At 36.9% G+C, this 72,089-nt stretch overlaps 2 protein-coding genes across 5 annotated transcripts; both read right to left on the bottom strand.

Moving 5' to 3' along the window:
- Window positions 1-499: 499 nt before the first annotated feature.
- On the bottom strand, window positions 500-6,888 carry TRM9 (RNA-binding (RRM/RBD/RNP motifs) family protein). 3 transcript variants are annotated; one of them, XR_003648187.2, is made up of 9 exons: window positions 6,791-6,888; window positions 5,732-6,067; window positions 4,350-4,451; window positions 4,115-4,201; window positions 2,991-3,116; window positions 2,476-2,766; window positions 2,011-2,057; window positions 1,621-1,686; window positions 500-962 (listed from the first exon to the last, which is right to left on the bottom strand). XR_003648187.2 is itself a non-coding variant. In XM_028263043.2 (9 exons), exons 2-8 carry the CDS (start codon window positions 6,032-6,034, stop codon window positions 1,372-1,374), a joined length of 1,038 nt encoding a protein of 345 aa, XP_028118844.2. In that variant the 5' UTR covers window positions 6,035-6,067; window positions 6,791-6,888; the 3' UTR covers window positions 500-962; window positions 1,344-1,371. The 3 variants fall into 3 exon arrangements, 2 of the variants coding, with proteins under 2 accessions (XP_028118844.2, XP_028118847.2); XM_028263043.2 differs by lacking the exon at window positions 2,011-2,057 and adding an exon at window positions 1,344-1,434; XM_028263046.2 differs by lacking the exon at window positions 2,011-2,057.
- Window positions 6,889-8,132: 1,244 nt separating this feature from the next.
- ROPGEF14 (RHO guanyl-nucleotide exchange factor 14) lies at window positions 8,133-23,480 on the bottom strand. 2 transcript variants are annotated; one of them, XM_028263042.2, is made up of 8 exons: window positions 23,113-23,480; window positions 14,941-15,112; window positions 11,572-11,961; window positions 10,820-10,974; window positions 10,642-10,716; window positions 10,293-10,550; window positions 9,430-9,777; window positions 8,133-8,828 (listed from the first exon to the last, which is right to left on the bottom strand). In XM_028263042.2, exons 2-8 carry the CDS (start codon window positions 15,014-15,016, stop codon window positions 8,442-8,444), a joined length of 1,689 nt encoding a protein of 562 aa, XP_028118843.2. In that variant the 5' UTR covers window positions 15,017-15,112; window positions 23,113-23,480; the 3' UTR covers window positions 8,133-8,441. The 2 variants fall into 2 exon arrangements, with proteins under 2 accessions (XP_028118843.2, XP_082757914.1); XM_082901788.1 differs by lacking the exon at window positions 14,941-15,112 and having other exon boundaries at window positions 23,113-23,238.
- Window positions 23,481-72,089: the final 48,609 nt, after the last annotated feature.

Consider the following 72,089-nt stretch of genomic DNA (forward strand, 5'->3'; position numbering starts at 1 on the left):
GTAGAACTTGTCGAGTATTATGTTTATAAAAAATCACATTAATCAAATATCGATACTATTTCATTGGATCAATTTTTTGTCAACAATTAATTTGTTCATCGTTCATTTTTTTTTTTAATACAAAACTGATTTGATCACATAACTATTGATATCCGATCAATATGATTTTTTATAGGCATATAGTATTCAACGAATTTTACACATTGAACAGTTTAGATTATCAAAATAGGACCCGTGGTGAGTCTTCACGGACCGAACAACACCGTCCAGTCTGCTCTTGGACTGGAGGCAAGCTGCATCCCAAAAAAATAAAAAAAATGTAGAAAGAGTTGAGTAGGACCTTTCAGGGCCAGTATCAATGAAAGGTTTAGATTTTTAATATTTGGAAAGGGCAATTAAATAAACAGCAAAACAACGAAGACTTGACCTGCTGTACTCTGGCATTTGTTTTTCAATATTTTTTTTCCACTCACCACCCCAAAAACAGAAGAAAAAAGGAAACCACAAAATGAAATGAGTTCATTCTAATTCAATAGTTATCCAAACAGGTTCACTACATCCAAGGATATTTTGTAACTATATTGATAAGATAATGACAACATGTCAGGAATTTCCTATCATCTTCTAATGCAAATACAACAAAAGCACTAATCCTTATCAGTCCTATGTTCTACCTTCTGCAATTTTTTTCTACCTTAAATGTTTGTTTTTGCAGCATGAGAATTGAAAGCTACTTCCTTGGCAAAATGGATTGCCAATTTGAAAACAAAACAAAAATAAATATTGAACTCATGATTGTTGTTGCTCCACTGACCAACCATCTCCTCACAAGAATCCCAATGCTGGTCGACGGAGTAAGCATTTCTAGAATCCGTCTCAAATCAGTATGCAAATGACACCCCCTTTTAACTCTGAGAATCGCAGTGTTGAGGAAATTCACATTTGCAAGGTCCTGTCCTAACCTACAAGAGTGAAATTATAAAGAAAGAAAATGAGAGCACGAGACAAACAGAAATGAGAGAGAATGAGACAGCAAGCAATTCTTTGAACTTCTTTACACTGCACACAGTCACAAGGGCATGTTCAACAATAAACATAATGATTTTATAAAGAATGCATGTTAATAGCATTTCCAGTTAGCCCAATACCAAGTCAAATAGTTTCCAAAAGGACTATTCGAATAGTTTCTAGTGAGCTAATAACAAAAAGAATGATGAAATATGAAAGACAGTAATTAAGCCATTTTGATCTAACTATGATTTTGGTAGCAGACTACACAAATCAACAACGCATCATATACATTTAAAGAAATTTCGAAGTCGCAGACAGGGAAAAGCCACCACCTATCGCGGAAGATTATGTAAGGTGCAGTCAAGTCTCTTCTACTCTAAACCTAATTTTAGGCAGCTTTATCATCAGTGCCCTAAAGCAATCCTACACCATCAAAAAGATTAGATGAATAGTGGATGCTGAGCTCCTTGAATGTATATCACACATGATCAAATGGAAGTATTCAACCAAGAGAAAAATATACATCTATCCAAATCTCCAAGGTTAACACATAAAATGCATACAAACAGGTTTAGCAGAAGAAAAAAAGAAGAAAAGAATTCTGCATACCTTACGAAATGTGAAAGATACTCTCCTTGAACCTCTTCTGATCGCACTATCCTTCACGAGGTCAATCTGCAAAAGAAAGCATTATTGAAATTTAGGATGATAATCAAATGGCCAAAGTGCAAAAAGGAAGGAGAAAAAAAATTGTGTTCCATTTCATGACACCAAATTGCTAATTATAAAGAAAGGAAAAATCCCAAGACTTAAAATGGTGATGCAACAAAGGTTTGCCTGCCTGGAAGACCCAACCCAACCAACTAGCCATAAACATCGTGTTCCAGTGGTCTCAAAAAGTTACTTTGAATATCCCCTTAACACTTGAATTAAGGCCTAATCTCACAGTGTTGGAATAAAATGCTCTAGTCTCTTGGCCACCGCTAGCAGAACTCTCACCTCTGAAGATTCTCCACTTTTTGCCTTTCCAAATAAACTAGAGATGTCTGGATGTCAGAGCAGCTTGTCAAAAGCAAATTCATAAATGCCCCAAAGCATATCTCCCAAGGGATCATTGAAGATCAAATATGCAATGAACAAATAAAACACAGTAGAACACAAAAAGGAGACCAGCTAATAATGTAAAGCTGATCACAGTTTTCTCGAATAAAAAACACTTCAAATGTACTATCTGATTTAGTTTATGCTGATCAAGAATGAGAATATATATAGGATGAGAGTCCTCACAATCCTGGAGGAATAAAGGGTGGTCAAAGTTAAAGAAAGTGAAGTATCAACAACAGAAGAATAGCTGCAAAGATGCTCCCCAGATAACATAATATACTTTACATATGAAATATGTTTGAATAATTGACAAAGAGTCCAAGAGTTAAAGAGTTGACAACTATAGATAGTGAGCTATACCTTATGATGTGGAATGTAATGGAGCCAAGCATACCGTGCCTCCCCAGATAACAATAACATTGATCGAGGTGGCAGATAAATAGCCCTCCTTATAAAATTTGAGCTACTGTTGGGATTTTCCACTTGGTTGTCTGTACCTGAATCAGGTTTCGGAAGCGAAACACCTTCTGAATACCTTCGGAACTCCATGATGCAAGGCCCTGCTAATGAAAGGCTGAAAATTAATTCCTCAAATGCAGAATGGGTGTCTATATGTGGGGACAAGCCCACTCCAGAGGGGTACTCATTAACCTGAAATAAACACCAGATAGTTTCGGTCTTAATTATAACAGACCTATAAATGTGCATGATCAGCTAGAACCATAAATAGTGTTGAAGGCTTGATATATTTGTCATGGAACAGCATATTGCATTCTAACCCGGAATAGAACAGAACAAACTATAATGAGGTCAAACTTGTACAATTACATATAACTATCACAATTTGTGGACAGCAGAAACAAATCATTACATACCGTGAGTTGGTCCAGAACTATATTTGCAGCGTTATCAAGATCTGAAATCAACGAGATTCTTTCGAGTATGGGAGAAACGAAGGATGGCAGTTCACCCATGCTTTCCCTTGTATTAATATTCCTTGTCTGTACAAAAAATGGTGGCCAAAAAAGGAAATACAACTCTTAGCCAGTCATTAGACCTGTCCTTTATCACAATGTGATCATTAGACCAGCCACTAGACCCTTTTTAACATAAGGCAGACCAGTAAAAGAAATCAGAAAACTTCATCATGTCATGCTTATGAAACAGGAATGAAAAATTCAAAAGTAAAATGAAAAGAAAAGAAATAAAAGATAAATGCACCCGAAAATGCATTTTCTCAACAAATTTACAGCCTTGCAGCATTCTGCAATAAGCCATTCAGATGGTCCTTATCATCAGCAAAAGAAAAGTATTGAAACAGACTACCCTCCTAAGGCCTAATACCATAGATATGTACTCATGTTTTAAACAACTATTCAAATGGAGACTGACTCAGGTGATAGACTGGTTGAATTGCAAAGGATATTCCAAAGAGCAAATGAATGGCTTCAGACTCCTAATAAAGTCAAAAGGTCAAGCAAAGAGTTGGATTAAGGAACTTATGTTTGAGATCAGCAGCTAAAGAAGTGCTGATTGCAATTAGAATAGCAAATTGCAAAGAATAAGAAGATGGTGATAACAATCATGATCATAAAGAATACTATAGAAATTATTAAGCAGGGTGAATGAAACTGAATATAACTTGGTGATCAAGAGCTATAGAATTAAGATCATTTCTGAATTACATATTTAAAGGTCCATACCCGAGGACTCTAATTAAACCTTTGTACTGCTGAATTATGTACTAGAATCCTACCAAGTGAAGTCAATTCTATCAACTTGAAGATATGTACCAAGAAATGATCCAAAAGTAACATTACAAAAACTGCTTTTAGCCTCCAAGTTAACAAAGTCTACTCACGCTACAGAAAAGGTCAAGAAAAACCAGTTTTAAGGGGAAAGGTAATACAAACAACACCACAAATATGTGAATAAGACAGATTAATGTTGAAAGTGTCAGGAGGCTAGTTCACAAACTTCTTATTATATCATCACTTACTTCATATAAAAACTCGTACCCGTAATGTTGAACCCTTCTTTTTGCAAGACTTTTCCAAGGCCTATCATCAACTGCTGCAAGCAATTCCTGAAAAATTTGATCCAAAATCAGATATGTAGGGTGAAGCTCAATAAGCTTCTTGCAATAGTACATCACACAGAATCCAAACCATAAAATGAAATACATGAAATAATGCAAGGATTAATACTGCTAAAAACAAAAAAAACATACCAACCTCCTCTTCTGTGGCAGTGACAAAGTCATGCCACAAGTGAAGGCCTGGAATATTCAACTCTGAAGCTACCAAAGATACTGGAATTGAGTCATTTGTATTAACCTAACAAAAAAGAAGATTTATTTAAGGACAATAAAAAAAAAAGAAAGGTGACGTTCGCAGATTCTGAGTCCCAATGAGGCAGGTATTTTTTCTACATCCGAAGGAGCCCCAATTTGGTATTATGAATCATGTAAAATAGTAAATTAGAAGTGCAGGTAAAACACATCAATGTATCTGCATATACAAGGATTTTAGTCACTACAAAGTGGAATCAAGAAAGCTTATGAACTTTAAAGGCTAAACATCTTCCATGAATATACAAGTTTATTTAAGGAATTTAAATCACCCTAGAAAGGGAGTTAATCCATAAAATGTATATTGGTGTAAACAATGTGTATCAGTGGCATAAATAAAGTGGTAAAATATATTTCTAGATCTCAACTAAAATATATCCTTTATTTAAAATTACCATAATTGACTATCATGATTTTGTCACACCAATTTAAGGAACAATATGGCCCAAAAACATCAACTCAACAGATTCTGAAACAGTAGGACACAGAGTTATATAAAATGTTTAGCTACGCATTTATTATCACTTTATTTGTTTATATAACAAGAAGATAATTTTGATTGTTTAAAAAAAATTGAACTAACATTTGTATAATGAGGAATATGAGACTAGGCATGCTGGATACATTATACATATAATATTCTTCTAGTACTGTACTTGACATTTTTGTGTCTATGATTAGATTCTTGAAGTATGCATTGGACGCTTGAATTGTAGTTGCATCTGTACAGAGTAAAACTTTCTTTTTTCTTTATTTACTTTTAAGAAAACGCTGGAAACTTTAGTGATGCATTTCGACACTTTACTGATACATTCGTCTTATTTTCATGAGTGTCAAGTAATGCCCTCCTTCAGTGAACCAAAGGTATCTAAAACATATCAGCCAAGGATCCAACATAATGAAACTGATTTTTAAATAATGGACCCATCTAATAAGTATCTTAAACAAGTCTGAAAATATTAAAAAATTCTCGGCATCAAACATGTGTCCAACATGGAAATGGCTTATCCATAGAAGCATTTGTGCTACTAAGCCCAAGGGTAGCTTATACAGATTACATGACAATAGGGCCAATTCATTGCAGCCCCAACCCACATGTCTCCGTCTTAATTGCTTCAAATGTGGTTACTTTATACAAAATTTAGCCAAATTTTGAGATAAATGTTTACTCGTATTATAATTCATTTAAAAAATTACACAAAGTGCAAAATATAGTTCAATTCAAGCATAAAATTCAAGAAATTAGACAAAGCACGCGCTTAGTACCTGTTTAGGAAGTTGCATTATGGAGTACTGTATGTGCAAGAAACGGCCTCCAAGATCAGGACACGGACGTCTGTTTAAAGCCTTTAAAGCTGTTTGAGCAGAACTCTCTTCAATGTAAGAAACAATAACACGAGTGCCACTCTCATCAGCCGCATAGACTCCATTCACTTCTCCAAAGGTACTGAACACTGATGCAATAGTGTCAAAAGAAAGCCCCACACCTGGTCCACAATTGGCCACATAAAGGTTTGGACTTGACTCGCCATCCAGTCCTTTGGGTCGTTCAAATCGGGGAAAACCCATATACCCAATTTTGACAATGGGAAAAAGTGACTCCTGCTCCAAAGAAAATTAATCATTTAATTACACAACAAGAAATATCATTAAAAAAGCATAAGCATTTGTATAGAAGTAATCATGACTGAAACACATCGAGTTCAGCCAAAACCAAAACTTTCTCAATATTATTCAGAGTCCCAATCAATTAGGTGTGTTGCAGCGTCCATACATATTGTGCACCACAACATGTTTGGCAACAAAGATACAAATAAATCATATAAAAAACACCATTCATGAAAATTGAGTCATCAACAGCTAATGGCACTTCTGGGGTTTGATGAGATTGCACTTCATTTGTTTGCGGAACCAAAAAAAAAAAGGTTTTACGCAAAAAAAAATGAAATGAAGCCACTCAACTCTCAGGGGACATATCCAAAAAAGCCTGAACCTTTGGATAATGTAAACTAAACCCAAGGTTTATTTGAGCCATTAGAATGTCTCAAACAGTTTTATACACAGATGAACATCTCAATCACCATCCCCAACATTGTGTGTAACTATTTATCTACCTATATACATTTATATACAGGCATAAATACACATAATAGTTCTTCTTCAACGATACAAGGTGATTATTTTTGGGTTTGGGGTTGGTTTTGGCATACAAGAGTTCAATTAAAAATAAAAAATAAAAAATAAAAAATTGGGCGTATTCAAATTGTGAATGGTTTTAGCACAATTTCACATACAATAATTGAGAGAGAGAGAGAGATGCCTTACTTGCGGAAGCCCCAACCAGAGAGCTCAAAACCCACCTTCGTCTATTGAACAATCAGATCAGAGAGAGAGAGAGAGAGAGAGAGAGAGAGAGCCTGCTTGAGACTCTTCTCCGGTGGACTCGTGAGAAATTGACGTGGGCTTGGGCCGACCCAGCAAGAGGAGATAGTTGGGCTTAGTAAAATCTGGGCTACTACACCAGCGTGAATCGAATTTTGAAGGCCATACCAAAATTAAATAAAGGAAAATGTTAAGCATGCAATTTTTAATTTTAATTTTTTATAAAAGTATGTAACAAAATATTTTTGTAATTATGAATTATATTGATGAAATTTTAATTTACTTTCAATATATAAAATTTTATATTAGTTAATATTTTTTTTTTAAAAAAAATAAATGAACCAGGTATAATAAGTTAAGAGTTGGATCATTAGTGTTGTGAAAAAGTAATGTACAATATCGAAATTGAGTCCCATTATTTATTTCTTTATATCATTCGATATTATAGCTAGACACAAATTATAACACCTATAAGTTAGAACAAAATATTTGCGGATTATGAAATGGGACGTGAATGTATATATACGGACAAATGTGAAGCCCTTGTAAGAGCAATGTGAAAATTTTGAAATTGCCAATATTAAGCCCTTATAAGGACAATGTGAAATTTTTGAAAGTATTGAGAGTGAAATAATCTTTTTACAAGTTCTCCTTTTATGATTTAGCCATCTCAAAACAAGCATTTGATTTTATTTTTTTTTAAGTCAAAAAATTACTTATTTAGGATATGTCAAACAGGGCTGATAATTGAAAATTAAGAAAAAAATAAGATTTGGAAGATAAGTTAAATGGATTTATTTTTCTTTATAAGGTGCAGTTTAAAGTCAAAATTGTCGCACATCTATGAATATGTGGCCAAACTTGAACAGCCTCATTTGTTAAATTTGTTGTCAATTTAGTCAAAATTTAACAATGTTTGGCCAAACTAATAATAATAGGCAACCCTCTATTCCTTAAAAAAAAAGAAAAGAAAAGAAAAAAGAAAAAAGAAAAAAAGCAACCCCCCAATATCCTCTATTTAAATTAGAAAACTTCATTTTCCATGCAAAATTCAAACCATATCCTCCAAGATCATTATTTCAATTAAAAATATCTATTTACCATGCAAATTTCAACATGATAATTTTGTCAAGTTGGTAAATTTAATTTTTCATATAGATTTCTGCCTGTGTAGCACTGCAATTGATTTGCACCACCTCTAGAGCTGATCAATGCTCACAACTCTTTCATGGGGAAAATCCTAGGCAGCCCATTGCCAGAATAAATATGAAGTACAATGATGATATAACATAACATGATGGTATATATAATTGGCAAATGAGAAATTTCACATTATGGTAGTGAGGATTACCGTACCCTCCAATATCATGTTATCTACCTTCGGCAAAATAAGGTCACAACATACTATTACAGTGTTTGATCCAAGAATACCGATCATTATCGCCATTACACAATAAAACAATGGCAATTAAACCATCACCAAAACTACCTTGTAACCATGAGCAAACCAAACAAAACTTAAATCTCAGCAAGCATATAGTAATGATATCATTTACAGAGAAAGCACTCTTGAAAACCATATCCTTTGTTGTTATTAAGGGGAATTTTGAGGAGAGGCACCACGGCAAGCCTCTCTGCCTATGCACCATACTCTACTCCGGCTAGGCGTTGCTGTCACCGAACTGGTTTTGGCTTCAGCACACGAGGGCTCCAAATCAGAAGCATTTGTTGCACAAGGGTCGCAAAATTGTCTGTCCACCTTGTTCATCTGGTCAATAAGGGAGTGCCTTATGCGTTGACCAATCACCGGAGAGTCTGAGTCCCTAATGAGATTTATTCCGGGGAAGCTACAGGTTGGCATGGGCGAATTGGGGTTGCTAAAAACATCTTCTTGCAAAATATCTCCAATCCTCGAGAGTATTTTGAATGCCAAGTTTCGAAGAACTCGAGAATATGCTTCTAGAATTGAATGTCCAACATCCTACACGTGGGAATTGAAAGGAAACAACCAAAATTATTCCTTAGTTCTTGCAAAACATTATAAATTTACACAGAATGGTCAAAAAACTTAATCATGGCAGTCAAAGGCATGGAGATAATCAAATAATCTCAGTTACAATAATTTTTTTTTAAAATCACAGATTTAGTAGTGTTTGTTTCCAGCTTGCACAACAATGGTCATATAGCATGAAAATGTTTACCAATATTTTTTTAGAAATTTTATTAAAATAATGTAAAAAAGGATGGCTTGACCTAATGGTAAGGCTTGGCGTTAGCATCGCTGGTGGAATGGTTCGAGTCACAGAAATAACCTCTCCAGAAATAGGGGTAAGGTAAGGTTGCATATATCATGTCTCAAACCCCGCTTTAGTAGGGGCCCCGTGCTTTAGGTCACCCTTCAAGTGTAATATTGAAAAAAAAAAAAAAAAATTATTCTTTTAATGTTAAAAATAATATTAAAAATCTTTTGAAGGCTATGTAATACAATGGGCTTAAAGCCATTTTAATGGTCAATTTGGTTGGTGGTGTGATAAGACTGGAAAATGGAGTTGTTGAGGATCTGGAAGGTTTTACGAACTCACCTTGCCATATTGGATTTTCACGACATGAAGAAATGTCTGAGCGAGGTTAGGATATCTGGTCTTCAGCTGCTGTATAAGAGCTTCCGCTTTGTCCAATAAAAACTCCATCTTATCCAGTTCAGATATTGGATCCTTTATGAAGGACCATGATGTTCGAGCTGGAGATTTACCACTGGTTTGTTCTGCAATTCTCTCTTTCCATGCTAATACTGCTGCTTCCAATCTATTGGCTGTTTCAAGGGCATTGTGCTCGGATTTCAAGTTGAGGGAGTTGAGCATTTCCTCAGATGATATCGATTCTACATTCAAGATTCTGTACAGTTCTTCACCAAGACTTACCTTTCCCGACTGTAAACATGTATAAAATATAGTCACCTCTCATGGCAAATGCAGCAAACAATTCCTAGTTTGAAGTGTACCGAGCATGTTCATAAGATATTTAACATATGTATAGCAGTGAACAGACAATTGGATGGGAGCTATTTGCATAAGGCTTATATGTTTTTTCCATGTTGAGATAATGTTGAATAGCTTAATATACATTGTTGGGTCCATTTCCAAACAACTTGAGCGTTTGGGGCTAGTAGTGATCTAATGTGATATAAGAGCTCAGGTTAGGGGAGGTTTTGGTCCAAATCTCTCCATTTCCCCCTTCACATTCTGCTTCTCTCTATGATCTCCTAACAGTTTAAGCATTTGGGGCTAGTGGCAATCTAACATTCCACTACCAAATTTAAGTAAAAAAACATCGTTTGTTTCAGATTTAAGTGTAAATTTACAAAAATTAAAAATAAAAAACTAAGAGAAATTTTGCTAGGTTTATTGTGAGTTAGAAGTGCTTTGAAATGAAGAAAGTTGCTTGCCTTGGGAAGTGCATCTTTGATGATGGTTGGGACAGGCATTTCAAGCAAGACAGTTTCATTGATGGATTTGGCAGCCTTGAATACTTGGTGCACTACTCTACCTTGATTTAGCAATTTTTTCTTTTCAATTTCAGAGAGGCCACGGATTGGTACTTGGGGCAAAGGAAGCCACCACCTTCTGCTCCTGCTCCTTCCTTCAGCCCGGCTACCTCCTTCTGCATACCAAAACTCAGTGCTAACCATTGAATCTAGCGTCTCCTGTAAGTTTGAGATAGGCAACACGGTGAATTTCGAGTGTGAATTCATAAGTATTTCAAATAATTTTGATGTGAACAGAGAGACCACCCACAATAAGCATGGAGTCCAACTTCTGAAGCGCTGGAAGATTTATACGGATGTCTGCACGAACTTTTGGAGTCATTATCTGCTCTAAAACAAAAACAAAAACAAAAAAACAAAAAATGCTAAGGTTAAATCTGATCTCATAGGGAAAAGAATTTCTATGGACCAAAAGAAATGGAAAATACCTCCATGGTCCGGCCATTGGCATCGTTTTGCTTAGCTGGAACCAACTCAACCATATAGTTGGTAGGGGAGAGTAACCAGTCCATTTCTCTTTGCCATTTGCTCTTTCTATCCTCTGGCAGCGGCTCCAATTTCCACAGCTCGCCAAAAACTGATGCTGCAAATCCATTTATAGGATTTTCAAGGTAACAAACATAACAGAGGAATGGAAACAGAAGAATGAAGTTATACATTATAAAGACTCAGATCAAAGTTAACCTCAAGTTCCTTTTGCAACATCATTATTTAATCTTTGCTGCTACCAACTGGAAATTGACTCCCAATCCAATGCATGTGTTTTATATTTGCACATGCTTACTATTGTAGAATCTTTGAATTTTTTTTTAAATTCAGAAAAATCACTCTAAGTCTCAGTGTGTATGCCCTTGGATGCAGATATAAATTATATTTATGTGAGAGATAGAGAGAGTAGATTGTCAGCATCTTCACAATTTCTGTGAAGCGAAATTTCTCCATCTTCCTCATATCAATATCGTTTCAATCATAACTCCAACAAAATAAAATTAGTTATAATATTGACACTAATGACTAAGCCTCATGTTTCAATCAGAATGTTTTATAATGCATATATTGCCAAAAATACCCCTAGAAATTGGGATAAATGCTTTTTGATTTGAGTATTAACAAAAATATATTACAAAGCAATAAAACATCAACTCATATTTTGGTTAAGGAAATGAATATTTTTATGTACCTGCAAGATTTGTTATTGCATTAGACAATGCTAATGCAGTGGAGAGCCCCTTGCATCCCCCTGTAATATCTTCACCCAACAACAACTTTGCGAATCTTTCTTTCATTGTTTCAACATCTGAAAACTGAACACCATAAACAGGTTTTTCTTTGACATAAAAATGTTGGGGGCTTTCTGTGGCCTCCCATTCATCCAGTCCCTGCTCATCCCTCTTCATCATCGTCCAATGAGAAGAGAATGATCCAAAAGCATTATTGCTAGAAGAACAGCTTGAGGCATCTTCATCGAAGGAGTCAGTTGCACACCCATCTCCCCTGCTTGTGCCGCTTTCATTTTCGTAAGAACGACTGTTAAGAATGCAACTCTCTAGGCCATTATATGTCATTATTCCTGAAAGTTTCCATTTGTCCCACACTTAGTCACACCTCAAAAGAAAGGCAATGCAGTATTTTTGTTTTCTTTTTGCAGTATTAACATTAATATTACTGTTGCTATAGAGAATACAACAAACATGCATGTGTCTATTTGGACTACGGAAGAATACATGTGAAATTTTCTTCAACTAAAATGTTGATTTTTAGATTGTGTTTAGATTTATGGATTTGAAATAGACGATTTGAGCACTCATCATTCAAGGAGATCAGCACAATTCAGATATGATAGTTTAGATATGAATTTCCATACTGTATTTGAGAGCTTTTCCACAATGAATTATGACGGATTTGAAATAACAATGTAAAAGTAGTTACTTGAAATCCTTCATACTGAGGATCATACTTGCATAAAGATCATAATAAAACTATTCTTTTCTTACTCTACTCTCTATCTTCCCCTTTAAATTCTTAATCTATTTATAAAGTCTATGCCAAATCCCTTCATTTGAAATTCATTTCTACAAAAGGAAATTTAGTGATTTATTATGCTGGCAAACATTAGCATCAGATTCTAAAAGTTACTGACAAAGACAGCCCTATAATGAAGCATTGTTTGATGGATGATTTTTGTTTTGTGAATCACTCTCATCAATGTTATGAATAATCCTATCATGCATTTCTTTGTGCCTTCCAAATTAGTTCCATCTGCCTATGAAACTTAGAAGACAAATTCAAACCTGGAATCAAGTCGTTACAGAAATATGGATAACCAACTTAGTTAGTTCAAAGCTGAAATGGCAAGATTTCAGCTACTCCTGAAAATGATTCCCTATGGCATAAAAAAGAGCGGTTTCAACTGCCAGAGTGAAAATAGGATTTATTTTGAAACAATAATTAATGATTTCATTCCATTTCCAAGGGACATCCACCAGTGCCCCTAGTAGTATTTGAGTACAAGATACAATATTACTGCATTGTTCGCAGGAATGGGTAAAATAATAATGAAGAATCACACAAAGATTGTAACAACCTTCAGAATATCAAGATACCCACAAGGCGGTCACAAGATTTCACTAATCAAGTAGATATAGTACAGAATTGCTACTTAACAACTCTCCTACCAAAATACAGATTTTGCACAGCTTGTGTGGTTCACAAATGTCAACATGGCAGATAAGCAGTCAAATTTGTCTCTACTAAGGAAGAGTTAGGTGTAAGCACATGCAAATGCAGCTTCCATTAGCAAATGCTTTGTTCAAGGAAACCAAGAAATATTTAAAACTAGAAGCCTCTACAATTGACTTTAGATTCAAACAGCCCTACAAGTCAGGCACATCAATTTGAAGCAAGCATCCAATAGTTCAAAATCCCATCGTTCAATGGGCTCCATGAAGGACATACCCATATAGCAGGTACACTAATATTTCCTAATAAGTTATTTTTCTTCTTTTTGCTTGTATATTTCATTTTTATTTGTCCTTTTATTTTTTTTTATATATATCAAAAAAATTTCCCACAAGGTATTTAAAACCAAATGGTCCAACACACATCCTGATTTTTGAATACGTATAGTTCAGATCTAGAAGAGGGAACCATTAACTCTGGATCTGGATCCTTTGGTCAACAATCAAATTTGAAAAGAACATGACATACTCAAGAAGTTGTAGTTAATTTAGGTCTACAATTTCCCTTAAAAAGTGGTAGGTGGGATATTTGTGCTCAAAAACTCGAACCACAATAGAAACAAAAAGAAATGAAATACATGATTGAGGGAATCCCCATAATAGAAGCTGATCCAAATACAAACTAAAATAACTCTTATTTTGAAAAGTCATACTGACAATGACATTTGTGTCCCCACATAGTTATTTCACTGTCTCTATGAAGTGGGACTGGTATTAGTAAAATATTAATAGCACTTCAAATGAGGACCACCACTGATATCAATCAAACTAATAAACAAAAACCATGCACTTTCCATGGGCTCTGTGCTAGAAGGTTATTGATAAATCACAATCACTTTATTTACAATATCTATGATCTTCACACTTCCCATCCTAAAAAACAAGAGTAAAGAAATTCAAAAGAATGGGGTCCTTGCATGTGCCTCCGAGTTTAATATACTGGACACAATAAATGGGTCCCACCTATAAGGCCGAACATGGGGAGAAAAATGGTATTTTTTTTTACCTATTGTAACCTGTTGATGCTTTTGATTTATTTTTCACATATTAAAATTATTATTATTATTATTATTATTATTATTATTATTATTTTAAAATTCATGCACCGAAATATCTCCATGTCAACATTCGTGCGAAAATTGAAAAATGGAAAAAAAAACTTTAAACTCAACCGGGGTGGCAACCAAATTAAAGTCAATATAGATAGAAATTTCTAGGCTCTTTCCTTGGAAAATTCAATTATTTCCTTGATTTAAGAAGCCTAGAAAATTGGCAAAAGATTAAATATTAATATTTGCTAACTAACTTTTCAAAAAGTATAATATTTGCTAACTAATATCATATAATTTGAAGCCGAGTAAGGAAGAAAATTAGTAAGCAATTTGGCATCTGCTTCTAAGCCGGCTATTTTTTTGTCTTGTTAAGAGTTTTTTCAATTAAAATTCATTTATCCAAAAACTTCTAAGAAGTTTTTAAGAACATAATTGAAATATTTTGAATTTTTAGCAATAAACTTGTCACATGTATCAATTAGGACTATGTGCTATATCAAAAGAAATCAAGCCTAAGACGTTCGAGTTTACTATTCATCCCATGGAAAACCCTTTTATCACTAGGTTACCCACACGGGTTGCATTTGGCCTTTAGCCAACTCCTTGTGTTGGGTACATTACAATAGTCAAGACTAAGATTGCCATCCATGGCCCATCCCATGCAGGCCAGAGAGAAATTGGCATAAATTATGGAAGATTTGAATAGTCTCTAGAGAGAGAGAGAGAGAGAGAGAGAGAAAGAGTGCTAAGGAAGCTTACTCTCTTGTTCATCAAAGTCAAGGCTAATCTCTCTGTCCCGAGAACAGCAAGCCAGTCTCCTTCTCATGATCATCATCTTTTCTTGTACCCTAGTTGATCTTCACAGCAAATTTCAGCGGAACCCAGATAACTGGTCTGGTATATTCCAAAAGCTATGGCTATGCACCAACCCCTACAATAAATAAAATAGTACATTTTTAGATTTTCCAACTTACAAATTGGTCATAAGAAGTGTGTTGTCAGTGAGCCAATAACTGAACTGGTTCACAACTTCACATTGATTATCACTATTGCCAAATCAATAATGACTATTCCTACAATAATGCACAAAAATTTACCATAGGGCTGGTAATAAGACTGGCCTGTTCATAGCCAACATTGCTATATGCACAGAATTAAAACACAAAAAAATGCGTTGTATGGTTTATATTTATTTTAAGCATGGCCTACATCAAACTCGAGATGGATCTCATTCCCACATTATACTTTTTGTGCATTTTTTGAGTTTTAATTCTGTGCAACTATTATTTCTGTTTGCCGACTTAAATCATGAGGACTCCATAAATCTTGCGTCCGGATCCTCTAGGGTGAAAAGCCTACAGTCATCTCCTAGAGTGAACAATCCAACGGTTCACATTAAACCTCACCAAAACGACGTCGTTTTGGTGAGTACTTTGAAGAAAAAAAAAAATCAATTCATGGCTCTCTTCTCCTTCTCTCTCTACCTTTTTGAAAATCAACACATTCTGAAAATCAATCCATGGCTCAAGTAATAGAAGAAATCTCACAAACTCATATCTGAAAATCAATCCATGGCTCAAACTCAAGAAATCTCACAAATCAAACGATGGATTGAAACAAAACCCAGAAAGATTGAGTCAATCCATGGTTACTAAAATCAACAAACCCAGAAATCTGTCTTATCTTTTCCCCAGATGATTTTCAATCAAGATTGCATCGACGAGTCTCTAAATCTGATTCCCTATGCCGATGAGTGCAATTTGTTTCTCAACCCTGATCTGGAGACTCCTAGGGGTTTCATTGATGCTTGGTCAAATGAAGATCCCAACAGTACTAACAACAACAACAACGAGTCCTCTGTTTCTTTACGTGGGAACCTCTCGCCTTCTTCTCTCACTCTGTCGATGGCCACGGTGGCGGCGGGTGGCAGCGATGCCCTCACCGGCGAAATGGGTGGTCAGATCCAAATGGGTTTAGGCATTAGAGATTCAGATCACCATGAAGCCCAAGTTTCAAGCTGACTGAGCTCTGTTTCTTGGGAGGGTTCCACACCTGGTGGACCACTAGCCAAGGTCTTGATACTAAAATCCGAGAAACTTTGAGCCATGGATTGATTTTCAGAGATGGATTTGTGAGATTTCTTGATTTTGAATGGTTTTCTTGAGCAAGAAAATGGAAAAGAAAAGGTAGAGAGAGGAAAGGAGAAGAAAGCCATGGATTGATTTTTTTTTCTTCAAAATACTCACCAAAACGACGTCGTTTTGGTGAGGTTTAATGTCAGCCGTTGGATTGTACACTCTAGGAGATGACTGTAGGCTTAAAGCTAATCAAGACAATACTTTGAGGGGATCCTCTAGAGTATTTTTTTCCTAAAGTTTCCTAGAGTAGTGCATTATGTGGTTGAGATTTAATGACAAGTCACATCAATTTTTCAACATTAAATCTCAACCACACTGAAAGAGAAATTGAGAGAATTGAGAGAGTAATATTGAAAGAAGTTTCTGTATATTAACACTCTGCTTGAAACAAAATTAGAGACTCCATTATATAGGAGTTCTGATACAAGACATCATGATGATGGAATGGAATAAAATAATAAAAAGGACGCCGAAAGGAGGAGGCGCCGAAAGCAGCCGAAAGCCTCTGTCAATTTAATATATTTACACTATCATATATAGTATTAACAATGATATATATATATAGTATTATATAGTATTATATTAACAGTATAATATTAACAGCCCCCCTCAAACTCAAGGAGGACAAACATCAACCAACTTGAGTTTGGAGACAAGTTCAACGAAGCGACCAGGAGAATGGGCTTTGGTAAAGATATCAGCAGGTTGATCAGCAGAGGAGATGGGATGGAGATGGACAGTACCATGAGTGACGTGTTGACGAATAAAATGACAGTCAATCTCAATGTGTTTGGTGCGATCATGAAAAACATCATTGTGAGCAATTTGAAGAGCACTTTGATTGTCACAAAAGAGGGCAGTAGCACCAGAGGGGGAAACACCCATGTCATTAAGAAGCCAACGAAGCCAGAGAAGTTCCTGAGTAGTATCAGCAAGAGCACGATATTCAGCCTCGGTACTGGAGCGAGCAGTAAGAGATTGTTTTTTGCTGCGCCAAGAAATAAGAGAATCACCCAAGAAAAAGCAGAACCCGGTAGTAGAGCGCCGGTCAGTAGGATCCCCAGCCCAATCAGCATCGGAAAAGGCACGAAGCTGGAGAGAGGAGCGGGCGGAATAATGAAGTCCATGAAACAAGGTACCTTTGAGATAACGAAGGATACGAACTAAGGCGGCATAATGAGGGGTACGAGGAGCTGACATAAACTGGCTGACAATATGAACGGCATAGGCAATATCAGGACGAGTAACAGTGAGATAGACAAGGCTGCCAACCAGCTGACGATATAGGGTAGCATCAGAGAGAAGAGTGCCATCAAGAGGTGTAAGACGACTCTGAGACTCCAGGGGAGTGGAGGCAGTCTTGCAATCCGTAAGACCAGCACGGGTGAGAAGATCAGAGGTATATTTAGCCTGAGAGAGAAAAGACCCCGTGGAATCATGGAAGATTTCAAGACCCAAGAAATAGCTGAGAGGACCAAGATCTTTCATCTCGAAATGACGGCTAAGAAACTGTTTAAGGCATTTAATACCATCAAGATCGTCACCGGTGATAATCATATCATCCACATAAAGGAGAAGCAAGGTGGTCCCTTGAGCAGTGTTGCGGATAAAAAGAGCAGTATCATAAGAACTGGAGGTGAAACCACAGTCATGAATAGTGGAGCTGAACTTGGCAAACCAAGCGCGCGGAGCTTGTTTGAGACCATATAGAGCACGCTGAAGTTTGCAGACTTTATGAGGGGGAAAAGTAGATCCAGGGGGAGGTTGCATGTAGACCTCCTCAAGAAGAACACCGTTAAGGAAAGCATTTTTCACGTCCATTTGATAAAGATCCCAGTGTCGGGAGGTAGCAACCGCAATCAGGCTGCGAACAGAGGTGAGACGAGCAACAGGAGCAAACGTCTCTTCATAGTCAATACCATATTCTTGGTTGAAGCCTTTTGCAACAAGGCGGGCTTTGTAGCGCTCAATAGATCCATCAGAACAAGTTTTGATTTTGTAGACCCATTTGCAACCAATGGCAGTCTTGCCAGGAGGAAGATCAACAATGTCCCAAGTGTGAGTTTTGTCTAAAGCCTGCAATTCATCAGTCATAGCTTGCTGCCAAAGAGGATTAGAGCGAGCCTCACGATAGGAGGTCGGTTCATAAGTGGAAAAAGCAGTAGAACCAACAATAAAGTCACGAAGACGAGTAGAAGGTTGAGTTACCCGGTGTGGTCGAGTAGAGGCAGGAGGAGCCAGAGGGAGAGACTCACCAGGAGAGGAGGATCCCGAGGAAGCAAGAGCAGGACCATCAGAGCGAGCAGGGGCCTGGGACAGACCAGAAGGCAAGGCAGTCTCGAGAGAGTCCGGCAGGGGCGGTGGAGAGGCCGGCAAGGGTGAGGGAGGAAGGTCATCAGAGAACAGATCCGTGGAAGGGTCAGTAAAAAACAGAGAGGGTGAGGGAACGGACAAACGGAAGAGAGAGAGAGAGGAGAACATTTTGTGTTCCCAAAAGACTACATGACGAGAGATACGGAGGCGCTGGGAGAGAGGGTCCCAACAACGATACCCCTTGTGTTCAATACCATACCCTAAGAAGCAACAAAGGCGAGAACGTGGTTCAAGTTTGGTACGTTCATGAGGTTGGAGAAGAACAAAACAGGCAGATCCAAAGACCCTAAGGTTGGTGTAAGGAGGACGAGTGCCATGTAGACGCTCATAAGGAGTGTGATTGTGAATGACAGGTGTTGGGATACAATTGATAGTGTAAGCAGCAGTGAGAGCTGCCTCGCCCCAAAAATGTTCCGGACAAGAGGAAGACAGTAGGAGAGCTCGAGTAGTGTCAAGGATATGTCGATGTTTCCGTTCAGCACGTCCATTTTGTTGAGACGTACTGGGACAGGAACGATGAGGTTGAGTACCATGACTCTGAAGAAAGGAAAGAAAGTCAAGATCTTTATATTCCATGGCATTGTCGGAGCGAAAAATCTTAATATTTTTAGAAAATTGAGTTTTAACCATTGTAGCAAAATTGTAATAAAGTTGTTTGAGCTCAGAGCGAGTTTTCATAAGAAACAACCAGGTAAAACGGGAAAAATCATCTATAAAAACAACAAAATAGCGTGCGCCTCCCATAGTAGGAGTAGGAGAAGGTCCCCAAATATCAGAATGAATGAGATCAAATGGTGCAAGAGAAACAGAGTCACTTTTATTAAACGACAAAGCAGGTTGTTTGGCAAGTTGACAGGACACACAATCTAAAACATCAGAACTTACATGACCTAAACAACCACTGGAAATTAGAGATTTTAAACGACCAACAGAAAGATGGCCTAAACGACAATGCCAAAGATGAAAAGGAGATAAAGGAGGAGTAGTGGTAGCAGTGGTAGTAGTGGTAGGAGCTGTGATCTGAGAGGAGTCTGGAACATGAAGATGGATGAGTTCGTAGAGACGTCCATGCTTACGGCCTATCCCAAGAGTTTGCCCCGTCCGAGGGTCCTGCACCAAACAACCAGTACGGGAAAAGGTAACAGTTAGACCATGTTCACATAATTGACTAATGGAGATAAGATTTAAAGTAAGAGCAGGCATAAGATAGACATGGGATAAAGATAAGTGAGAGGTTGAAACAGAACCAACATGACTTACAGACAGAAGAGACCCATCAGCAGTATGGATAGAAGGAACATGAGGAGGAGAAGATAGAGGAGTAAAAATAGTAGGGTCAAAGGTCATGTGATTACAACAAGCAGAATCAAAGTACCAAGAAGTGTTACCTGCGGTGACAGATAAAGCCGTAGATGGAGGAGTACCGGAATTCTGCCAAAAATGTTGAAACATGGCTGCGACATCGGTTTGAGAGTAGACTGGAGTGGAAGGGTCTATAGAGGCAGAGGAAGGTAAATCCTCGGAGGCAGCAGCAGCAGTGCGTTGAGCAGGTATTGGTTTAAACGGAGTCCCAGAACGGTGAGAGTGGCTGCGAGAAAAATTCCCGGTGGAAGGACCATTGCGAGAGGCACGGGCGGGATTGCGGAAGCAATCTTGTTGGAGATGACCAGGGCCAGTCTTGTTACAAAACCGACAAAGACGAACTGGACAATTAACCAGAAGGTGAGCCGATGGAAGATTGCGGTTGTGACAGTAATTGCAGGCATTGGACCTTTGTGGTGAAGGTGAGGAAGGAGAACTTCGAATCTGGGGAGTGGCAAGAACAGAGTCCACAGGATGTGGATGGAGAGTACCAAATCGAGTTTCCTCGGACAACAGTTCTGAAATTGCTTGCTCAAGAGTGGGTAAAGGAGTTCGATGAAGGAGAGATGCACGTACTGGCTCAAAGCGAGGAGTGAGAGCCATGAGAAACTGAACCAAGCGCTGTTGGTCACGGTAAGTAGTAAACAAGGTAGCATCCTTAGTACAGTCCCATGGAGGTTCAGAAAGAGCGAGCTGATCCCAAGCATAATACATTTGGGAGAGAAAATCATTAATGGTTTGAGTGGTTTCTTGGCGCATACCGTGAAGATGACTCAAAAGCTGATATTGGTGAGCAAGGCCAGTAGTCTGATAGCGTTCGTGTAAAAAATCCCAGATGGCTTTGGCAGGAGAGGAAGCAGAATCAAGTTGGAACCGACCAAACTGAAGGCTGATAGATGTAATAGAAGTATTGCGAAACCAAGTGATGATCTGATAGTTTTTACTATCCCAATCTTCCAGTCGGTCGATATATTTGGCAGTGGAGTCTGTGGCAGCGGAATCTGTGTTCTCGGGAACGGGTTTGCACACATCCCCAGTAATGATGCGCCAAAGTTTCTTTCCTTTGAGGAAGCCAGACATAGCTTGTGCCCATAGGACATAATTAGTCCCGTCAAGAATAGCGGAAATAGGGTGAGTAGTGGAGTCTAGGCGATCCATGAGAGAAAAATAGCACAAATGAGGTAGAATCTGAAAAAACTGAGGTTACCAGTGAATTCAGAAGGTCGAAATTAGTCAGAAAAGGAGTGAACTGACCAAAAATATGACCAGAAAGGCCGAAAAAGGAAAAGTCAACGAATCTGGTCAAACAGGTTGATGCGCGGCGCACGTTAGCAGAGAGTGGCGCGGCGCACGTTAGCAGGCGAGAGGCACAGGCGCACGGAAGCAGCTAGGGCTGACGTCGGCTGACGTCAGAAACACGCGGCTCACGTTAGCAGATGAAGCCGGGGCGCACAATAGCACCGGACAGTGTAGGAGCGCGTAGAGCGCGTCTGAATCGAGTGAGCGCGTGGCCGAATGTTCCGGCGGCGCGTGGAGGCGCGTGCGGCGGCAGATGATGATGAATCTGGTGGCGTTGGCTTCGTCGTGAAGAGACGAAGGTGATGGTACTGTCCAATCTGTGTATTAGATAAGGACGAGGTACGCAGTAGTGATGCAGAGACTTAGGACACACACCTGTGCTCTGATACCATGAAAGAGAAATTGAGAGAATTGAGAGAGTAATATTGAAAGAAGTTTCTGTATATTAACACTCTGCTTGAAACAAAATTAGAGACTCCATTATATAGGAGTTCTGATACAAGACATCATGATGATGGAATGGAATAAAATAATAAAAAGGACGCCGAAAGGAGGAGGCGCCGAAAGCAGCCGAAAGCCTCTGTCAATTTAATATATTTACACTATCATATATAGTATTAACAATGATATATATATATAGTATTATATAGTATTATATTAACAGTATAATATTAACACACACAATTCACCACTCTAGGAAACTTTAGGAAAAAAATACTCTAGAGGATCCTTGGTGGTTTCAAAAATTCTCGACACTCTCAATCGGATTAGTTGTTTCAAAAATCTCTATCCCTTATCCTAATGCACTCTAAATTGCATGTAATGGGAATCTTGAGACACAATCACATGACTAAGAATGCATTGAGATAAGAAGACAGAGGTTTTTGTAACAGATGATCCCATGCCACCTTGAGGATCTGTCAAAAAGCATGATATTAAAGTTATACATCATTAATTTGAATGAATGCTCCAACATAGGCCCACCCTAAGGTTTATTTTCTTTCACTATTTTGGAGTGTAATTGGAGTAATTATAAAGAAACACCCTTTTCAAATCGATTGCCATTGAAGATTAAAAATAAAAAGTAAAAAAAACAAAACACGCACACACAATAACAATAAAAGAAAGAAAGAAAAGAAAAAAAAAATCAAGTGCTGACTCAGTTGACTCGGACATTACAGAGTCTAAAGAACGAGTTAACATTGAGTCAGGGAGTTCACACCCAGAAAAGACTCACAAGAACGCCATTGGCGTTTCCTTGAAATCATTTCATAAAATGGGGAAACAAAAAAACAAAAAATAAGTTAAAAAACCTTTTGGACATAAGCAAACAACTTTTAGTTCAAAAAATTTTAAAAAATAATAATCAAACAACTTTTTGAGCAAAAAGCTCCATTTGTGTAAGCTTTTTTTTGGCTTTACAATCAAAACCCTATCCAAAAAATTGGCCTTTTTCGGCTTTTGCATTGTGCCTCTGAGATTTACTCTCTGCTTCACTGACCTCTAAACAGAGGAAACAATTAAAAAAAAAAAATGGTGGATCAAATGTTAGCAAAAGATTTAAAAACTTGCTTGATTTTCTTTAAAAAAAAAAAAAAAATTTGTGATAAGAGACGAGAAAGAGGCAAACTTGGGGAACAAAAAATCTGGGTTTTTTGGATTGTTTAAACGCGAAGCTTCGCCGAAATCGGAGCTCTTTGTTTGTGCTGTAATAAATCGAACTTAAAAGAAGAAGAAGAGTGTGAAATGAAATACGAACCTTAGATGAAGAAATCGAAGAACAACAATCTGTAGAGAAGTCTGGAGTTGGGACTTGTTTCAGAGCTGCATTTGATGAGAAACCCAGTTCCAAGACGCCATCATATCTGATTCCACGTTATGGGTTGGTTGGAGACAGGGAGAGAGATAGGAAAGAGAAAGGGGAGAGAGTGAAAATGCAGGTAAATGTGTCTGAACCAGGAAGGGTAAGATATACACAGTGAGGACTGAACTGGCATTGAATTCAAATTAATTTTGTCATTGCTTCACACAGTGAGAGAGAGAAGAGAATTTGGGTCGATGGCATTTAATGGAGAGAGAGAGAGAGAGAGAGAGAGAGGAGTGCAATGGAATGGACGCAAGGGCTATACCGTGGCTAATGGGGATTCAGTACCCTTTCATTTGGGTCGGGTGGGTCCGGTTCCGGAAGAGCCGAATTTCAATAATTTAAAGAATTATTATTATTATTTTTTGAACTAAAAAGGTGGATAAAAAAAAAATGAACATGGTAAGAAAGTGGATGCTTGATATGGGTTTCCTTTATAGGGATGCACCAATAAATCTCAAATTAATAATTTATACATTGTTTAGTCTTAAAAATTTTTTTGTAAACTGAAAGGTCCCATTATAATGTTTCAAACATCAGATTAATGTTTCGAACATTAGATTTCGAACATCAGATTAATATTTCGAACATTAAATTGATGTGCAAATGGGACTAAATGGAGCATAAAATTTTTTTTAAGACTAAATGGTTCAACTTTTCAGAAATTAGAACTTATGCGTAAATTTTCCTTTCCTTTATGGGGCGACATTTATATATTTTTTATTTTATAGGAAGGTGTCCTCATTAATTTATGCCCAATTTGATTAATTTTATGATTTGAAATAAATGATTTGATAAATCTCTAATTACCTTTGAAATAACATTTATATGATTTGACTACAGAATGAGATCATGCCTTCATTTGGGATGTGAATTGATTTTTGATTTTTTAATTTTTTGACTATTTTAATTTGAGATTAAAAAGTTTCGTTTGAAATAATTTTTTTACTTTTTGTAAGAGAAAAATAAAATGATTATGATTTAAATATAATATTTTGTCTTATTTAATTAAAATAGTCAATTTTATTCTATATAACTATTTTAACCCAAATGACCATGCCAAACATAACCTACAATAATGTTTGTTCACGCCCCTTTTTTTTTGGGGGTTGTTATTTAGGCCTAGTTTAGAAAGACTAAATAAGTGCACTTTTTGACTTTTTTTGTATTATGTGTAGAAAAAGTAGAGAGGAGATGTTGCTTGATGTGACCCAAAAAAGATAAAAAGATGAAATAAGTGCACTTTTTCCTTTGTAGCCAAACTTGGCCTTAGGTGTGGTTTGGCAATTAGGATAGGGATTCGTTGGCTATTTTCTAGGCTGGGGATGTTTATTTTAGTTTATAAGGTTGAGTAATGCTAACATTTTTTGATTTGAAATAAATGATTAGATAACATGATTGGACCATGGAATGAGAGTGCCATTTTAGGAACATGGTAAAAAGTCACGTTTTTGGATACGCTGTCAAAAACGCCAGAAAAGTTATTTGACAAGTGTCAAAAACGCAGTCGTAAAATTACAAATTAGGGCCTATGAAAAAAAAAATAAAAAAATAAATCTCTTATGTTGGGTAAAGGTATTTTGGTCATTTTAGTTTGATTTGACACCATAAATAAATATTAAACTAAAAAGAAAGAAGTCAGCTTTTTACCAACTTTCCAAATCACTTCTAAAAAAGCTAAAAAACTTAGTAAAAAGTCAAAAGTCAGTTTTTTACCAACTTCCCAAATCAACGATAAACAAATAGTTTATTTGCTTATTTTTGTGACAAGTTATCATGTCATCTCTCTATTATTTACATGTCCTTTTTGTAAAAAATTAAAAATCACTAAATAAGCCATATCCAAACATTCCTTAAATTTTTTTTTAAAAATTAATTCTTTGTGTATGATTTTCTTAGCTAATAATTATAAAAAATAAAATTTTAAAACAAAATTCATCTCTATTTGAGAATTGTTAAAAAAATTTACTTTTTTCTCAAATTTGTATCTTTAGGGATTTTTTTTTAAAAAAATTGAATTTAAAAAAAATTAAGTTTCAAATCCTTCTTGTGTAGAACGATCTATAAAAAGTTCAACCAAAAAAAAAAAAAAAAAGAAGAAAAGAAAAAAAGAAAGAAAAAGAAAATCACTAAAACCAAAACTTTTTTTTTTTTTTTTTTGCAAGAAAACACACACAAAAATTTTTGTGGTAATGATTGTGGCTCACAAAACTTTAGTGCGACATCCTTATTCTCTCTAACAAAAAAAATAAAAAAATGAATCCAACCCTTAAAATTAGAGTGAATCTTGTCTCTACTAATAAAGAGTCGCTTTAATTATCATATCATTAATATAGTTTTTGGATTTAGAAAATATTATAAATCTCAAATAATTTATTAAATATTTTACTAAATCTTTTACTTAAGTGTGGGACTTACACAAATTCGCATATGTCATATGAAAGATTTGGTAAAATATTATTTAAAATGCCTAACATTATTTTTAAAATTTTGAATTTATGAAGAGAATAAAAAAATAAATAAATTATGTCCATAGTCCATTCATTTTAGCGCGACACCCTATTCACTTTTTTCACTTAAGGTTGTCTATTCTTTTTTGTATGAATCTTTTATTTATTTATTTTAATTTAATTTTTTAAGATATATTATTAATTAAATTAAATTGATACAATATAAAAAATTTAAAATTAATACAATTAAAATTAAAATTAAATAAATCAAATTATCGCATGAAGCAAAACATATGAATCATAAATAATAAGAAAAATAATATTGAAAAACGAAGTCCACCCACGTGATTCAATGTGATTGGTTAGTGCATGGGCCACAAAACTATGCACAAATCAAAACAAGCCATGTCTACAAGTTTTGTTTTAAAAAAATTGAAAAAGTTAAAAAGAAAGTAAGAGATTATTTTATTTTATTTTATTTTTTCAAATTGTGATGAATTGAGAGAGAGGGGCAGCAGGAGCCTCGATCCATAATTTAGGGGGGCCATGATAGGCGCCGGTAGGGAGGGGGTTGGTCTGAGCGTCGCGACTGGGGCGCCCCATCATTGTTAATTTGTTACCATCACTTGATTTTGTAAGTGGGTTGTGTCCGTTTTAATTTTGTCTCGTCCGCGCTGAGGCCGCTCCAAATTCTCGTCACATTCCACAACACTACCAAACAAAACAACTTGGGTCATTGCTGTACTTACGGTCTTTAAAAAATATTGAATAAAATATATTTATAAAAAATTAAATTAATCAGATGTTAATCCTTCTTTCATTAAATCGCAATTTTGAAGAATGGAGAAATTGTTCGAGGGGTCATCACTTGTATCATTTTAATGATTTAAATAATTTATTTTATCGGGTCTTAGATATATATATATATATATTATTTGTATAAAAAAAAAATTAGATCAATCCGATATTCGTAATATCTCTATTTTATCGCATGAAAAATAATTGGAAATTCTAATAAATGAGCTTTAATGAGAGTGGATCCCATTGTAATGTGATATTTTGGCCTTGGTTTTATTTTATTTTATTTTATTTATTCTCTACCACATTATTAGAGTTTCAAAATTAGAGAGATGTATAATTGCTCTTATCGCATTTAGGCCCCGTTTGTTTTCAGAAGTACAATGGAGGAGATTCATAATGAGGAGATTGTTAGTGAGGAGATTAATAGTGAAGGGATTAAGTAAAATTGTGTTTGTTTTAATGATAGTTGCTAGTCTAGGAATTGTTAAATTATTTTTATATAAAATAATAAAATAAATAAAAAAATATAAAAAATTAAACATTAATGTTTAAAAAAAATTCCCAATATGTAAAAAATAAAAAAATAAAAAAATTTCTAATCCTCTCATTATTTTTCTAATATCACCTCCATCTCTTCCATCTCAAACCTCCTTTCAACCTCCATCTTAATCCCCTCATCCATCCTAATCCCTTCCCAAACTTTACAAATAAACATAACACTAAATAACCCCACATCCATCCTAATCCCCTCCCATCTATTGCGCTCCAAAACAAACGGGGCCTTATGTTCAAAAAAAAAAAATGAATGGGCTGTTTTTAAAATACATTGATTGTTAATTTTTTAGAGACATATTATATAAAATGAAATGGTAACGAATATCAAATCGACTAGAATTTTTTTTTTTTTTAATGAATGATATAAACAAAACCTAATAAAATAAATGATTTCAACCATTATAAAGAATCCTACAAAGATTTCAACCATCATCTCCAGTTTTTTAAAAAATATCCTAAAAAATAAACTTCGTACCACAAACCACACAACAATAACTAATATGCGCAATACACTGACCCCAAATCTTTAAAACAAAGCCACCCAGAGATGCTTAAAAAGAGGGACATATACATGTGAAAGTCCCCATTACGTTTTGTCCCCATTTTCTTATCACTGCATGGGCTTTTCAGAATATACAAGTACATACTATTCTACTTTTCTCTCTCTCTCTCTCCCTCTCTCTCTCTCTCTCTCTCTCACACACACACACACACACTCACACAGTTTGTATGGAGGAGAGAAGGAATAGAGGGCAGTAGGAAACAACCTCTTCGTGTGACCATGCTTCTTTCTTGCCCATTTCCAACAAGGGAGTTTGTTTTTTGAAATCTGTACAGCACTGAGTTTGAGGAGATGGGAGAGGCAATTGGGCTCCTTCCATTTGTCTGCATTTTTTAGATAGATATACATACAGATCGTGCCAGAGAAGAAATATGTAGGCAAATAAAATTAATATGAAGATTATTTAAAAATAAATAAAAAATTAAAAAAAGTCATATATTGAAATAGGTAAAAGCTGATACAGATATAACTATCTTGTTTTAAGTAAAGTGAAGTGAGAATATTATTACTAGTAAATAAGTAATTATTGCTATGTGCTTCAACTTAAATGATGAATGCCCTAAGTGCACTAAAACACTTCTTCAGTAATTTTGTTCCCTTGAATTAATCGGGCCAACTTGCGTACCGTTGTACAATTTTATTTAGAACATTATTATTTAGGTTTAAAAATTAGATTATCTTTTTAGATCTAATAATGTATTAATTCATTTCTTTAACTATCAAACCAATTATTTTCTTAATACATCACTGAATCTAAAAAATAGATTTAAAAAATGAACTTATATATCATTTTCTTTTTATTTAAGAGATTTAAAGGTCAATCCTTACCAAATTTTTTGTTGTATTGTTTATTTTATTTTCATTATATATAATTTATTTTAAAAAAATAAAAAACTAAAAATATTGTACTTAATATTTATTTGACTTGTTATTTTCCTCATCATATATAAAAATATTATTCGTAAGATGTCATATTATCTTACATTTTTATTAGTATCATTATTTTTAAGGTAAATTACAGATACATCTTTTGAGGTTTGCTTAAAGTATAAATTATCTCATATGGTTTGAAAAATTATAAATATTCCCTTGTTAAATTTTTTTATTTAACAGAATTAATTAAAAAAATAAAATTCATAATTGCTTTCCTGTACAATAATAAAATTACATAAATTGTTAATTGGAACATATTTCTAATATCATTAAAAATTATTAATTGATTTGATGATTTATTAATAAAAGAGACGATTTGTTATGAAATTAAAAACCTCAAGAGTGAAATCTAATTTTCAAAATTACAGGAGATAATTTGTATTTTAATCAAAATTCAGAAGTGTATTTATAATTTATTCTTATTTTTAAAATATACAAAATTAAACCGTCCCGCCCCGCCCCAATTTGCCTCGGTTAGCCCGCCCCATTGCGGTCTTTCTAGGTAAAGCCACACCCTATGGACAATCAGCCCGTACAAAAATGGGGCCTTTACACCCAACTAGATTAGGCTAAGTTTTGGGCTGACCTTTGGGCTCTTTAATTTTCATTTCAACCCACGGTTTGAAGTCATAATGAAGATCTTCACTTGTTTCTTTACTAAGGACAAGTTAATTCTCATTCTCACTAAAAGATACACGCATTTTTTTTTTTGTTAATTTAAATCATGATTTTTTTTTATATTACAAAATTGAACACAATTTTCACAAAATTCGACCATGATTATGTAATCAGATTAACTGTTTAAAGCATAGATGTAATCATAATAGGTTTTACATTGTACAAGTCATCCACAGGCTCTAGAGTCATCTTCTTTACCTGGTCTTCAACCTTTTCATGACATCTCCCGGCAAGCTCATTGGCGCCACAACCCCTCCCTCTCCGAACCCAACTCTTGACTCGAATCCCGCCAGCTTTAATTCCACACCATCCAACTTTTTTTTAAGGATAAAATTTGAAATACAAGTTATAGTTAGTCCTCTTTTGACAATTTAGCTCTTTTAATTAATTAATTTTTTTTGACTATTTTAACTTGACTAAAAAAACTTTATTTGGGTACATAATTAGTTTTTTATTTTTTATGTTATAATTGATTTGATGGTTGTAAGAGAAAAAGTGAAATGATTATGGTTTGAATATGATATTTTATTAACTATTTTAATCTATTTTGTCTTTATTGGCTATACCCCAAACAGGACCAGTATTTTCTTTTCCTACGAAGAGATATTTGTAATATATAGAACATCACAACCACAGAAAATTATAGACTATTCCCGGAGTACCACGTGTCCGTACTCTTAACCAATCATAATTTATTCTGCCCCCTCATGTTCCTCAATCGTCCAACACAATGCCCCACTTACTCAACTTTTCTACCAATCACAATATTATGAAATACCATACGTCTATATTTCGCAATTATTGAATAATTACCCACCACAACCACAGTGACCTAGTTTACTCACCCGAACCAACATCAAAGGGCATTTTTAGACTCATTTTCTAGATCTAGTGATAATTAAATATTTTCTAATTATTAACCAATGATCTTCTTGGTGTATCACTGGGTTTAAAAAGTTAGTTTAAAAAGTGGACTTGTATATTATTTTCCTTATGGTTATGTCATTTATATTTTTTTTCTTCCATCTATAAATCACACTTTAATTTACTTATACACCTTATTTTACATTCATTCATATTTATTCATTATTTAAAAATAAGAATATTGTCCAAAAATAAAAATATTATCTACTCAACATGTCATTGCGAACTGCTCCATGAGATACCTACAATCATAAATCAAGATGCTAAGAGGGCGGAACTCATCAACATTTTTGGCTAAAATTTGGCACACCAACATGGCATCAGATTCAACATCAAGACTCAAAATGTTAAGGTTGCATGCCAATTGCAAACCATTCCTAACAGCCCATAGTTCTGAAAATAATAAACAATCTACTCTTTTGAAAATAAACAGAATAAAATAAAAATGTTACAATTATCAAATTGGTTTAATTTTTTTTTATTAATAAACAATAAACACAGGAGGTCATATACAATTAACAATTTAAGATTATTCGAACGGGATTTGTAACAAGTTTCACAACCCCTCTAATTTTTTCAAGTTCAAATTCAAAATTGAAAAAATTTAGATTCAACAACCTTTTACCGTGTCAAAACTCACAATCTTAAACCCTATTTGATTAGTAAAATTGATAGCGAAAGAATTAATAATATTATGAATTAGTATAAGATTAATCAATTATCTAACTAAATTAGTGATATAATCATTTATTAAATATATACTTTGTGTTTTTTTTTTTCATACCTGAGATTATGATCCCATGACTCTCCTAATATTAAAAATTTGTCAATTTTGTCAAATTGAATATTTTCCATATATGTAATTCAGTCAACAAAATTTGCAATCAAACACAAGAATATTAGTCCATGAACTAATAATCCCAATCGTATACAACAATCTATCAAACAAAATCTTAGAGTTATGTTCTATATCATTTATAATTTAATATTTATTATCTCTTAAAATTTTAACAAAAAGTTCTCGTCCACAACTTTAATGAACAAAGATCAAGTTGTGATACTATGTGAATTTATTCTATGTCAAACAGATCATCATTTATCTCTCAATCAACTAATAAAAATGAAATACCTCCTTTTTCTAAACTCAAAAATCCTCTTGTTTTTCTCTTTAGTTCCCTTACGTCTCTGATCTCCCTCTAGATCTGGTTGATATGATGTTTGCCTTACCACTCCGACCATTACTGTCTTACTTTCTCTACATTTGAATCCAAAACTTTAAAATCTGACTTTAGATCTTTTCACAGTTTGAAAATAAAAAAAAAAGAAAAAAATAACACACCAGAGAAAGCAAATCAAAATAAGGCAAACCAAACACTCTAAACAAAAAGATGGAAGACAAAATACTACTCTTGAAAGTCAAGACCATGATTGAAGTGGGTTTCATTGTAATAATTCTTCATGTGTAGAGGCTTGTTTCGCTCTCTTGTGGAGCTTTTTCTTCTTTTCTGTGAAAGTTTTGATCCTTGCTTTTATGAAGGTTGTTTATCTATTTTTTAAATTTCATAATATCATTGTACCAAATTGATGAGATTTTCTTTCCAAAAAAAAATTAAAAAATAAAAATTTTGTTATGTGATAATGTTCTGAATTATTGTTTGATGTAAATGGACCCGAATCGTAATAGAGCCACATACAGCAGGGATCATATGTTCTGAATTATTGTTTGAGGTAAATGGGTCCGAATCCTTAATAGGGCCACATACAATTTACCTGTCAAGAAAAGTTGGAACCTGAGATGATTGGAAAGTGACAAAATATAATATAATATCATGGCGCATTCACAGGTCGTGCTTTTCTTACCAAAATAATTATTAAGAAAAGTATATGATTTTAATTATTAAATTTTATAAAATTTATCATTAATTTATAATTTATTTTACAAGTGTAAACTGACCTGTTAATTCTCATAATATCATTTCAATTAATGTTGTGTGTTTGTACTACCAAAAGAAAATAAAAATTGTGAAATACATTGTGGTTTCAAATTTTTTTGAAAAATATTAAAGGTTGGGAGTAAGGACAAATAGTACGTCCGTTACGGAATAGAAGTTGTGGACCGGTTCTTCTCAGTTGATGTTTAGACGGACTACAAAGATATGCTATTGGGAAATGTTGGAAGTATTCAGAAGGGTGCCATATATTTAGTGGCTGCTAATGTTAGTGGAAAAGAATGCAAAATTACATCAAGGAGTCAAATGTACTTTAAGACTGTTTAGAATTATAATTTATGTATTTTTATTTGTCATGTTCAAATTTTGAATGGAGGTGGTCGATATAAAAACTGGTGTTATTGAAGGTGCTTCAGCAAGTGATACACAAAAATAATATTAATAATTTATATACTGACGAAGAACTCTCATCTTCCTCTGATAACATGATCCAGAATAGCGGCCTATTGGCCCAATAGGGGCTAGTATATGGAGGCCTCTCTCGTTTGTAATGATTTCTTGAAAATGTTTTTAATTGGGTGTATTTTGTGACGTAATCGGTGGGACATTTCTTTTTGCAAAGTGCAAAGAATTGTTTCTCCGTTTCTGCTTTTGCAAGTATTCCCTGCCAAAGTTTATCTCTGTTCTTCGAAGGACTTTTCCCATTTGATGAAAATTCTCCCTATTCTACGAAATCGTCCCCTTTCTGTATATATTGTCGACTTGCTGTTGGAAATGGAGTTTTTCTATATTTGGATGATAGATCCTCCCGTTGGTTCTAGTGAGATCGAAAAATCTCGGGTTGGAAGTTTGGATCTTCTTTGTACATTGAACCATGACATGAAGGTGAGGGTTTCCATCTTCGTGGAGCTCCCGTGCAATAAGTATGTAGTATGGCTGACATGCTAGTTGGAAAAGGGATTGGAGGAGTTGCAAGAGTTGTTCTTTTGGACAAGGGCATTGTGGGTAGGTGAGGAAAACATTCTTGGCATAGAAATGAAAAGAGGCTTGGCGAGGCATTTTGTAGTGGGAAACAGCAAACTCACACCAGCCGTACAAGGCCTCCCTATTAGTTAAAAAACCTGGTGTGAATGGTGTAAGTGGTGTGATTGAGGGGGCGCTGTATTAATATTACTAGCGCCCCTCCCGGTGCTGATGTGGGCTGTCCATTGTTGTACTTTAGGACATGTATATGGATAGGGTTAAAAGGAAGTCACACTCGGGCCTAGGTGTGAGCGGTGTGAGTACTTTGATTCCCTTGCCGGATAGTGCGATACACGTGTCATGTTTGTGGTGTTTTGCGTGGTTGTAAAGGTAAGATGCTGTCAGAACGACTGACATAAAGTAAAGGCGGGAAAATGATTATGCTTTTGAATTATTTTGAATGGGAAATCTTCGATATTTTTTCCCTCTGCTCCTTGTATCCACGAACAAACTTCGCCGGAACTGACCGCCACCTCTCTTCCCATAGTCCTATTTGCCATGTCAAAAAATGATCTACACACATTTGAGTGAACTGCTCGTAATTCTCGGGATACTCTTCTAAGGAGTACAACATTGTATACCAAAACAATCAAAAAAAAAAAAAAAAAAGACTGAAAATGAGGGATGAAACAAGGTACTAGAAAATAACTTCACCACAATAGCTATCCTACTACAAAACCATATTCCTCTATACCATCAAATGTGTTCTGGTACCAAATAAATAACAAAATTGCCCCGTGATTAAGTACGAAGATTCCCCAATCAAAATAATTCAAACACATTTATTTTCTTTTCTTTGGTTTATGTCTATCATTCTGCAAGAATATTTACTTTACAACTACGCAAACCACCAAAAAAATGACACGTGTATAACACTATCTGGCAATGGAATCAAAAGTACTCACACCACTTACACCTGGGCTCGGGTGTGACTTCCTTTGAAACCCATCCATACACGTGTCCATAAGTACAACAATGGACGGGCCAGATCAGCGGGATGGGGGGCGCTAGTAATATTAATACAGTGCCCCCTAGTCACACCACTCATACCATTCATACCGGGTTTTTTTAACTAATAGGGAGGCTTTGTACGGCTGGTGTGAGTTCACTGTTTACCACTACAAAATGCCTCGCCAAGCCTCTTTCCGTTTCTATGCCAAGAATGTTTTTCTCACCTACCCACAATGCCCATGCCCAAAAGAATAATTCTTGGAACTCCTCCAATCCCACCTCCAACTAGCCTGTCAGACATACTATATACTTGTCGCAAGGGAGCTCCACGAAAATGGAAACCCTTACCTTCATGCCATGGTTCAATGCACAAAGAAGATCTAAATTGCCAAACCCTAGATTTTTCGATATCACCGGAACCAACGGCAAAATATATCATCCAAATATAGAAAAACTCCACTCTCCAACAGTAAGTCAACAGTATATACAAAAAGGGGGCGACATCGTAGAATAGAGAGAATTTTCATCGAAGAGGAAAAGTCCTTCGAAGAATAAAGACGAACTCTGGAGGGAAATACCTGCAGAAGTAGAAACGGAGGAACAATTCTTTGCACTCTGCCAAGAAAGATGTCCCACCGATTATTTGATCCTGGTCCATCAATACTTCACCATCCATGGCACCTGTTTGTCGTTAATTGAACAATAACCATTCCCATAATACACTAATTCGCATTGGCAATCCATGGGGAAAACAAAGGATGCCTGCAAACTGTCATTACCATCTAACCTTCTGTCATACACATTTACTCTGACTAACCCACTGGCATTGGGTGCGCAAAGGAGGAATATTTTATCAACCTTAATACTCTTTTGTTTGTATCTCAACCTTAACTAAGAAAATAAATTAGGCAAAGCAAGTTCAATACAACTGAAATCACTTGTTGAAACACCTTCAACAACACCAGTTCTTGTATCGTCCACATCCATTCACCTGAACATTACAAATAAACATACATAAAATTAATTTTCGAAACAGTTTTAAAGTACATTTGACTCCTTAACGTAATTTTACATTCTTTTCCACTAACAGTAGTGTGGACGCGCTCCCGGGAACTCCCCGACATCCGCGCTGCGCGCCCGCGAGGAGGCGGTGTCGAATCTCGTCTTGTTCTCTGAGCTACCACAGTTCGGACTCAAATGTCACGGTTCTAAATCTAATCTTACAATGTGCGATGTAAGACTGATAAATCACCAAAGAGTCCAAATCCGGCAAATCGTTTTGGAAAACTGATTTTTGTAAAGAAGTGCCAAACATGGACTGCTTTGCCAGATATAGAGTCGCCACCTAAATATTTTATTTTGGAGAAATTTAGGAAACCCTGACTCGTGCCTAAGGCCACGTGTCCGTCATCACCAAAGTTACCTCTGCTCGGGAACTTGGGTACGAGAGGGAAAGGTCATGTAATGAGTACCCCCGCTCGCCCGATCAAAGATCGGCCTGTACTAAACATGATATTTTATTTTTGAAAACACATGTGCTCTTATTCCAGTTAATTAGCTAATCTTACTACGTGATGCGCACAGCATACAAGTATAGACTAGATCACCTAATTTGGAACAAAACATTGCATATCCGTTTGTTTGAAAATGGTTTGAAGTTTGCTACTCGCAAGTACGCTAAATCGAGGATTTCAATGAATTATTCCAATTCAAGTAATCCAACCTTCACCTATAGGCATTCAGTCAGTTATAGCAAATAAGCAGTTAGCCTCATGGCAAGCATGCTTTCATGGCAGTCAATACCACACATGCAATATGCTAAAGCGTAAATACTTACAGTGTACTCCGAGCCAAAATAAGGAACTAGTTAGAAATCATGCATGATCCTAATTCATGTTAAGATGGCTAATGCAACACTTGCGAGAATGCGACTTAAGAATAGGCTCGGTTATTCTAAGAATGTCATGTGAAATGCAGCTTGGTACATGTATTCAAATTGAAATTTAAATACGATGCAGTTAGTATGATGCGCCGAGCCCGGTGCATGCAAAACAGATGAATGGATGCACGCATGCAAGCATAAGGTATGCTAAATGAAACCTGCCCTAAAACTAACCATTGTAAGTGGTTAAGTAAAAGGGAGAAAGAATTGGGGATTTGGAAGACATGCATCACACACACGCACGCTTATTACAACATTACGCCCTCTTGAGGGAGGGACCAAATAAGAAGCTAACTAGCTAATCTAAGCTAATTAAACTAATTATTACACAACAAATTAATTAACTAATCCTAGTTAACTTATTATTACAGAACAATTGAAATAGCTAAGCGCATTAACTATTAAAGTATAAACCAAAGCGAAAGCTAGCTATCTAAGCATGTCAGCCAAGGAAAGCAATAAAAGCAGGAGGTTCTCAGAGGGAGAAGACTGGATGCATGCTCGGTCGCCTCGTTTGGAAATCCAATGCGATGCCTCGATTTGCCTCTGTTGTCAATTGTCCTCAGAAACTTGCACCAAGCTCCAGAAAGCTGAAACTCCACCTTGGGAATCCTGTAGGAGGGTGGCCGACCACTTTTGGTCTCTAAAGCCACCTGCCGACCACCTATCTTTGTTGAAAGTCAGAAAAAGTGGTCGGCCAGCTAGTTTTTCTGGCTGGTCGACCAGTTGTTGCTGCTGAACTGTAATTTGCTGCAACAGAGAGCAAGAAAGGGCATGCCAATATATTTGCAAGATATGTGTGCACAACCACCCTCCCTATCATGTCATGAACTCAAGGGAGTGCGGTTCTTGACCCTCGGGCCACCAATCGCGCATTTCAATGCGTGATGGCCGAGAGGCGAAGTTGCACAATTCAATATAAAATGAATGCACAAGTAAACACATAAGGCCTAGAACTCTATCATGTATGATCAAGAGTGTCGGCGACTGGGAATTAAGGCACGTTTCATCACTATGAGTATGAAACGTCTCTCTTTTCCAGTGTTTGGACTAACACCTATTCCAAACACAATGCAACACATAACATGGCATGCACAATGCAATGTAACATGATTAACGTAACAAAGCTAATGATATGCGAACAATGCTAACACATGTATGCACAATGCAATGAAACATAAGCATACGCAAGCAATGAACTACATGGCATACTCAATGCACTGACAACATAGCATACACAATGCAAGTAACCACATGGCATGCACAATGCAATGTAAGATGGCATACTTAATGCAATGTAATATAAGCATACTCAGTGCTCAAATGCATGCATATTCAATGCAAAACAACTTAAGATTCTAAATACAATGTAATGCATGCATGCACAATGCAATGAAACAAGGGCAACTTATCAATGCTAGGGATATGCATACTCGATGCAAAGCAAGATAAGCACACAAACTACATGTAAACAAACATGCTAAATGGACTTAAACCAAAAGGGGTAGACCTCAGTTAGGCCCAAATCAGTGGCCATTGGTGATGAAATTAAGGCACAAAAGGCAAGGTATGCATGCACAATGCATTGGCCATTCAACTAGGCCCAAGAGCACAACTCTCAAGAGTGCTCAAAGAGTGACAAAAGTGGAAGTGTAGCAACCCTAAGTGCACTGAAATTAGACAAGAAATGATGCCAAATCACTTAATTAACACAAGCATGGCATGCAAAGGTCCTTAAAGCATGAAGCTAATAAAGAGGACTACAAAGGAGGCATGCAATACATGGCACGAATGCATGAACCAACCATGGACAGAGCTGAAATGGGTCAAAACATGGACCAAAACATGCTAAGATGGAGGCTCAAAGACCTAGGTAAGATGGCATACATGCTAGGCCACAAACTAGGCAACAATGCACAACACTTAAAGGCATTCAAAGCATGAAAGAAGTGGGAACATGGAAATGCTATAAGCTCTGAAATGAAGTATTAAATGATGCCAAATCATCTAAATAGCTCAAAGATAGCATGCATAAGTTACCAAAACACAAAGCTAGCAAGGCCAATTGCACTACAGCTAAACAAAGCATGAACGATATGGCAAAGGCAACCCAAAATAGTTCTAGAACATGTTAAAACGAGTCTAAAACATGCATGGAAGGAAGCCAAAACAAGCTAGCATGAAGGGCATAAGGCATGATGCATACAAGGCCAATAAGGCAGATTACACTACACCTATTAAGACCAAGCATGGAATGACTTAAGCAACAAAAATCAGAGTTATATCATGGCATAATAACCCCAAATAAATACTAAAATGATGGCTCGCAAGCTAAGGCATGAGGGCATACACAATGACTCATGTTAAGACATAAAGGGGGAAACCCTCCAATGCATTGAATGAGTGATAAAGGCAAGTGCATGAGCATGAAACATGGACTGAAATGATATAATAAATGATTCCAAATCATTCAAATAGTCCAAGTAAAGCATGCTAGTGGACTTGATGTACAAAGCTAACAAGCTAGAATGCATTATAGCTATACAAAGCAAGTCATGCATGGCCAAAACAACTAAAATCAGAGCTAGGGCATGTTAAAACATGGACAAAAGCTTCATGAAGTTAAGCCAAAAGTATGCTAGAATGACATGTTAAAATATGATGCATGTTAGGCTATTTCATGGAATTGCACTACAAGTGCATGGAGCATGCAAAGGCCAACCAAACCAAACCCTAACAGAGGTATGACATGGAAAAACATCACCTAAAACATGCTGAAATGGAAAGAAAACAAGCTAGAATGGCATGCTACTTCATGAAGCATACAAAGCTAGTATGTGTGATTTACGCTACAAGTGTATTAACCATGCAAGGGATGATCAAGACCACCAAAAATAGTGGCATGCCACAGCAAAACAACCCCAAATACATGCTAGGAACAAGCCAACACAAGCTTAACAAAGGTGCTCAAACATGAGGCATATATGGCAAGTATTGAAAATACAAGGAAAGGGGATGACCCTCTCCTATTTAAGACCCCAAAACCACTTTTCCACCACTAAAAATCCTCTGGATTTCAGTGGTAGAAAGGTCATGCAAAGGCTTCAACAAGAGACTAAATGGATGGCTCCAAACAAGGCCCTAACAAGGCCTAAAAGGGGGTAGACAACCCCAAACACAAAAGTGACCTTAAACAAACTTTTTAAGGACAAAAAATTAGAACTTTTTGCAGTAGGAAGTTAGTCTTAAAACAGCATGCAAAAGGGTCCAAAATCTTAAGCAAGAAAGGGGGTTTTAAGGGTTAAAGACTCACCCTTGATGAACTTCTTCAAGGCTGCAACTCCAGCAGGTTTTTCAAGCTCAAACAAACCCAAGAACACCAAAACCAGCTCCTAAGCACCTCAGTAGCAAAAGAATGGTATTTGAGTATGTGTTTGTGTGTTAAACTAAGACAAAATGACACTTTTGAACACAAAACAGGAGCAAACAAGGAGATATAGATACAAAGCTATATGTATCACTCAAGGCCCTTTTTTTTTTTTTTTTTTTTTTTTTTTTTTTTTCTGAACCTAGAGGAGGGAGGAGATGGTTCTCTCTTATAGAGAACCAAAAGCAAAGCTTCTTGGAGAAGCTAAGGTCCAAAGAAATCCCTCCATACACGTGTATGGAGGATAGCTTCAGTGCCTTCTAGCTGGCACAGATGGAGGAAAATATCTACAAAAGGTAGCAAAAAGCAGCCGACCACTTGAAGTGGTCAGCCAGCTACTTCAAGTGGTCGGCCGACCACCACAAGTGGTCTCCCAAGACAACAAGTGGTCGGCCATGGTGGGAGATGATCAGCACACTGAAAACAAGCTAGGGGTGGGGGTGGTCAACCAGAAAAGATGGCTCAAAGACCTAGGAGACCAGTTGTCAAATCAGAAAACTGGTTGGAGGGAAGAAAGTGGTCTCTAAGGAAAAAACTGGTCTCCTACCCTTGTACCACCTTCCAAACAAGAAAAACAAGGTTTGTACCAAAAACAAACCAAAATGGATGCAAGACGAAAGTTCGGCAGGCAAAGCGCGTAGCCGGGGGCCTCGAAAACTAGCTGACAAGCACCAAAAGTGGTTCACAACCACAAAAGTGGTCTCCCAAACCACAGTGGCCCTCTAGGCCAAGGAAACAAGGTGTGGTTCAAAAATCACGCCAAACGGAGAACGTTAAGCCGTCCCGAGACAAGGCACGCGGCTGAAGGCTCCGAAAATCGGAAACTAGTCTCCAAACGGAAAAAGTGGCCTACGACCACAAAAAGTGATCTACGACCACAAAGAGATGGTCTACCAGACCACTCCCTCCCTCAGTCAAGGAAAACAAGGCTTGGTCTGCAAACCGAGCCGAAACACAAAGAATTCAGAGGCCCAGGGGCAAGGCTCTCAACCAAAACTCTGAGACCTCGAAACGAGCACAATATGCACTATCACCGAGCGCTCAATCGATGACGTCTGAGTCTTAAGGTTGGTCAAAAATGGGGTGTCTACAAGTAGCAGCCACTAAATATATGGCACCCTTTTGAATACTTCCAACATTTCTGAACAGCGTATCTTTGTAGTCCGTCCAAACATTAACTGGGAAGAATCGGTCCACAACTTCTATCCCTTGACAAACGTACCCTTTGTCCTTGCCACCAACGAACTTGAATCTCATTTTCTTTAGCATCCGAAACTAGTTAGAGTGGACAAGATCAACAATCCAGGTCTCAGGATTACCCTCGCCAACTCCAATAAATATCTTGTCAGGTGTGGGGACGAAATCTAACGAACTATTATCACTTATGACGAAAACAATAAGTGGTGGACCATAGCTTCGTCTTTAGCATCTTGTCCCAATTGAACATTCTCAATTAATTTTATACCCTTAACCACGATCTTGTTTAATTGACGGTCACATCTCTTATTACCCAACTCAATACCATTAAGCAATCTCGCCACACCTTTATTATCAAATTTAACGTCCCTTAATTGTTCATCGTACAGTTGTAACTTCCTTACTCCCCTCTTAGTCTTCTTAATATAGCGGGGAATATTCTAAACATACCGTCTGCGAATGTACGCCGCCTTAAAAGGTGCACGACCACGGTAACTACGCTTATATCCACTGGCCGCTAGTGTCCTTGACTGGCGGTACGCAAGGGGAGTCCGATACTGGCTGCTCATTACTCCTTCCATTTTTTTATAAAACACTCCAAATCTTTTATTCTACAAATTCTACAGATTCTATTACCTCTGCTAACCCTTATGTTCAGACACCTTAGTTTTGATATTTTTGCCCTCTGCTTTTTGTACACCAGAACAAACTTCTTCGGAGCTGATCCCCGGCTTTCTTCCCACAGTCCTATTTACCATGTCAAAAAGCGATCTACACACATTTGAGTGAACTGCCCGTAATTCTCGAGATACTTTTCTAAGGAGTACAACATTGTATACCAAATAAATCAACAAAAAAGCCAAAAAGAAAAGGAGGGACAAAACAAGGTACCAAAAAACAATGTCACCATAATAGTTATCCCACTGCAAAAGCATATTCCTCTTTTTGTATCTTAAAATGCTTTATGGTACCAAATATATAGCAAAATTGGCCTGCGTGTAGGGATGAAGATTCCCCATTCAAAATGATTCAAAAGCATAATCATTTTTTTGCCTTTGCTTTATGTCAGTCGTTCTGACAGCATCTTACTTTTACAACCACGCAAAACACCGCAAACGTGACACATGTATCGCACTAGCCAGCAAGGGAATCAAAAGTACTCAGACCACTCACACCTGGGTCTGGGTGTGGCTTCTTTTTAACCTCATCTATACACGTGTCTTAAAGTACAACAATGGATGGCCCAGATCAGTGCCGGGGGGAGGGGCGCTGGTAATATTAATACAGCGCCCTTCTAGTCACACCACTCATACTAGATTTTTTAACTAATAGGGAGGCCTTGTATGACTGGTGTGAGTTCACTATTTATCACTACAAAATGCCTCGCCAAGCCTTTTTCCATTTCTATGCCAAGAATGTTTTCCTCACCTATTTATAATGCCCTTGTCCAAAAGAACAACTCTTGGAACTCCTTCAATCCTTTCTCAAAATAGCATGTCAGCCATACTACATACTTGTCGCGCGGGAGCTCCATGAAGATGGAAACCCTCACCTTCATGCCATGGTTCAATGCACGAAGAAGATCCAAACCTCCAACCCGAGATTTTTCGATCTCACTGGAACCAACGGGAGGATCTATCATCCAAATATAGAAAAACTCCATTCTCCAACAGCAAGTCGACAATATATACAAAAAGGGGGTGACTTTGTAGAATGGAGAGAATTTTCATCGAAGAGGAAAAGTCCCTCGAAGAACAGAGATGAACTCTGGAGGGAAATACTTGCAGAAGTAGAAACGGAGGAACAATTTTTTGCACTTTGCAAAGAGAGATGTCCCACCGATTATTTAACAAAATACCACCAATGTAACGACCTTGATTTTTTGTAAGTATTTATTTATTTATTATTACTTTATTTTATTTTTGGCTTTATTAATTACGTGACTACATGGGAATTTAATGTGGTATTTAATTAATTTAATGTGTTATTTAATTAATATAATGTGATATTTAATTAAATATAATTAATTTGAATATTTTTATATATATATATATAAAAGGTGTTATATATATTGATCTTATATTTATATTTATATATGTTATCTTTATGTGTATTTATATAATATTATATAAATGTCTATTAGGTTGCATTAGAGAAAAAAAAGAAAAAAAGAGAAGGTGGTGTGCCGGTAGAAAAAAAGTCGAGAGAGAGAGAGAGAGAGAGAGAGAGAGAGAGAGAGAGAGAGAGAGAGAGTGATCAAAGAAAAAAAGAGAGTGCTCTGTGTGCGGCTAGGTGTGTGTGTAAGAGAGACCGCAGAAGGTGGAGAAAAATGGAGAGAAAGGGTTAGGGTTTTATAGCGATCCTGGTTCTTCCTCCTTTGACTGTTATATCCGGACTTAGGTTCCGTGGAGTTAGTTGTTGTATATGTCTTGTTGTCATCCTTTAATTCCATATATTTGGGTTTTAAGATGTGTTAGACGTGCTTTGAACAGGTTGGTTGAGCCTTGGTTCCATTTCTTGTTGCCCAGTTTTTTGGTGGTCTGCTCGAGCGGATCCCTTCGCGCTCGAGCGGAGTTTGCAAACTTCTAGCATTTTGTGCTTCTGCAAAAGTACTGCAGGTTTGTTTTTCACGCTCGAGCGGAGTTCCATACACTCGAGTGGGTCGCGCTCTAGCGGGTGCTTAATGTCTGTAAAAATACTAGAAGAGGGTAATCTACGCTCGAGCGAGTTTCCTTTTGCGCTCGAGCATGTGTGTTTTGCAGTTGTGTCTTGGCGCTCGAGCGGGTCCAGTTTTTGTGCCTGACGCTTGAGCGTCCTATTCTTCGCTCGAGCGGACTAGTCGTATATCAAATGGTAGCTGGGTGATTTTAAATCACTTTTCACACTTTCTTTCTCTCTCTTACTTTTCAAAACCTCCATTGGAGAGCACCTCACTCTAAAACTCTAAATTCTCTCTAGGGTTTGATCTAGTAGGGGCGATCTTCTATCCTTGGGCTTTTGTAAAAAATGTAGAGCTTGTTGAGGGCTACATTTTGATCCGAAAATATTGGGGTTTGGAGCACTTTCAAATTTCTTCATCTTCTCCTTTGAGCTCCGAATTTGAGGTAGGGATAACTACTCATTCTTAGGTGTGATTTCTGCGCTCGAGTGGATTTCCTGCACTCGAGCGGGTCGCGCTCGAGCGGGCTTGTTGGCGCTCGAGCGGGTAGTACATTTTTGGTGTGAGTTCTGGGAGGGGGAAATCTACGCTCGAGCGGACTGGTTTTCGCGCTCGAGCGGATGTACTTTATTCTTGTGTCTTGGTGCTCGAGCGGGCCTTCTTGCGCTCGAGCGGACCTAAATTTTTGTTCTTGACGCTTGAGCGTTGTGTCTTCCGCTCGAGCGGGAATGTCGTATAACAGAGGGCAACTGGGCATTTTTGAATCATTTTTCTACACTTCCTCTCTCTCTCTCTTACTTTCCCAAAAACGATTTTGAGAGCCTCTCTCTCTAGAAACTCCCTTCTCTCTAGGGTTTGATCTAGTTAGAGTGCTTTCCTTTCCTTCGGCCTTTGTAAAAGTTGGGTTGATCGTCGAGGGCTTCGTTTTGATCCGAAAAGTTTGGAGTTTGTAGCATTTTGGTTTTGGTCTCTTCTCTCCTTTGCAGCTCCGAATTTGAGGTAGGGATTCCTACTCACTCTTATGGGTTTTGACCTAGATATTCAGTTTTTGTATAAATGGTTTTGGGTTTTGGAAACTAGGTTTCAAATGCATAATTTTGAAAAGAGGGTTTTGTTCATTTTGGACCATAAACGTGTATTTGGGTTTCAAAATGAGTATGTTGATGTTGTTGGTAATATTTGGACTCTTGGAGTCAATATTGAGAATAAGGGGAATTATGCCATGTTTGGGTATATTTGGGTCATTAGTGTAATTAATGACATTTGTTGAGAAAATATGGAATTAAGTTGAATATAATGAAATTAGTTCATTATGAGATGGATTAGTGGAGTTGAAATTATTAATCGCTCACTTTTGGAAATATGGATATTTTATCTGTTGATGTTTTTATTATCTGTTGAGAAATAATTGCTTTGGGCTACCGGTGGAGGGCAATCTTGATTGTTGTAGACAATGCATGATGATTAGGTAAACGAAAACTAATCAATTGAATATGTCATAGAGAATGACGGTTGATAGAATACATTTAATTTTGTATTGTTTGATTGTATATGACCTATGTGTATATACGATGTGTTGTGTGGGAGGAGATAGGAGATGTACTCCACGGTTTAGGAAAAGATAGGGGATGTACCTCTAAACCAGATATTGTTTGGGAGGAGATAGGGGATGGACTCCGTTGATACAGCTCATATGCTTATCAGTTAATGTGATGATATAGCTCATATGCTTATCTATGGAAGTGTTGATATAGCTCGTATGCTTATCTGTTGAAGTGTGGATACAGCTCATATACTTATCTGTTGAGATGTTGATATAGCTTATATGCTTGTCTATCGAAGTGTTGATGTAGCTAGTATGCTTATCTATTATGAAATGGGAAATGTTTAATATGAGTCACTGTCTCATGTAAATTGTTGGCCAGGTTCTGAGCCGTAGTTGTGAATTGTGAACTTGATAAGAAATGGAAAATGAAATGAAACACGGACACATGTGTCATGTAATGAAAGTGGTGCATGAATTGGTTTAAGAGAGTCAAACATTTATAAATTGCTAATGTCTTAGTTACTGCTCATATTGTGTTTACCATATCTCTACTAGGCATTGGCTCACCCTATATGGGACATCACTTTCAGGTACAGGTAGTATGCCACATCCAAGGACGTAGTTTGGGAGGCTTGGGATTGTTGGACCGTTTTGTGTTTTGGTTGTATTACATATAGATCAAGCCAAGGTTTTCTTTGTATAGAGCTCGTGCTCCATTTTTTTTGTAACTAAGTGTTGACTTGGAAAGTTGTAAGCCTTTAGGGCATTTACTTTTGTTGTCAACATGTAATATATTTTGTAATGATTACTTTGAAGGAATATATTTATGCTTTATTTTCTCGTGTCTAAGTATGCTATTGTTGGATGATTTATGGGTTTATTTTCTGGGCGTTACATTCACAACCCCAAAACTAGCAAAATCATTTCCAAAAATGAAAAGAAAAATCACAACAACCAAATATGATGTCCACAATTAATTTATAAATTCTACAATTCGAAATTATCAATGTATGAAACTATTATAATTATGTTACGTACAATGCATAGATTTAAAATTAGGAATCACATGTATACATTTAAAATTCAAAGAAAAAAGTATGACATTCCTCCTTCATCTTCCAACATTAAACATACGAGGCAATTAAAAAAAATAAAATATGATTCACAAGTTTGCATATTGATTATCTAAAATAGCAACTAAGAGGATCATCTTTTGCCCAAGTTGGCAACAACCTAATGCAATGATTCAATTATAAATACCTCCAAAAATGGCATTATATAGTCTCATAATACCATATCTCATTATTTTTATATGAACTACAAAACGCAATATGTGAGTCGTCTTTTTTCTCCTTTCATGATCTTGTTGTTGTTGTTGTTCTTCTTCTTCCTAAGTGCACTTTTTCCTTTGCCTCTTTAAAGATGGAATTGGGGGGTTTTTATCTGTTCCTGCTTGCATGGTCAAAGATTTCGTTGTATTAAATAAATTATTCTGAACGACATGCTGCCAAATATTCTTCACTTCTTCCAACCGAACTGACTTTTTGAGTTAGTCTCGAGCTCCATGCGATACCCCCTTCATCACCGATTCTTTGTCATTGTTTGCACACATCACTACAATTCCAAACTTATGTTTAAGATTTAATCTCATGCATATTAATGTGCACTGATTAAGAAATGATGAGGTTACTTATTACTAAACAAGCAACAATAAAAGCAACAATACAGTGACATCAAACAATGAAAGCAAAGGATGCCGAAAACATCATAGAAAAGATACAACCAAAATGCTATAACTTCATTATGTCCACAACCCCAAAACTAGCAAAATATAGCGATCCCGGTTGTCCCTTTATTGTTCTGTTGTATTCCGGACTCGATTCCGTGAAGTTGGTAGTTGTATCTATCTTGTTGTCGTCCTTTAATTTCGCTTGATTGAGTTTTAGGATGTTTTGGGCAGGGTTGTTACAAGTTGGTTAGGCCTTGGTTTCAATTCCTTGTTGCCCAGTTTTTAGGCGGTCCGCTCGAGCGGGTCTTATTGCGCTCGAGCGGGGTTTACACACTTCCAGTATTTCGTGGCCCTGCAAAACCTCTGCAGGTGTGTTTTATACGCTCGAGCGGGTGGCGCTCGAGCGGTATTGTTGGCGCTCGAGCGGGTAGTCCTTTTCTTGTAAAGTTCTGGGAGATGAAAATATGCGCTCGAGCGGACTGGTTTTCACGCTCAAGCAGATGTGTTTTGTTTTTGTTTCTTGGCGCTCGAGCGGTTATCTATGCGCTCGAGCGTGACCAGATGTTTGCGCTTTACGCTCGAGCGCTCTATTCTACGCTCGAGCAGGTCATGCGTATATGAGTTATCCGCTGGGTCATTTTAAATCACTTTTTCACTTTTCTTCTCTCTCTTACTTTCCCAAAAAACCCCATTGTTGAGCTTCTCACTCTAGAACTCTACCTTCTCTCTAGGTATTGATCTAGTAGGAGTGATTTCCTCACCTTTGGCCTTTACAAAAAGGTTGTTAATCGTCGAGGGCTATCTTTTGATCCGAGAAATTCGTGGTTTGGAGCATTTTCATTTTCTTCACCTTCTTGGTTGGGAGTCATCTTTTGAGGTAGGGATAACCTACTCCTCACTATGGGCTTTGTCTTTAAATTTTAGTATTTTGAGATGTTATGTTTGGTTTGGTAATTTTGTGAAAGTTTGGGGCTTTTGTGTAAATTTACAAAAGTTGGGGTTTTAACTATATAAAACCTAGATGCATGTTTGGCATGGAAAAGTGAAATTAATGTCAAAACATTAATGAGAATGGAACCTAAGGGTTGTAATGTTAATTATGGAAAATGCCCTAATTACATTGGTTAATTAATTCGCATAATTAATTATGAGAAATGAGGAATTGATTTGGAAAGGTATGGGATTAAAGGGTGTGGTTGGATTATTTATCGCTCACCTAGTTGAAATGTTGATTATATATCCATTGTTGCATTTATTTTCTGTATAGAAATAACTGCTTTGGGCTATCGGTGGAGGATAGTCTTGATTGTTGTAGACAATGCATGATGATTAGGCAAACTGAAACTAATCACTGGAATGTGTCATTGAGTATGACGGTTGAAAGAATACATTAAATTTATGTATTGTGTGATGATGTGTATAATTATTGTTTATATGCATTGTGTCGTGTTGGAGGAGATAGGGGATGTACTCCACGGTTTAGGGGAAGATAGGGGATGGACCTATAAACCGGATGTTGTTGGGAGAAGATAGGGGATGGACTCCATAGATAGAGCTCATATGCTTATCTAGAAATGTGTTGACACAGCTCATATGCTTGTCCTTGGAAGTGTGATAGTGCTCTTATGCATATCCATGGAAGTGATGATATAGCTTGTATGCTTATCTGTTGGTGTGTGATATAACTAGTATGCTTATCTATTATGAAATAGGAAAGTGTTTAAAATGAGCTACTGTCTCATATAAGTTGTTTGGCCAGGTTCTGAGCCATAGTTATAAATTGAGAATTGAAAAGAACTGGAAAATGGACTGTAACATGGACTTGTATGTCATGAAACCGTAAAGTGTTATAAGTGAAAGTATCAGTGTTGGCCATCTATCAACTGCTAATCTTTTAGTCATTGTTCATATTTGGTTTAGTGTATTTCTACTGGGCTGTGGCTCACCCTATATGGGAACATCATTTTCAGGTACAGGTAGCATGCCACCTCCAAGGACATAGCTTGGGAGGCTTGAGGCTGATGGTCTTTTTGTTGCCTTTTCTCTTTTGATGTATTACATGTAAATTCAAGCCAAGGGCTTAAGGTGTAATTGAGCTAGTGCTCCCTTTTTGTATCCAAGTGTTAACTTGGGAAAACTGTAAGCCCCTAGGGCATTCGCTTTTGTTGTTAACATGTAATACTTTTTGTAATGAAACTCTGATGAATAGCAGAATGTGGGATTTATATATATCGATGCATGTCTATATTGATGGGTTTATTGTTATTATTTTGAGGGCGTTACACAAAATCATTTCAAAAAAAAGAAAAGAAAAATCACAAGCAACCTAATAAGTTGTCCACAATTAATTTATAAATTCTACAATTCGAAATTATCAATTTATGTAACTATTGTAATTATGTTACGTGCAATGTATACATTTAAAATTAGGAATCACATGTATACATTTAAAATTCAAAGAAAATAGTATGACATTCCTCTTTCAGCTTCTAGCATTAAACATACGAGGCAATTAAAAAAAATAAAATATGATTCACAAGTTTGCATATTAATTATCTAAAATGGCAAGTAAGAGGATCATCTCTTGCCCAATTTGGCAAGAACCTAATGAAATGATTCAATTATAAATACTTCCAAAAATGGCATTATATTGTCTCATAATACCATATATCAATACTTTTATATGAACTACAAAACGCACTATGTGAGTCGTCTTTTATCTCATTTCATCATCTTGTTGTTCTTGTTGTTGTTCTTCTTCGTCATTGCCCTTTTCCCTCTGCCTCTTTGAAGATGGAATTGGGAGGTTTTTATCTGTTCCGGCTTGCATGGTGCCAGATTTTGTTGTATTAAATAGATTTTACTGGAGCACATTATGCCAAATATATTCTTTACTTCTTCCAACCGAACTGGCTTTTTCAGGTAGTCTCGAGCTCCATGCGATACCCCCTTCATCACCGATTCTTGGTCATCGTTTGCACACATTACTGCAATTCCAAACTCATGTTTAAGATTTTATCGCATCCAAATTAATGTACACTGATTAAGAAGTGATGACCTTACTTATTACTAAACAAGCAACACTAAGAACAACAATACAATGATATCAAACAATAAAAGAAAAGGATGTCGAAAACATCATAGCAAAGATACAACAAAAATGCTATAACTCCATTATGTTCACAACCCCAAAACTAGCAAAATCATTTCCAAAAAAGAAAAGAAAAATCACAAGTAACCTAATAAGTTGTCCACAATTAATTTATAAATTCTACAATTCGAAATTTTCAACTTATGTAACTATTGTAATTATGTTACGTACAATGTACACATTGAAAATTAGGAATCATATGTATACATTTAAAATTCACAGAAAAAAGTATGACATTCCTCGTTCAGCTTCCAGCATTAAACATATGAGGCAATTAAAAAAAACAAAATATGATTCACAAGTTTGCATATTGATTATCTAAAATGGGAACAAAGAGGATCATCTTTTGCCCAAGTTGGCAACAACCTAATGAAATGATTCAATTATAAATACCTCCAAAAATAGCATTATATAGTCTCATAATACAATATCATTGTTTTTATATCAACTACAAAACGCACATTGTGAGTCGTCTTTTATCTCCTTTCATCATCTTGTTATTTTTGTTCTTATTCTTCCTCATTGCTCTTTTCCCTTTGCCTCTTTGAAGATGGAATTGGGCGGTTTTTATCTGTCCCTGCTTGTATGGTGCCAGATTTCGTTGTATTAAATAGCTTTTTCTGGACCACATGCTGCCAAATATTCTTCACTTCTTCCAACCGAACTGGCTTTTTTAGGTTGTCTCGAGCTCCATGCGATACCCCCTTCATCACCGATTCTTTCTCATCGTTTGCACACATCACTGCAATTCCAAACTTATGTTTAAGATTTAATCTTATCCAAGTTAATGTGTACTGATTAAGAAATGATGAGCTTACTTATTACTAAACAAGCAACAATAAGAGCAACAATATAATGACATCAAACAATAAAAGCAAAGGATGCAGAAAACATCATAGCAAAGATACAACAAAAACGCTATAACTCCATTATGTTCACAACCGCAAAACTAGCAAAATCATCTCAAAAACAGAAAAGAAAAATCACAAGCAACCTAATAAGTTGTCCACAAATAATTTATAATTATCAATTTATGTAACTATTGTAATTATGTTACGTACAATGTATACATTTAAAATTAGGAATCGCATGTATACATTTAAAATTCATAGAAAAAAAGTATGACATCCCTCCTTCAGCTTCCAGCATTAAACATATGAGGCAATTAAAAAAAATAAAATATGATTCACAAGTTTGCATGTTGATTATCTAAAATGGCAACTAAGAGGATCATCTCTTGCCCAAGTTGGCAACAACCTAATGAAATGATTCAATTATAAATACTTCCCAAAATAGCATTATATAGTCTCATAATACAATATCATTATATGAAGTACAAAACGCAATATGTGAGTCGTCTTTTATATCATTTCATCATCTTGTTGTTGTTGTTCTTCTTCTTCCTCATTGCTCTTTTCCCTCTGCCTCTTTGAAGAAGGAATTAGAGGGTTTTTATCTGTTCCTTCTTGCATGGTCAAAGATTTCGTTGTATTAAATAGGTATTTCTGGACCACATGCTGCCAAATATTCTTCACTTCTTCCAACCGAACTGGCTTTTTCAGGTAGTCTCGAGCTCCATGCGATACCCACTTCATCACCGATTCTTTGTCATCGTTTGCACACATCACTGCAATTCCAAACTTATGTTTAAGATTTAATCTCATCAAAGTTAATGTATTCTGATTAAGAAATGATGAGCTTACTTATTACTAAACAAGCAACAATAAGAGCAACAATACAATGACATCAAACAATAAAAGCAAAAGATGCCGAAAACATCATAGCAAAGATACAACAAAAATGATGTAACTCCATTATGTTCACAACCCCAAAACTAGCAAAATGATATCCAAAAATGAAAAGAAAAATCACAAGCAACCTAATAAGTTGTCCACAATTAATTTATAAATTCTGCAATTCGAAATTATCAATTTATGCAACTATTGTAATTATGTTACATACAATGTATACATTTATAATTCAAAGAAAAAAATATGACATTTCTCCTTCAGCTTCCAGCATTAACCATACGAGGCAATCAAAAAAAATAAATTATGATTCACAAGTTTGCATATTGATTATCTAAAATGGCAACTAAGAGGATCATTTCTTGCCCAAGTTGGCAACAACCTAATGAAATGATTCAATTATAAATACGTCCCAAAATGGCATTATATAGTCTTATAATACCATATATCATTATTTTTATATGAACAACAAAACACACTATGTGAGTCGTCTTTTATCTTTTTTCATCATCTTGTTGTTGTTCTTCTTCTTCTTCCTCATTGCTCTTTTCCCTCTGCCTCTTTGAAGATGGAATTGGGGGGTTTTTACCTGTTCCTGCTTGCTGTAGACACCCCATTTTTGACCGTCCTCAAGACTTGGACGTCACCTTTTGAACACTCGGTGATTATCCATGTTTGTGTTCGTTTGGAGTTCCTGGAGGTCTCGGCTCGCGCGCCTCGCCTCAGGATCTCCGAACTCGACTGTTTAGTGTTTGGTTTTGCACCAAACACTTGTGTTTTGCCTTGGAGGGGCAAGGAATGCCTTGTGAGGCATCCCCACACATCACCGGCAGTGGCTAGAGGCCACCGGCTGGTTTTTGCTGCCACCGGCAATGTATATTGCCGGCCGGCACTATTTGTTGCCGGTCAGCACTATTTAGTGCCAGTCAGCACTCTTTTTTGCCAAAATGGCATTTTTGGCCGGCCGACTACTGTGCATCTGCTTTTGCAGATATTTTAAGACAGCTGTCTTGCTTTTGGCTCCCCTCCATACACGTGTATGGAGGGATCTCCCTCTTATGAAGCTTGTCTTGTAAGCTTTACAAGACAAAAGCTCTATAAGAGAGAGCCTTGTCTCTTGGCTTTAGGGTTGGAGACTTTAGACATTTTAGAGACAAAAAACACAGAGAGAAGCTCTGGTTTTTAGGGTTAGGATCCATACATATCCTATCTCTCTTTTTCTCTCTTTGTGTTCTAGGTGTTTTGTGTCTTACTATTGAACACAAACACCTAGTGTTTCACCTTCCTTTGGCTCCTGAGGTTCTAAGGGACTAATTTTAGTGTTTTGGTGTTGGATTCAAGCCAAGGAAGGCCATTGGAGCATCATTGTTGAAGAGGTCTTCAAGGGTAAGAATCTCACCCCTTTATTCCCCATTTTTGTACCTTATTTCTACCTATCTTAAAATCATTTTTGAGCTTAGTGTATAATACAAAAAAGTTATATTTTTAGACCCTCTTGATTGTTTATTAAGGGTGTTTTGTGGTTTGAGGGTGTTTGACCCCTCTTAGGCCTTGAAAGGCCCCATTTTGTGCTATTTTGTGCAAGTTTCGAGACTTTGGTTTTTGGGTCTCTTCACCACTGAAATCTTGAGGGATTTCAGTGGTGAAGATGGTACCTTGAAGTCTCTAAAAGGAGAGGGCCACCCCCTCTCCTTGTTGTCCTTGAAATGGACCATTTTTGGCCTCTTGAGAGAGCACCTAGCTAGGCTTCATGTTGACCATGCCTTAGTTGTTTTTTGTGCTTAATATGTCATATTATTTCTCTGATTTTTGTTGGTTTTGGTACACCATACATGCTTAGCATACCTACCATGTAATGCCATGTTATTGCCTTAATGTGCCTTAGGTTGTTAGCCCTTGTTAGAGCATGTTTTAGGCCTAGTCTTGTGAAGCTTTTGTGCATATTTTGCCATGTTTTAGGTCTGTCCATAGTTGTTTGGGTCGAATTTGACATGCTTAGTATAGCTCCTTTGCATTCCGGCTTGTTGGCCTTAAGTGTATGAGTGCATAGCATGACATTTTTGTATTGATTTGGTGATTTGGGACCATCCACCATGTCATTTCAGACCTTATAATATGCTTGTATGCTTGCTTTAGTTGTCTCTTTAATGCTTTGAAAGCTTGTCTTGCATGCTCCATGTTTTGGCCATTGCATATGCCTTTGATTTCGAGCTACTTAGATGCCATCTAAGTGATCCTTAGGCCTTGTCTTAAGGTGCTAAAACTCTGTTTTTAATCATTTAGTTCATGCCATGTTTGGACTTGCTAAGTGTAGTTCAATACTCTATTGGTTTGCTTTGAGCACTTAGGCTATTTGTTGCATGTTTGGCTTGATTTATTGCTTGGTTTGGCACCATGTTTTAACATGATTTTTTACTGCTTATGTTGCATGCTATATGTCTATGATTACCTTCTTTCAATTGTGTTTGAGAGTTGCCCCATTTGTGCTTAAGTGTTGGCTCTCAATTATGTGCATGTGTGTATGTATTTGGTCCCTCATATTATAGCACTTTGGCCCTTGTTTTAGGCCTAATTAGAGCTGCCTAAATCATCTGTAAGTCCACCCTTTTTTTTTTTTTATCAATTTGCATTGCCTCATGTTTGCTTGTATGCTTGCATAAGTTTGTTGCCATGTCATGTTGCATCCTTAGCTTGTATGTCTAGGTTGCATTGCATCTTGCATGCATGCCTTGTTCCTTGAGTTGGTGATGGGAATTGGGCCTTGGTTTGTTTGTATGGTTTGCATTTCATTTGACATAAAAGTTGCACACTTGACTCCTTGGGCCATCATGCATGGAAATGCGTGATTGGTGGCCCGAGAATCGAGACACATGCCCCTTTGAGTCACAAACATGATAAGGGACATGAATGGTGCATATATGCTTTGAATTGTGCTGCCATGCTTTGCCTTGCCCTCTGTTGCTGTCAATTGCAGATTCTGCAGGAACACCTTGTCGACCGGCAGTGTCAAGTGCCGACCGGCAATCCCTTATCTGCCGACAGCTTCATTTTGTGCCGATGGCCATAACACACTGTCGGTGACAGTTCCATTCAGCCAGTGGCACTCCTCAGTGTCCAAGGAACCAGTTCTGAGATTTTGGCAGCCTCCAGAGGACTAAAGGAAGGAAAACAGAGGCAGCCTATGCATGGCGGTGCGTTTCCGAGCAGGACCGAGCATGCATTGCATCGAGCTCTCCTCCCGAGGCGGTTTACTGCTTTTCCTAGATTAATTAATTTGCTTAGTTGATTAGGCAATTTGTAATATTTAATTAGCTTGCGTAGTTAATTAATTTGTAATATTTATTCGGTCCCTCCGAGTGAGGGCAAATCTGTAATAAGCGTGTGTGGGTGGTGTGTATGTCTTCCAATCCCCACTTCTTTCTTCCCTTTTACTTACCCGCTTTGATGGTTAGTAATAGGACATGTTCAAATTAGCATACCTTATGCTATGCATGCGTGCATTCATTCATTTGTCCTGCATGCACCGGGCTCGGTACATCATGCTAACTGCATTTGTACTTCAATTCCAAATTGAATACGTACATCAATTGATCGCATTTCACATGCCATGTTTAGGTTAACCGAGCCTATTCTAGCAACATTTTGTATGCGATGCATTAGGCACTTAACATGGACTTGGATCATGCATGTTTGCTAACGAGTTCTTTGTTTTGGCACGGAGTACTATGTAAGTATTTTAATGTTTTAGCATCTCGCATGCGTGTGAATGTTAACATGATAGCATGCTCACCATGCGGCTAAATGCTTATGTGATAAATTGTTTGAATGCCTGTGGGTGAAGGTTGGATTGTTTGAGTTGGAAAAACTCGTTGAAATCCGTGTTTTAGCCTACTTGAGAGTAACAAATTCCAAAGCGCTTTACAAAACAAACGGATATGCAATGCTTGTTTCCAAATTAGGCAATCTAGTCTATACTTGTTTGTTGCGCGCATAACATAGTAATTCTAGGCTAATAAATGGAATAAGAACACATAACGTTTTCAAAATCGGATATCATGGTTAGTAGAGGCCGGTCTTCGGACTGGGCGAAAAGGGGGTGCTCATAGCTGACCTTCCCCGATCGTACCCAAGCTCCCGAGCCGAGACAACTCCGGTGATGACGGACATGTGGCCTTCGGCACCGAGTCAGGGTTTTCTAAATTTCCCCATTTTAAAAATATTTAGGTGGCGACTCTGTATCTGGCAAAGCAGTCCATGTTTGGTACTTTTTTTCAAAAAATTTGTTTCTCAAAACGATTTTCCGGATTTAGACTCTTTGGTTCAAGATTAAGAACCGTGACAACAAAATCGAGTCCGAGCTGTAGCGAAGGGCCCCACGCGGGCGCGTCTGCACTTGCATGGTGCCAAATTTCGTTGTATTAAATAAATTTTTCTGGACCACATGCTGCCAAATACTCTTCACTTCTTCCAACCGAACTTCATTTTTAGGTAGTCTCGATCTCCATATGATACCCACCCTATCACCGATTCTTTGTTATCGTTTGCACACATCACTGCAATTCCAAACTTATGTTCAAGATTTAATCTCACCAAAGTTAATGTGTACTGATTAAGAAATGATGAGCTTACTTATTACTAAACAAGCAAATATAAGAGCAACAATACAATGGCATCAAAAATTAAAAGCAAAGGATGCCAAAAACATTATAGCAAAGATACAACAAAATTGCAATAACTCCATTATTTTCACAAACCCAATACTAGCAAAATCTTTTCAAAGAAAGAAAAGAAAAATCAATAGCAATGTAATAAGATGTCCACAATTAATTTATAAATTCTAAAATTCGAAATTATCAATTTATGTAACTATTGGAGTTACGTTACGTACAATGTATACATTTAAAATTAGGAATCACATGTGTACATTTAAAATTTAAAGAAAAAAGTATGAAATTCGTCTTTCAGCTTCCAACATTAAACATACGAGGCAATTAAAAAAATAAAAAAATGATTCGCAAGTTTGCATATTGATTATCTAAAATGGCAACTAAGAAAATTATATCTTGCCCAATTTGCCAACAACCTAATGAAATGATTCAATTATAAATACCTCCCAAAATGGCATTATATAGTCTCATAAAACCATATATCATTATTTTTATACGAACTACAAAATGCACTATGTGAGTCGTCCTTTATCTCCTTTCATCATCTTGTTGTTGCTGTTGTTCTTCTTCTTCCTCATTGCTCTTTTCCCTCTGCCTCTTTGAAGATAGAATTGGGGGGTCCTGATCTGTTCCTGCTTGCATGGTGCCAGATTTCGTTGTATTAAATAGATTATTCCAGACCACATGCTGCAAAATATTCTTTACTTCTTCCAACCGAATTGGCTTTTTTAGGTAGTCTCGAACCCCAAGCGATACCCCCTTCATCACCGATTCTTTCTCATCGTTTGCACACATCACTGCAATTCCAAACTTATGTTTAAGATTTAATCTCATCCAAGTTAATCTATACTGATGAAGAAATGATGAGCTTACTTATTACTAAACAAGCAACAATAAGAGCAACATTACAATGACATCAAACAATGAAAACAAACGATGCCGAAAACATCATAGCAAAGATACAACAAAAATGCTATAACTCCATTATGTTCACAACCCCAAACTAGCAAAATCATTTCCAAAAAAGAAAAGAAAAATCACAACAACCAAATATGATGTCCACAATTAATTTATAAATTCTCGAATTCGAAATTATCAATTTATGAAACTATTGTAATTATGTTACGTACAATGTATACATTTAAAATTAGAAATCACATGTTTACATTTAAAATTCAAAGAAAAAAGTATGACATTCATCCTTCATCTTCCAGCATTAAACATACGAGGCAATTAAAAAAAATAAAATATGATTCACAAGTCTGCATATTGATTATCTAAAATGGCAACTACGAGGATCATCTCTTGCCCAAGTTGGCAACAACCTAATGAAATGATTCAATTATAAATACCTCCAAAAATGGCATTATATAGTCTCATAATACCATATATCATTATTTTTATATGAACTACAAAGCGCACTATGTGTGTCGTCTTTTTTCTCCTTTCATCATCTTGTTGTTGTTGTTCTTCTTCTTCTTCCTAATTGCACTTTTTCCTCTGCCTCTTTAAAGATGGAATTGGGGGGTTTTTATTTGTTCCTGCTTGCATGGTCAAAGATTTCGTTGTATTAAATAAATTTTTCTGAACAACAAGCTGCCAAATATTCTTCACTTCTTCCAACCGAACTAGCTTTTTCAGTTACTCTCAAGCTCCATGCGATACCCCCTTCATCACCGATTCTTTGTCATTGTTTGCACACATCACTGCAATTCCAAACTTATGTTTAAGATTTAATCTCATGCATGTTAATGTGCACTGATTAAGAAATGATGAGGTTACTTATTACTAAACAAGCAACAATAAGAGCAACAATACAATGACAACAAACAATGAAAGCAAAGGATGCGGAAAACATCATAGCAAAGATATAACAAAATTGCTACAACACCATTATTTTCACAACCCCCATGCTGCAAAATCATTTCAAAAAAAGAAAAGAAAAATCAATAGCAATGTAATAAGATGTCCACAATTAATTTGTAAATTCTAAAATTCGAAATTATCAATTTATGTAACTATTGCAGTTACGTTACGTACAGTGTATACATTTAAAATTAGGAATCACATGTGTACATTTAAAATTCAAAGAAAAAAGTATGAAATTCGCCTTTTAGCTTCCAACATTAAACATACGAGGCTGTTAGGTCCCTTGATTGTCAAATCCGGATACAAAACTTTGTGTTGTTAAAGTTGTTATTTTTCAGTGTTTTTGTTCTTCCCGCTCGAGCGGGGACATTGACGCTCGAGCGGAGTTTGTGGTCTCTCAGTATTTTGACAGGTCTGTAAAAGTACTGGAGTGCGTGATTTTGCGCTCGAGCGGGTTATAAAGCGCTCGAGTGGACCACTGTGTTACCACACGCGTATTTTGTTGAAGCCGCTCGAGCGGGATCTTGGACGCTCGAGCGGAGATCGCGGACTCAGGATTCCTATTTATATCTGTTTAGGTTGTTTTTAGGATTACTTTTGCTAGATCTTATTCAAGAGTCCTAGGGTTTTGTTTGAGTTTTACTTCTGAAGTTTTGGTAAGTTTTCCTTGATGTTTTGAGAAGAGTTCTTCACTCATGATCTAAAATACATACATCAAGGAGTTGGTTACTTTAAATTCAAGAGAGAGTTCTCTTCGGTGGATTCCGAAGATTCAAGCGTAGAGTTTCAAAAGGCGTTTGATTCTGTACGTAGTCGTTAATTCAACAAGTGAAGTTGTGGATTCAACTTCAGGATTGATCAGTTCCGAGATGAAGGTGTGGTGAAAGAGTTGCAGAAGATTCGAAGACAAATTGGCTGAGTTGGGTAATTTGTGTATTATCTTTGTAATCTTTCTTTCTTCAGTAGTGGATTGATTAGTGGCGTTTCGCCCGTGGTTTTTTTATTACAATTGAAGGTTCTTCAATTGTGATTTTTTCCACGTAAAAAATCGTTTGTGTTGATTTATTGTTTATTGCAAAAACAAACAATCTAAATCACTTTCGTAAGTGCTAGTTGATTTAGATTGTGTGTTTTGGATAATTGGGATTTGGAATATTATAATCTTGATCTAATCACGAATCACTTAGAATTTTCAATGCGCATCAGAGCGGGTCACTCTTTTTTTAAAAAAAATATAGGAGTGTGATTTTGTGTGACTAGTGATATGGATTCTATTCGTGAAGGTAACTCGACCCATAGACCTCCTTTACTCGATGGTACAAACTATTCTTATTGGAAAACTCGTATGAGAGCGTTTTTAAAATCCATCGATGAGAAAGTTTGGCACAGCGTAATTTATGGGTGGAGTGAACCTACTATCACCGCTAATGGTGTTGATATTCCTAAACCCCTTGATAAATGGGACACTACTGATTACCAAAACTCGAGTTGGAACAGTAAGGCTCTCAATTCCCTGTTTTGCTCCGTCACACCTGAAGAATTTCGTCGTATCTGCACGTGTGAGGTAGCAAAAGAGGCTTGGGACATTCTTGAAACAATTCACGAAGGTACTACTTCTGTCAAAAGGTCAAAACTTCAACGTCTCCCCTCATCCTTTGAAACCTTTTTTATGCATGATGAGGAGACGTTTGATGATTTCTATGCAAAACTTAGTGATATCGTGAATTCCTGTTTCACACTTGGGGAAAAAATCCCGGAAGCTAAAATTGTTGGAAAAATTTTGAGGTCTTTACCCGAGAGGTTCCAACCAAAAGTGACAGCCATTGAGGAGGCTCAGGATGTTGATACCCTCAAGCTTGATCAATTGGTTGGAAACTTGCAGACTTATGAAGCCCACCAGATTTCAAAGAAAAAAAAAAAAGAAAGTATGGCTTTCACTAGTGCTCATGAGTCTACAAAAACTCCGGAGGTTGAATTTGATTTAGAGTCTGAAATGACGGCTATGTTTACTAAACAATTTAAAAAATTTTTGAAGAAAAAGAAGCCTAATTTCAGAGACCCTATTTCTAAAGACAAGAGTAATGAAAAATCCAAAACTTTTCCACCAAAACTTGCTCCAAAAACTGAAAAGAAGATTGTAAAGGGGCAAGGGGTCAAGTGCTATGAATGTCAAGGGTTTGGTCACATTGCCCTTGAATGCCCTTCGAAAAAGAATCGAAAGAAAGTCTACACTGTAACTTGGGATAATGAAAGCGGGTCGGAGCAAGAACCCGAAGAACCTGAATCTGGAGAAGACGGGGATAGTGCTTTCATGGCATTTTGGTCCACTTTCACACAACCTCCTCCAAAGCCAGCAGAGTTAGCTTGTGGTCAGAACTTGCATCTTGCTCCCACCTTTGACGAGAGTAACTACCTATTTTGAAAGATCAGAATGAGGGCTTTTCTGAGAGCCTTTGATCCAGAAGGCTGGCAGGCCATTGAGGAAGATACAGAAAGTCCTGACAATCCGAGCAATCTGAGAGCCCTTATCACTATTCGTAGAGCAATTTCTGCTGAAGAACAGTAACGGGTTGTTCGTTGCACAAAGGCTAAAAAGGCATGGGAAATTTTGAGCCAATTCCATGAAAGAGGAAATTCACATTCACCACCATCCGGCAACTTTTCAGTCTTAGTTGCTAGAGTGGAGGAGGCAAAGGAGAATGAAGAGAAAAAAGAGGATGATGAAACATCTGATAACAATGATGAGATCAATGGCGATGAACTACAACAAGCTTACGAAAAGCTATACGAGGAATATCTGAATTTATCCAAAACCAACGACAAACTCTCTCTCAAGCTCAAAACATGTGAGAGTGAGAATGTCAGGCTGAAAGGAGAACTTGTAGCAGCAAAGCAGAATATCGTCAAGATCTCGAGTGACAGGCAAGACTTATGTGGAAAACTACTATCCTGTGAAACTGAAAGGAATGAACTTCTGAAGGTGTATTCCACATATGAAGAAAAGCTTGAAAGTCTTGAGCTGTCACAAGCCAGATTGGAAGAGATAGTCTATCAAAAAGATGAAGAGCTCCGTGTTGCTAGAGCCACTATTGCCATGTGGAACAAAGGTTCCAAATCTTTAGAAGACATCCTCGGGTCTCAACAAATGGGTTGCGACAAAAGCGGGTTAGGCTATGGTGCAACAGCTTACAAGGGACAGGCCTCTACTTCACATGACAGGAAGACTCAAGCAAAGGGAAAATTGAAGGTAGACCAGGCTGATCTCTCTCTTCATCTACCTAAAGCTGGTAAGATCAACAAAAAGGAGGTAAAACCGGTTTTTATTTGTCATCACTGTGGTAGGTATGGCCACATTCGTCCTTATTGCTATGAATTGTTTGGTAAGGTGTCTCAAAAGGGTAGAAATTCAAATACTTTTTGGGCTAGGAGACAACCTTACATGTCTAGGCGGAATACCAAGACTAAAAAGATTTGGGTGAGAAAATATGAATTGACTTGTTCAGTTGTTCACACTGCTCTAAAAGCACGTGATTCACACATGTGGTATCTTGATAGTGGGTGTTCTCGTCATATGTCCGGTAACAAATCTTACTTCACCTCCCTTGAAAAATATGAAGGAGGAATTGTTACTTTTGGAGATGGCGGCACTTCTAGAGTCATTGGTAAGGGCTCTATAAGTGTTGTTGGTCTTCCTAAGCTCGAAAATGTTCTTCTTGTTGATGGTCTTAAAGCAAATCTTTTGAGCATTAGTCAAATGTGTGATTCCCATCATGAAGTATTGTTTTCAAAAAAATAAATGTGAAATTTTGGATAAAAAGGGAAATACTGTCTTACATGGGGTTCGCACATCTGATAACTGCTATGGGATTGTTACTACTAATGATCTCACTTGTCACTCTGCCATCATTAGTAACATTGACTTGTGGCATCAAAGATTAGGTCACATGAATTTCAAAGACCTAACTAAGATAGCCAACAAAGAGCTTGTGAGAGGAGTACCTAAATTGGGTAAGAATTTGAGCCATGTGTGTGGACCATGTCAACTTGGAAAGCAAACCCGTGCCCATCATAAAAAGGTGAACAACTTTACAACCAAACGTCCTCTTGAATTGGTTCACATGGATTTAATGGGTCCTACTCGCACTGAAAGCATCGGAGGTAAAAGATACATTTTTTTAACTGTTGATGATTTTACTCGATTTTCGTGGGTAAATTTTTTAAGGGAAAAATCTGATACGTTTGATGCTTTCCAGGCCTTAGTCTTTAAAATCCAAAATGAACAGGGTGTTTCCATTGGGTGTATCATAAGAATCCGAACGGATCACGGTCGTGAGTTTGAAAATAATTCGTTTTCGGATTTTTGTGATATGCATGGAATCAAGCATGAATTTTCTGCTCCTATTACTCCACAACAAAATGGAGTTGTTGAGAGGAAGAACAGGGTTGTTCAAGAAATGGCTAGGGCCATGCTCCTTAGTAAGAAACTTCCTCCTAAGTTTTGGGCTGAAGCCTTAAATACTGCTGTTTATGTCATAAATCGCGTGTATTTAAGGCCCGGCACTTTACAAACTCTATATGAATTGTGGAAGGGTTTGAAACCTAATGTAAAATACTTCAAAACTTTTGGGAGTAAGTGTTACATCTTCAAAGATAGAGAGCCTTTGGGCAAATTTGACTCCCGAAGTGATGAAGGTATTTTTCTAGGGTATTCAACCACTAGTAGGGCTTTTAGAGTCTATAACCTGCGAACTTCATCTTTAATGGAATCTATCAATGTGGTTATAGATGACACAGGTGCACCTACTCCAGCAACAAATGAGGATGATAATGATGAGTCTCCAATCTTGGATACGGAATCACAAAATCAAGGAGAAGGTGCGGACCCATCACAAGAAATGGTTACAGAACCATCTTCACATGTAAGGTCAAGTCCAAAGAGTGCTCCAAGGGACATCACTCCTGTTGCCCCTGTCACCGCAAGTCCTGAGTTTAAACCATCAGCTAGGGTGAAACTGAATCATCCAGCTCAACAGGTGATTGGAAGTGTCTCGGATCGAATGAAAACCCGAAGACAGATTCGGGATGAGGTATCACATATGTGTTATGTTTCATTAATTGAACCTAAGAATTTTAAAGAGGCCTTGCTAGATGATAGTTGGGTCAATGCTATGCATGAAGAATTAGGTCAATTTGAACGTAACAAAGTTTGGACTCTAGTTCCCAGACCTAGAGACATGAATGTGATAGGTACCAAGTGGATCTTTAAAAATAAATCTGATGAGAATAGTACAGTTGTTAGGAACAAAGCTAGGTTGGTTGCTCAAGGCTACACACAAGTAGAGGGTGTTGACTATAATGAGACGTTTGCCCCAGTTGTACGTCTCGAATCTATTCGTATTTTGCTTGGTGTTGCATGTTTTCTTGGCTTTAAATTGTTTCAAATGGATGTGAAAAGTGCCTTTCTGAATGGGTACTTGAGAGAAGAGGCATATGTTGAGCAACCAAAAGGGTTTGAGGACCCAAAATGTCCTAATCATGTGTACAAGTTAGACAAGGCTTTGTATGGATTAAAACAAGCCCCTCGAGCTTGGTATGATAGACTTACTACATTTCTTCTTGATAATGATTTTCAAAGGGGTAGTGTGGATAAGACTTTATTTGTGAAACATACTAAGTCTCATATTCTTGTTGCTCAGATTTATGTTGATGATATTGTGTTTGGATCCACTGCTGAACATCTTGTGAAATATTTTTCGGATTGCATGACACATGAGTTTGAGATGAGCATGATAGGAGAGTTGTCTTATTTTTTGGGTCTTCAAATTAAACAGTCTCCTTCAGGTATATTTGTGTCTCAGTCTAAGTATGCGAAAAATCTTGTGTCTAAGTTTGGTCTTGAGTCTGCCAAACATGCACGCACTCCCATGAGCACCAGTCTTCACCTCTCCAAAGATTCCTCTGGTATTGATGTTGATCCTACCCTTTATAGGAGTATGATAGGGAGTCTTTTGTACCTCACAGCCAGTCGTCCTGATATTGCTTTCAGTGTAGGTGTTTGTGCCCGTTACCAAGCTAGTCCTAAAGAGTCTCATCTTCTTGCAGTCAAACGCATCATTAAATATGTTAATGGGGCTTTGGGGTACGGGGTTTGGTTTTCCACTGATACTACAGCTGAAATTACTGGTTTTTCTGATGCTGACTGGGCTGGGTGTGCTGATGATTGGAAGAGTACATCCGGGGGGTGTTTTTACCTTGGGAATAATCTGGTTTCCTGGCATAGTAAAAAGCAAAATGCCATCTCTCTTTTGATTGCTGAGGCTGAGTACATTGCTGCAGGGAGTTGTTGTGCACAAATGCTGTGGATGAAGCAAATGCTTCATGATTATGGGATAGAACAGAACACTCTTACTCTTTTTTGTGATAACACAAGTGCCATAAACATTTCAAAAAATCCTGTCCAACACTCTCGCACCAAACACATTGACATTCGTCATCATTTTATTTGAGAGTTAGTGGAAGAGGGCCTTGTTGTTCTTGAGCATATTCCCACTGAGCATCAAAAAGCTGATATTTTTACAAAACCCCTTGATCTTCTTCGTTTGAGTTCCTTAGAAAGTCCTTGGGTGTCATGCTCGATCACTAGAGTGTTACTTGTTACTTGAGTAGGTGTAAGTGTTTTTGCCTTATGTATGCTTGGATGTCATAATCTCATTGTCATTGATATCTGTTGTACTTGCATCCAACTTTTTATATACACTACTCATGCTGCTTACAAGATCTCATTGTTCATTGGTCATAGCTCATTTTGAATGCCCATGCTCATTAACCTCATGATCTCATTCTGTACACATCCTTGAGATTAATTGTTGCAGGGGTTTCCGCACATGTGATCAAAGTTCTCTATGGACCACTAACAGTGTTTCTTGTACTTTTACAGTGGAATTGACCGATACTAGCATATCATGGGTGATGTTGAGTCTCTTAACCATCTACCATCTGTTTTCACTTCCACGATTTCTCCCTTAGCTCCTTGAAGTCCGAGCATTAGGAAAAGGCTACCTCAGAGGCACCAACCAGGCCATCCTTTATGATTTCATTCTTCTCTAGTTTGGTTTCCATACTCTTGAGAGTGAAAGCCACCAGTGAGTGCCCACAAGAAAGAAAATGTTTAAAAAAAAAAAAAATAAATAAAAAATATGGGACTCATTGATTAAGGGGGAGCCTCCGCATTTACTCAACAAATACCCCGTGATTCCTAGTGGTTTGACTTTTCTCTGTATTGTTGAGTTACTCTTGATGGAGGTCCAGCCATCCGATCACTACTAGGATTAACTCTAGCTCGGTGACCTCTCATGGATTGCACACACACACATTTTTTTGTGAGCTCTCATGTTGGATTTTGAGTTGTACATTCTCATGTAGCTTATGATCATTGATTATCTTTTATCTGATTTTCTCATGATTTCTAGTGTCATTTTTTTAAACATTGCAAGTTTACGGAATTCATGAATTGCAGATTATTACATCTTCGTCGTCAATGTTGGCTAAATGTGATCATCTACTCTTGTCCCAGGTCTCTCTTCTTGATATTGAGTTTCTTGTTTTATTTTTATTTTTATTTTTTTTTTTAAAAAAATGTTTTTTTTACCCCGCTCGAGCGGATCTTTACACGCTCGAGCGTGTTTTTGGGCCTTGCAGTAGTTTGCTCTTTGCTTTACAGTTCTGAGAGGTATTTTTGAGCTCGAGTGTCCTTCTTCGAGCTCGAGCGGGTGTCAGCTTGCCCTGATTCACGCTCGAGCGTTCATACCTACGCTCGAGCGGACCTATTTTGTATAAAACTCCCTCCCTCGACTCTTCAGGTCATTTTTTCCCCTCCTCTTCAGTTTCTCAGACCTAGGGTTTGGCTCATGGGCTTTGCGTGGTCGATCTCACCTTCCTTCTTCCTCTTCCTTGTTTTGTTAAGTTTTACCCTCTCTTCTCCTCTGTTTTGTTTAATATTTCGGCACTTTTGAGGGTTGTATTTGGGGTTTTTGGGTTTTTTGTATTTCATTTTTTTTCCCCTTTCTCTCACACACTATCACTGCATCGTCCTATCTTCCTCATGTTGCATTTCATGTTTGTGTGTATGAAGTCAGTATTGTCCATTCGACCTAGGGTTGTGAGTTCCATATGCTTGCGGTATTTGTGTTTGTGCTACCAGTTTGTGCAGTTGTTTTGCCCACAAGATGATGTAGTGTTGCCATAGGAGTTCTCTTGGTTTTTATATCAGTGTTTAGCTTCACTAGGTCATTGATTTTCTGCCATTGCCATTATGCACATTTTTTGCATTCTGCATTTCATTGATATTTGTCTTCCATGTTTATGAAATGATATCATTGAAATTTGTCATCCATGATTATGCATTATGCGTTTAATGTTACTAATGGTCTCTGTCTTGTGCCTGTTTTGCTCTTCGGGTTTGGTTTCTTTTTGGCTTTGTTGGGTTTTCGGGGTTTAGTCATCTCTCATCTCATCATGTCCGCCCCTAAACGCCGAAAGACGACAGTGTCTCGTCCTACCTTTAATTCTGAGAGGTTTCAGACTGCTAAGCAAGACAAGTTGTTCCATAAATCTTTTGAGGCTCGCATTGTTCACCTAGAACGGAATGTCCAGCCTAACACTTTCGAGTCCATCCCTATCCGTCCATTGTTTGATCCTCTAGGTGGTGATTTGGTGTTTTCTTTTTCTGGGCGTCAAAATCTCGACTGGGTCCGAGAATTTTACTGCAATATTGAACAAATTAGTGACTTTTAGCCTTCATTCACTACTTGGGTCCGGTCCAAATCCATTTCTGTCACCCCTGCTCTCATTCGCCATCTTCTTAAGATTTATCAAGTGTACCCTCAACACTATCCTTTTCCTGTCCCAGGCCGTCCTACCTGTGATTTCAATCATGTGACTGAGGTGTTATGTGGTACTTCCCATCCTTGGCCTACCGGTGCATTGATTAAACAGTTTGAACTTCTTCCGGAGTTTAGACTGCTTAATCTGATTATCTGTGCAAACATCCTTGTGACCACTCACTCCTCCGAAATTAATCAAGACCAAGGTTTTGTTTTGTTTTGTATCGCCCGTTACATGTCTATTGATCTAGCGACCCTGATTATTAGGAAAATGATAGGAGTTTCTGGGAATAAACAGCTAGGTCTTCCTTATGGGTGTTTGATCAACCGTCTTTTGACTGAACTTGGGGTTCGAGTGTTAGAAGATGATGAGTTTGCCTTTCCATCCCGACCTTTCACCAAGAAAATTGTTTCTCAGAGTCGGGCTCATGTTAAGGGGGAGTCTTCTCGGGCTGATCCTTCTGCAGGTACCACTGCTAGACTCGCTGAAGAGGCTGAATATGACGCTGCCGCCGCCGGGGGTGAGGAGGATTCTACTCCCCCTGTTCCACCTCGCACTTTTCCTGATCAGCTTCAGCATTTTGGGGAGGTTATGACCCGGAGGTTGGACTTTCTCGATGCCCGTTTTGATGTCTTTGATGGTCGTCTTGGTCAGTTGGAGCAGACTGCCGCTCACACTATTTCTCAGCTGGACCACATCATTTCCTTACTGACGCTTCAGCCGCCACCTCCTCCACCTGGTGCATGATTTCTTGCTTCCTTGATTCCCGGTCAAAAAGGGGGAGAGTTTGGTCTTGCTGTGGTGTATTGCTGTGGTGTTGTTCATCCTTCATTGGTTATATTGATGGTGCTGTGGTGTTGTTCATCCTTCATTGGTTATATTGATGGTACTGTGGTGTATGGTGTTCATCCTTCATTGGTGATATTGATGGTACATTTTTTTGTTCGATGGTTATTTTGTTTTGTTCATATGGATGTTTTGTTCCTTTGGTTCTGTCGGATGGATACGTTTTGATATATTCTTATACAGTTCCACAAGTTTTGTTTTTTTTCTGGTATGTTGCTAGCCTTTTCACTGGTGAATGTTGGATGAAGAATTGGATTGATAGACCGATACATGGCAAGATTGGCAAGATTGTTTGTTTATAGAGTTGTTTTGAGTTTTTTTATTATTTGTTTTTAATCTTGTCTAGTGCGTGTGTTTAACGACATTTGTTTAGAAAGGTTTTGTCCGGGAATTGACAAAGGGGGAGATTGTTAGGTCCCTTGATTGTCAAATCCGGATACCAAACTTTGTGTTGTTAAAGTTGTTATTTTTCAGTGTTTTTGTTCTTCCCGCTCGAGCGGGGACATTGACGCTCGAGCGGAGTTTGTGGTCTCTCAGTATTTTGACAGGTCTGTAAAAGAACTGGAGTGCATGATTTTGCGCTCGAGCGGGTTATAAAGCGCTCGAGCGGACCATTGTGTTACCACACGCGTATTTTGTTGAAGCCGCTCGAGCGGGATGTTGGACGCTCGAGCGGAGATCGCGGACTCAGGATTCCTATTTATATCTGTTTAGGTTGTTTTTAGGATTACTTTTTCTAGATCTTATTCAAGAGTCCTAGGGTTTTGTTTGAGTTTTTCTTCTGAAGTTTTGGTAAGTTTTCCTTGATGTTTTGAGAAGAGTTCTTCACTCATGATCTAAAATACATACATCAAGGAGTTGGTTACTTTAAATTCAAGAGAGAGTTCTCTTCGGTGGATTCCGAAGATTCAAGCGTAGAGTTTCAAAAGGTGTTTGATTCTGTACGTAGTCGTTAATTCGACAAGTGAAGTTGTGGATTCAACTTCAGGATTGATCAGTTCCGAGATGAAGGTGTGGTGAAAGAGTTGCAGAAGATTCGAAGACAAATTGGTTGAGTTGGGTAATTTGTGTATTATCTTTGTAATCTTTCTTTCTTCAGTAGTGGATTGATTAGTGGTGTTTCGCCCGTGGTTTTTTTATTACAATTGAAGGTTCTTCAATTGTGATTTTTTCCACGTAAAAAATCGTTTGTGTTGATTTATTATTTATTCCAAAAACAAACAATCTAAATCACTTTCGTAAGTGCTAGTTGATTTAGATTGTGTGTTTTGGATAATTGGGATTTGGAATATTATAATCTTGATCTAATCACGAATCACTTAGAATTTTCAGAGGCAATTAAAAAAATAAAAAAATGATTCTCAAGTTTGAATATTGATTATCTAAAATGGCAACTAAGAAAATCATATCTTGCCCAATTTGCCAACAACCTAATGAAATGATTCAATTATAAATACCTCCCAAAATGGCATTATATGGTCTCATAATACCATATATCATTATTTTTATACGAACTACAAAATGCACTATGTGAGTCGTCCTTTATCTCCTTTTATCAACTTGTTGTTGCTGTTGTTCTTCTTCTTCCTCATTGCTCTTTTCCCTCTGCCTCTTTGAAGATATAATTGGGGGATCCTGATCTGTTCCTGCTTGCATGGTGCCGAATTTCGTTGTATTAAATAGATTTTGCTGGAGCACATTATGCCAAATATATTCTTTACTTCTTCCAACCGCACTGGCTTTTTCAGGTAGTCTCGAGCTCCATGCGATAACCCCTTCGTCACCGATTCTTTGTCATCGTTTGCACACATCACTGCAATTCCAAACACATGTTTAAGATTTTATCTCATCCAAATTAATGTACACTGATTAAGAAATGATGAGCTTACTTATGACTAAACAAGCAACAGTAAGAGCAACAATACAATGACATCAAACAATAAAAGCAAAGGATGCCGAAAATATCATAGCAAATATACAACAAAAATTTCATAACTCCATTATGTTCACAGTCCCAAATCTTGCAAAATCATTTCGAAAAAAGAAAAGAAAAATCACAAACAACCTAATAAGTTGTCCACAATTAATTTATAAATTCTACAATTCGAAATTCGAAATTTATGTAACTATTGTAATTATGTTACGTACAATGTATACATTTACAATTAGGAATCACAAGTATGCATTTAAAATTCAAAGAAAAAAGTATGGCATTACTCCTTCAGCTTCCAGCATGAAACGTACGAGGGAATTAAAAAAAAATGAGTCACAAGTTTGCATATTGATTATCTAAATTGGCAACTAAGAGGATCATCTCTTGCCCAATTTGGCAACAACCTAATGAAAAGATTCAATTATAAACACCGCCGAAAATGGCTTTACGTAGTCTCATAATACCATATATCATTATTTTTATACGAACTACAAAACGCACTCTGTGAGTTGTTTTTTATCTCCTTTCATCATCTTGGTTTTGTTGTTGTTCTTCTTCTTCCACATTCCACTTTTCCCTCTGCCTCATTGAGGATGGAATTGGGGTGTTTTTATATGTTCCTTCTTGCATGGTGCTAGATTTCGTTGTATTGAATAGATTTATTCAGACCACATGCTGCAAAATATTCTTCACTTCTTCCAACCGACCTAGCTTTTTCAGGTAGTCTCGAGCTCCATACGATACCCTCTTCATCACCTATTATTTGTCATCGTTTGCACACATCACTGCAATTCCAAACTTATGTTTAAGATTTAATCTCGTCCAAGTTAATGTATACTGATTAAGAAATGATAATCTTACTTATTACTAAACAAGCAACAAGAAGAGCAACAATACAATGACATCAAACAATCAAAGCAAAGGATATCGAAAACATCATAGCAAAGATACAACAAAAATGATATAACTCCATCATGTTCACAACACCAAAACTAGCAAAATCATTTCAGAAAAAGAAAAAGAAATCACAATCAACGTAATAAGCTGTCCACAATTAATTTATAAATTCTACAATTCGAAATTATCAATTTATGTAACTATTGTAACTATGTTACGTACAATGTAGACATTTAAAATTAGGAATCACATGTATACATTTAAAAGTCAAAGAAAAAAGTATGGCATTACTCCTTCAGCTTCCAGCATTAAACATACGAGGCAATTAAAAAAAATAAAATATGATTCACAAGTTTCCATATTGATTATCTAAGATTGCAACTAAGAGGATCATCTTTTGCCTAATTCGGCAACAACCTAATGAAATGATTCAATTATAAATACCTCCCAAAATGGCATTACGTAGTCTCATAATACCATATATCATTATTTTTACACAAACTACAAAACGCACTATGTGAGTCTTCCTTTATCTCCTTTCATCATCTTGTTGTTGTTGTTGTTGTTGTTGTTGTTCTTCTTCCTCATTGCTTTTTTCCCTCTGCCTCTTTGAAGATGGAATTTGGGGGTTTTTATCTGTTCCTCCTTGCATGGTGCCAGATTTCGGTTTATTAAATAGATTTTTCAAGACCACATGCTGCCAAATATTCTATACTTTTTCCAACCGAACTGGCTATTTCAGGTAGTCTTGAGCTCCTTGCGATACCCCTTCATCACCGATTCTTGGTCATCGTTTACACACATCAATGCACTTCCAAACTTATGTTTAAGATTTAATCTCATCCAAGTTAATGTATACTGATTAAGAAATGATGAGCTTACATGTTACTAAACAAGCACCAATAAGAGCAACAACACAATTACATCAAACAATAAAAGCAAAGGATGCCGAAAACATCATAGCAAAGATACATCAAAAATGCTATAACTCCATTATGTTCACAACCCATAAACTCAAAAAAATCATTTCCAAAAAAGAAAAGAAAAATCACAAGCAACCTAATAAGTTGTCCACAATTAATTTATAAATTCTACAATTCGAAATTTTTACAATTCGAAATTATCAATTTATGTAACTATTGTAATTAAGTTACGTACAATTTATACATTTAAAATTAGGAATCAAATGTATACATTTAAAATTCAAAGAAAAAAGTATGGCATTCCTCCTTCAACTTCCAGCATTCAACATACGCGGATACTAAAAAAAATAAAACATGATTAACAAGTTTGCATATTGATTATCTAAAATGGGAACTAAGAGGATCATCTCTTGCCCAAGTTGGCAACAACCTAATGAAATGATTCAATTATAAATACCTCCCAAAATGGCATTATATTGTCTTATAATACCATATATCCTTACTTTTATATGAACTACAAAACGCACTATGTGAGTCGTCTTTTATCTCATTTAATCATCTTGTTGTTGTTGTTCTTCTTCTTCCTCATTGCTCTTTTCCCTCTGCCTCTTTGAAGATGGAATTTGGGG

Source organism: Camellia sinensis, chromosome 13 (assembly GCF_055761805.1).
Source record: "Camellia sinensis isolate YWXY chromosome 13, ASM5576180v1, whole genome shotgun sequence".
Classification (NCBI taxonomy): domain Eukaryota; kingdom Viridiplantae; phylum Streptophyta; class Magnoliopsida; order Ericales; family Theaceae; genus Camellia; species Camellia sinensis.

Coding starts and splice junctions, on each gene's coding strand:
- TRM9 (XM_028263043.2), bottom strand. CDS start 6,034: ATGGGTTTTCCCCGATTTGAACGACCCAAAGGACTGGATGGCGAGTCA. Junction 3,117..4,114: donor GGTACGAGTTTTTATATGAA/GTAAGTGATGAT, acceptor TTTTTTGTACAG/ACAAGGAATATTAATACAAG. Junction 1,687..2,475: donor ATTACATTCCACATCATAAG/GTATAGCTCACT, acceptor TTTCTTTTGCAG/ATTGACCTCGTGAAGGATAG.
- ROPGEF14 (XM_028263042.2), bottom strand. CDS start 15,016: ATGATGATCATGAGAAGGAGACTGGCTTGCTGTTCTCGGGACAGAGAG. Junction 10,717..10,819: donor CCAATGGCCGGACCATGGAG/GTATTTTCCATT, acceptor GTTTTAGAGCAG/ATAATGACTCCAAAAGTTCG. Junction 10,551..10,641: donor AGTTGGACTCCATGCTTATT/GTGGGTGGTCTC, acceptor TCAAACTTACAG/GAGACGCTAGATTCAATGGT.